Genomic DNA, 72,089 nt, shown 5'->3' on the forward strand with positions numbered 1-72,089 from the left:
AATTTTTCTTGTCTTATTGCTATAGCTATTGTCCCCCTTATTGCTGTTGTTCTCAAACCTGTGTTAATAGGGGTAATAAAGAATGTCCTTGATTTACCCCACTCTATTTTTTTTGTTGTTGTTTTTGCAAGGCAAATGGGGTCAAGTGGCTTGCCCAAGGCCACACAGATAGGTAATTATTAAATGTCAGGCTGGATTTGAACTCAGGTACTCCTGACTCCAGGGTGGGTGCTCTATTCACTGTGCCACCTAGCCGCCCCTGATTTGGCCCATTCTTAATGGTAATGACCTAGTATTTGTTTTATCTCTTCTCAAAGGGGAAAGGGAGAAAATTCAAAGCTGAAAATAAAATAAAATAAAATTTTAAAAAGTGACCCTAGCTTTCGACCATCATGCATAATACTGGCTCATGCTTTTATAAAGATGCTATTTACTAAATTTAGGAAAGGTGCATTTATTCCTATACTTCTTAGCATTGCTTTTTGGGGCACATATAATTGCATATATTAAAAAAATTACAACTAAACCCCACATTCTTGGCATAAAAATTCCTGATCATAGTGAATTATTTTAAGAAATATAGTGTTTTAGACTCTGCTAATATTTTGCTTAAAATATTTGAATCATTTGGGAAAATTTAGACTAGTATTTTCTATTTTTGTCTTTTACTGGTTCAAGTTTCAAAACAACCCCCCCCAACTCATTCACACACACTCACATATAAACCCATTATTTACTCAGTTTGGCAGGGTGCCTTCTTTTCCTATTCTTGCAAATAGTTAATGCCATATTGGAATGAATTGTTCTTTGAATGTTTGATAGATTTCACTTTAAAATTCATTTATTCTATGAGCTTTTTTGAAAGTGCTTTTATGCCTTATTCACTTTCCCTAATATTGGGTTAGTAAAATAAGCTTTTGTCTTATTCATTTCCCCTAATATTGGGTTAAATAAACTCTCCATTAGTGTAGTTCTTTCATAGTTTTTAAAATAATTATCCATTTCATCTATAATCTATCTATAGTATCAGTTTTGTTATCTTATAATTGAGCACAAAGTGTCTGATAGCTTCCTTTTTTTCTTCAATTATAAATTTGCCTTCCTTTTGTTATCAACAATTCTCTTTTTATCAGTCTTGTGGAATGTGCATTTAATCAGTTTTTTTTTTAAAAAAAAAAGCAGCTTCTTTTTCCATATTTCCGTGTTTTTGTTTTGCTTTCAGTTTTGTTCACCTCTTATTTGATCGTCAGAATTTCTAATTTAGTGTTAGGCTGGGATTTGATTTGTTTTTTTCTAGTTTTTTGAATTTCCCGCTCAGTAACTGATGCGGCCTTTCTTTCTCCTGATGAAAGAGAAGAACTTTCTTTGGAACGTCCATCAGTCCGGCTTTTCTGGCCTTTCTTGTAGGCCTCGCGCCTCTGACACAAAATGAATGGATGCGGGCGGGGGAGGGGCGCGGGCCCGGCGTCCAATGAGCGTGGCGCTCGGGGTCAAGGCCAAAGGGCGAGCGCGGGGAGCCCCGGGGCCGCGGCTGCCCCCTGGTGGCCGGGGCAGGAGGCCTCCCCGCAGTGAGGCCCGGGCGGAGGACGAGCATCGCACGCCTTCCCCGGCCCCGGGGACCCGCGAAAGGAAGAAAAAAAAAAAGATGTCGTTTTGCGCTGGTTTTGACTTAATTCTGGAGTTCCCAGCCTTTCCGTTAAAGAAGACGCCGGGGAAACGCCGAAGGCCCCGGTAAGCCGGGCGAAGCAGGAGCGGTTCCGGGGCAGCCTCCGCGGAGCGGGGCCGCGCGGCTTGACCCCGCCCGCGCGCCGTACGGGCCGCCGCGCCGCGCCGCTGCTAGTTCCGCTGCTCGGCGCCCCTCCCGCGGCCGCGGCCGGTGGAAGCGGCCGGTCCGGCGGAGCAGGTAGGACGCCGCCCCCTGCCCCCGACGGGCCCGGGCCCGGGCCCCCTCCCGGCCGCCCAGGGCCGCGACCAGTGCGCGTGCCTGACAGCCCCGGCCGGCCGGCCGGCGCGCGGCGGGGCCAGAAGCAAACCAACCCAAACTGCGAGGCTTTATCCCCAAAGCCGAGGAGGAAGCGCCCAAGGCCTTGGGGAGACAGCCAGAGACGCCGGCCCGGGCGAGGCGAGGCAGCTTTTCCCGAAGTCCACCACAATTTGGCCATTTGCCCATTACAATAGGTGCAGACCCTGCCCCGGCCCCCTCGCCCACCTTTGGGCCCTACTGGTCCGCATGCGCGTCTTAGGACCCAGGGTCCCAGACCTTTTAGGACCCTCGGTTAAAACTTCTTAAGGAACCAACCCAAAGAACTCTTCTTTAGAGACATTACGACCGTATTAGAAATTCAACCCGATTACATTTTTTAAAATACCGATTTGTTCAAACATTTCCCCCTTTTTTGGTCGTTGTTCAAACATTTCTAAAAAAAAAAGTGATCACGGATCCTAAGACAGTCAGGAATACTCTATTTTTATGAAAAAATAACTTTCAAAACCAAAGGAATTGAAGAAGACTGCCATTAGTTACTTATTTTTTCCTAGTACATTCTATATTGATAGATATCTTTTGTACATAGTTTTTTTTCCACAATTCTTTTTTCTTTTATTAAAGATTTTATTTAAGTTTTACAATTTTTCCCCTCAATCTTACTCCCCCCCCCCCACCTCCCAGTTACTATTTTTTTTTACAAGTTTCTTGAATGTCTGGCTTAATAGAAGACAGCTGGATTCTTATAACTGCTTCTTCATTTGAACTGTTGCAATATGTTGTTTTGGTTGAAAGAGATGGAAAAAAGATCTAGTCTCACATGTGTTTGGAAAAGGGAAAAAAGTATTTTATCAGGAAAATAATTTCTTAATACTAATGGGAATGTAATTTTGACCTTTTGGACCCCTGAAAGGTTTGTCATGAACATCAGTGTCTTAGGGCAATGACTTTTTTTTTTTAATCTGTATATCCAAGGGTCTTTAGGTTTTAGCGATTTCTATGAGATGGATAATATGGGTTGTAGTTGGCAGCTGAAATTGGAGCTTGTGGGGGCAGAAAACTGTTGCCCCTTATCCCTTCAAAAGCTATACCTATAGTCTTTCAGGTTCCTTTCTTCTCTTTTTCTTTCCCTACCTCCTACCATCCTCTCACAGCTCCTGTCCTCAAATGAATTTATCCAAGGAACTGAGATTTCTTTTTTTAGAGCTTTGGCATCTTATTCAGCACAGAATTTGAGAGTTGTAAATGATTTTGGTTTCTTGTAATGCAACATATAGACTGGAGTAATCTCCACTATCATATACCTACCAAGTAGATGTCTGATCTTTGTTTAAAGACCTCCAACCAGGAGGAACTCTGCATCTCTTGAAGCAGTCAATTCTACTTTTAGACAGCTTTAATTGTTCAGGATTTCTGAAACCTAAATTTGCCGCTTTGCAGTTTTTTTTAATTGTTTTTCTTTTAAGCAGAAGCTTTTCCCCCAAATCAGAATGACTGGACTTTCACTACCACAGACTTAGGAAGAAAGATATGAATTTTATCTCCTCATCTCCAGTTGTCCTGATTACATATCTGGCTACTGGATTCAGATGGCTTCAGAGCAGAAAGTGAGACTGGTGACTTTGCACAGCACCCTCTATCTTAAATTCAGTTCACTTGCATGTCATGGTATCACCTCCCTTCTTTAAGACGGAAGGATAAACATCAATTAATCACTCAGTCAATCAGTGGGGGAAAAAAGTCAGAACTGAGAAGCAATGTGCCATCTATGGCCATTTATGTTTGTTACAGCTTCCCCCCCATCTTCTACCTCCCCCCCCCCCCCCCATGTTCTAATTGCTTTAGTCCTAAGAGACTTAGCATCCTCCTGGAGACATGACATCCAGGACGAACTCCTGTAAATATTGGCAGCTCTATCTGCTAAAAACTTGGGCCCATGGAAGAAAGGTATAGGCATACCCTTTGCTCTTCATTGACATTTCCATCCAGTTTCTTTGCAACCTTTCCTCTTTTGAACATTGTATTGTCTATTTATATAACCTAGTTGGGATTTTTATTTAGCTATTGGCTTCTAGGTCATTTCCCCTCCCACCTAATGGAATTCAGTATATTGAATAATATACTTTTTTAAAATATACTTTTTTTAATCTAACTCTTTAAATTTTACTTTGTTTAATTAATACTCATTTAGTTTCCTTCTCACACATGACCCCCTCCCCCATACCAACAAAGGAAGTAATAAATAAAGGTCATAAAGCAAAACAAATTCCCATATTGCCCCTATTCAAAAACATTTATTTCATTCTGCATCTTAAATCTATCACCTTTCAGGTGGCAGACTTCTTAGGAAGGAGGTAGATTGTACCTTTCATCTCTCTTCACAGTTTCCACCATTATTCCTTGTTCTACACTGGAACTAAATTGAGCAAATCTAGTCCCTTCTCTTTATGACCACCTTTCATATACTTGAAGCCAACTCTCATGTCCCCCTTGAGACTTCTCTTTTCCAGCCTAAACATTCCCAGTTCCTCAAGCAGTGTCATATGACAGAAGCTCAAGGCCCCAGGTTGCCTTTTTCTGGGTACTTTCCAGCTTACTGACTTTCTTAAACTGTGCTGTTCAGACCTGAACACAAGACTGCTGATGAAGTTTGATGAGAGCAGGCACGCTGTGCGTGCACTTGGACTCCTCCTGGAAATCATGCCCAAACCTCCAAAGCTTATTTTGGATGTTATGTAACAATGCTGATTCAGAGAGCTTTCAGTTCATTAAAACCCCCAAGATCTTTTTCAGATTGTCATGACTTTTCTCCCGTGGTACAGATGCGTAGCCATAAATACTTTCTCTTTCTGTGTTCTTGTTCCTGTCTTCCATCAAGGATGAGGGGATGGAATCTACCTGAAATTTAAGGCACTTCTCTTTGTTTCTTATATTATTAAGTGGATACCAGTATAATATACAAGTTGACTTAAATGTAGTTTATTATAGACTAATTTTGCAAACATTTATGAAACATTTGCCATGTTTCAGGCACTCTGCTAAGCACTGGAAATAAGTCTTTGTTGCTAAGGGGACCTATTGGAAGGAGAAAAATCAAAATAAAACCCAGACGTGTATATCAGAAAATGAATACACAATAGGATAAGCAATTTTAAAAAATAGATTGGGGAAGAGGAGATAGAAAAGAGAGAGAGAGAGAGAGTACTCACACTTGAGGAAATGACGAGAGTCCTCAGGGGAGGTGACACCTGACCTAAACCTTAAAGAAAGCTGGGGATGCTGGGAAGCAATACTGAAGAGGGAAGTCAGTTCATTCCAGGTGCGGTGGAATTAATAAACAGATGGAATTCTTGTATAGAGAACAAATGAGCTGGTTTGGTTTATAGGTTGTGTGAAAGATGCTACCATGCAGTAAGTTTGCAAAGGTGGGCCTCAACCAGATTATAAAGGCCTTTAAATGACAAGCAAGGTTTGTATTTTTTCCCAGAGGCAATTGGGAACCAGTGGAGATTTTTTGAGGAAAGAGAGTGACATAGTGAGATCTATACTTTAGGAATATCTGTTTGACAGCTTTATGGTTGGATTAGAGGAGGGAAGCACCTGGAGGTAGGGAATTCGAGTAGGAAGCACTCACAAAAATCTGGCCAAAAGATGATGAGGGCCTGACTTATAGAATTTATAGCTGGAAGAGACTGTGTTCATGTAGTTCCTTAATTTTCAGATAAAAAGAACTGGCTTGTAATGAATGACTTGTCCAGGTATCTGGACCAGGATCAGAACTCAAAACCTCTGATTCTAAATCCAGTATTCTTTCCAAAACTCTTATGTTGTGTGCTAAGGGTCATTGGTAATTGTCATCTAAACTTAATATACATTTCTGCATTACCTTCCTCATTGGTTGACTTTCAGTTTTGATTCTTTGAAGATTATGGTATTCTGTGATTTCAACCCACATATTTCAGCCCATTGGAAGAATATCGCTGTCCAAAAAAGTTAACTTTGTTTCAGGGGAAGCCTGGAGTCATTGAAGATGCTATACAGTTTCCCAAATTGAATCCACCAATTGTCGACCTCCTTTTCAACTCACTGTCCATCTGCAGTATCTATGTAAGACATATGTACTGATGGATTAGCTAAGCTCATCCAATTGCATATAATAGACACTCTTCATCTACTTGTTTTTTTCTTTATGAATTAGTAGGCCAAACTTATTCGTGGATGTGAATGTCATGTTGGGGATACTGTAATGTTCTAGGGCTTGATGTAAATCAGTATGTCATCTTTAAAAACAAAGGATATCTAAATTTGTGTGTGTGTGTGTGTGTGTGTGTGTATGTGTATTTGTGCATTTTTGGTCTGGACCTGTGATTTTGTTGATGTAGAAAACTTCCCTCTACCACTGAAAACTGAGACGTGCTACAATATACAGTCTTAGCGATTTGACTGAGACCACTCAGTGGTTAAGTGATTTACCCAGGGTCAGGCAGCCAAATATAATTGAGTGAACAGGATATGAACAGGAGTGAACAGATGTGAACAGGAATTTTATTGACTCCAAGGACAGTTCTGCTTACTTTAACCATATTGCCTCTCATATTCGTTGCTATATAGCAAAGAAAAATAGAAACATTTCATCATTTTCATTTTTTTAATCTGTCAAGAAAAAGACTGAAACCTTAAGATATAATTAGGGCATCATTTGAAGTTGAGTGCTTAGAAATTAAAAGAGTTCACACTCATTTTATTATTGAAACAAATAAAATGTCAGCTTTTAGATAAATATTTAGCTTTTTAAAAATCTTAAGTGAACATACAAAAACAAAGTAACTAAAGAATTATTATTTGAGAAACATCTGCAATTCCTTCTTGGACAAGTTTGTTATTTCCATGAATGTTTTATAGCTGGCATCCAAAGATGACAGATGAGACCAGTCTAGGCTTAGCAGATTATGTCACATGGTGGGCACAATACTCTCAGCCAAATGGCTAACTCTGGGTTGCTAATTACTGATGACCTGCTGTTTCTTTTTTTGTGTCCATCTTATTAGAGAATTTTAGATATGCTGATCAAAAACTAGGTTCTTAGAGAATTTTCTCCCTTAAAATTTTAACTGGTTGGGGCATCTCTATAGGTTTATTGCCACCTTAAGCCAAAAACTATTCTATTTATCATCAGTCTATTCCTGTTAAACATTCTTACAGTTTTTTTAATTTGCTAACAGATGTTTAAATTATTTTTCAATCACCATCCTAAGTTCACAGTCAATTTGAATTATAGTTTATAAGGCATTTCAAATGATAATATTTATCTTGGAAAAAATTAATAATGATGCTGGAAATTGTTATTATTGGAAATAGATTTTAAATTGTTTTATAGCAGAAAAGATTTAGGCAACTTGGAGACATTGCCACAGACTAGTTCACTTAAAGTTGGAAACTGGCTTCAGTGATTGAAGGAGATTGTTGTAGAATCAAAACTGTAAAGATGATTATGGAACAGATTTATTGAATGAATAGATTTAATATATTAAAATTTCACTCTTTGCATTTTTGTTGACTTAAAATCTTATTGACAGACCTCATGAAAACAACGGAGGATGATTTTAAGTAAGAAAGGCTGCTATTAATAGAAAATGTTTCAATTCAAAAAAGGTATTTGTGAAATTAGAAGAAATATTGATGTTATTCTTTCCTTATAAACTTTGTTGTTTTGTAGCTATAAATTACACCCTACCATAGGGAAGCTAATTTCCAGGTATATACTATTGGTTCTAGGGAGTACCATATATTAGACGTATGAGTAACTAGATTATTAGGGCAATTCATTACTACTACTTGTAGAAAAAAAATCACAGTTTCTGCTCTACTAATAGTGTCAGTAATACAGTAATCTACATATAGGCAGAGTTCTTCATATAAAATTGGCAAAGGTGGCAAAGTAGAGGGAAAGAGCCAAGTTCAAATCTAGGATTAGACCCTTAATAGGGATGTGTTTGAACTGCTGCATTAATCATTTATTTCCTTCAGTAAAATGGGAATAATAATAGTACCTCCTCCCTGAGTTGTTGTAGAGATATAATAGTAATCACCAATCTTAGCACAGCACTTTTTAAATACCTATTCTCTTTTTCTTGAGTACCACCATGTACCTCCATTCTTGTAGCCAGGGTTTTGAAATTGTCAGGTGCTTGATATCATGTTGGACTGGGAGTCAGAAAGACTTTCTGCTCAGAAGCTGCCTCAGATACTTCCTGACTGGACCCTGGCTATACAGGGTCTCTCGACTGCTGTCCTTGTCTGTGAAACAGTACAACAGGAGTGCCCCCTCCTCACAGAGGTGTTGGGAGAACTAGATAGGTTGTGTTTGCAAAGTGCTTTACAGACAAAGGTCACCACCATCTAGGGTCTTCTTGGTCTGGAGACTCCCTCCATACTGATTTCAAATCCTTCTAATCTTTAGGTCACAATCTTTGGGAGTCACTGTGGCCAAAGAATTCAGAATATTGCAGCTATCCAGTCTGGTTCTCAGATGACCTCTGAAGGGACCTTATGTGAAGGCTTTCCCTCTGCTCCTTAGAATCAGTGGTTTCTTTCCAAATTCAGCTTAAGTGCAGCCTTGTACAAGGCCTCTCCTGATTCTCCCCCCTCAGTCCCTCTTATTTATTTTGTATATACTTGACTATATACCTGTTGTTTCTTCTGTTACTACATAAACTCCTTCAAGGAAAGTATTGTTAACATGTCTAAATTTGAATCTCTAGAACTCATCACAGTGCCCAGCACAGAGTAAATCTTCATAAATGCATTTTTATTTATTGACCTTGCAGAATTTGTTCTTTATTGTTACAGCCTTCAGGAGCTCAGGGTCACCTCTATACCCTGATAAGGCACCAAAGGAGTGTAGTAACATAAATTTAATAATACTTCCTTTATGATAAATTTACACAGATGCTAAATTGTATTGCAGTAGAAATAACAATTCATTTTCACTTATGTTACATTGTTTTGTACGATGTAAAAACTGCCTTGAAAAGAAATTTAAAATTAATACACATCTTTTTTTTTTTTCTTCTAGGTCTTTAAAAATTAAGATTTCATCTGAGGAAATGAAGAATTAGGAGCTTGCATGCAGATGCCCTGGATTTCCTGGATACAGTGCTAACAATTTTTATAGTGTGGAGGAATAGCCTTAATTGCCATTTTACATGTGTAGATCACTGCGTTATTGTTTTAGTCATTGTCTCTACATGGCAATGACAAGACTGGAAGAAGTAAATAGAGAAGTGAACATGCATTCTTCAGTTCGATATCTTGGCTACTTAGCCAGAATCAATTTATTGGTAGCAATTTGCCTGGGTCTTTATGTAAGATGGGAAAAGACAGCAGATTCCCTAATTCTGGTCATCTTTATACTTGGCCTTTTTGTTCTTGGGATTGCCAGTATTCTCTATTATTATTTTTCAATGGAAGCAGCAAGTTTAAGCCTCTCCAACCTTTGGTTTGGATTTTTGCTTGGTCTTCTCTGTTTCCTGGATAATACACCTTTTAAAAAAGATGTGAAAGAAGAAGTGACTAAATATTTGCTCCTGACTTCCATTGTATTGAGGATATTATGTGCTTTGGTGGAGAGAATTTGTGGTTGTATACGTCACCGACCTACTCTACTGACCACAGTTGAATTCCTTGAGCTGGTTGGATTTGCCATTGCTAGTACCACTATGCTGGTAGAAAAGTCTATGAGTGTCATCTTACTTGTTATAGGTTTGGCTATGCTAATTATTGATCTAAGAATGAAGTCATTCCTAGCAATTCCAAATTTGGTGATTTTTGGTGTCTTACTGTTTTTTTCTTCATTGGAAACTCCTCAGAATCCAGTCGCCTTTGCATGTTTTTTTATCTGTCTAATTACTGATCCGTTCCTTGACATCTATTTCAGTGGACTTTCAGTTACTGAAAGGTGGAAACCCTATTTGTATCGTGGAAGAATTTGTAGAAGATTTTCTGTCATTTTTATTGGCTTGATTGAACTTAGTTTTTTTATTCTTTCAGCATTTAAGCTTGGGAGCCCTTATTATCTCTGGTACTTTGTAATACCAGGGTTTTCCATTTTTGGAATTTTCTGGGTTATTTGCCATATTATTTTTCTCATAACTCTTTGGGGGTTCCATACCAAATTAGATGACTGTCATAAAGTCTATCATATTCACAGGGTAGATAGCCTTGATAGAGTAATGGCATCTAAAGGAATGCGGCATTTTTGCTTAATTTCAGAACAGCTAGTTTTCTTTAGTCTTCTTGCAACAGCAATTTTGGGGGCAGTATCCTGGCAGGTAAGTGAATATTTATCTGTTTCCTCTTAAATAATTATTTTATTTTAATATAGTTGATAGAATGATAGTTTTAAGAGTTTAATGTCAATAAAATGAATATTAATCTCTCCAAAATATTTTAAATTACAGAATTCCTTCCCTCAGTCTAGTAGTAGGAAACTAAGACACATGCATAAGCAAGTATAGTACATAGTAACTGCATAGAAGAAGTATAAACTTAGTGATACTGTGTGAGGCAATTAGAGAATGTTTCCTCTAGAAGGTGATTTTTGAGTTGGGTAGCAATTCCAATAGTCAGAAAGAGAGAAGAAGGGGTAGCTAGGTGCTGCAGTGGATAGAACACTGGCCCTGGAGTCAGGGGGACCTGAATTCAAATTTGGTCTCAGACACTTAGTAATTACCTAGCTGTGTGGCCTTGGGCAAGTCACTTAACCCCATTGCCTATTCAAAAAAAAAAGAAAAAGAGAAAGAAAGAATATTGCACAGGTACACAGAGGGGAAAGGAAGGTGCAAGTGTTTCTGTATGATTGGAATATACACTATATCGGAGGAAGTTGGAAAAAATAAGGCTGAAAAAAATTGGCACAACATTGCGCTGACCTTGAATAGTAGCCTAAGGATTTTGAGCTTTATTCAGTAGGCACTAGGAAGTAGTTGAAGGGTTTTAATATTCCTGATATGATAAAGACTATAAGAATGTAATGGGTAGAGTTGGAGTCAGAAAAGTTTCATTCAGGAAATCAGACCTTGAATCTTACCTCTGACATTTTCCAAATATCTACCATTAATAGGTCATGTACCCTAAACATAGTTTCATTTCTAAATGGGGTACTGTATATCTCTAATTGATAGAATTGTAATGCTCAAGTGAAATCATGCCTGTGAAAGCACTCTGCAAATTCTGTGATATATAAATAGTAATTATTATTATTATGATTAGTATTTCAATAATGTGAAGGATAGATTAGAGGAGAATAGATTGTGAAAGTAGTTAAAAGACTACTGTAATTATCCAAGTAGATAGTAAAAATATACTCTGTTTATTAAGATTTGTAGAGTGAAAGTTTCTGACTTTTCTGTGACCTAACTTCAGTCATTGAATCGGAGGAGCACATCTTGATAGTTGTTTTCAGCAAACCAATGTTATTCAAATTGCCCAGGTCTTCTACTTGATTTTACTTCCCACATTCTTCTCTAAAAATTTCATTGGGTGAAACACTGATTCTGTCTTCTTGGGCCTATCACTTAGTTTAATGTAACATGAAGCAAGTGTCCTTTAGCTTGACCTATCATCAGAGAAGGCATGCTTGACTTTCCCCCAAAGTAGGACATTTCATTTCAAATCAGGACATATTAGGGACTTACTATATGCTGCATTATTTAGTCAACAAGCATTTTTTGAGTACTTTTTTTGTCTGCCAGACGCTATGCTATGGGCAAAAATACAATCAATTAGGAGAAGGTAACATAAATTTATGCTCTGCTGTTGTACATTGTGGTGTGTCAGAAACATTTGCTGTGGTGAGGTATCAAGTTAAAATAGAAGATTGTTTTGGTGATATATCACAGATACTCTTAAAGGAATTATTCTTTGTGTAGATGTTTGTTTCTCAATATCACTCTTGAAAAACTTAAAAATGATCAGACTAATATTGTCTAATCTTGGAATAATTCACTACTATCATTAACCAAAAAAATGTTAAATTCATTTTTGGATCAAGAGAAAAATTGTCAGAACAGTCAGAACACATTCAACATTTATCAATCAAGTCAACCCTCTTCTTATATGAGTGAGGTTTGTGGCACTCCAAAATAATTACAGTAGTAAAAACAAAGCTCACTGATCTCAGATCACCCTAACAAATATAATAATGAAAAAGTTTGAAACATTGTGAGAATTACCCAAATGTGACTCAGAGACACAGTGTGAGCTCATGCTGTTAGAAAAATTGTGCCAGTAGACTTGTTTAATGCAGGTTGCCACAAACCTTCAGTTTGTAAAAAATAATATTTACAAAACAGTAAAACAAAGTACAATAAAATGTGTACCTGTAATACACAAGTTAGAATGTCCATAGGAGAGACCTAAGAACTTTGGGCTGGAAAGTGTAGCTATTAGTAAGGAAAGGATGGTTCCAAACCTGGAGAAGGTCATGTTTGCAATGGTACCAAAGCATGGGAGGAGAGAAGACAAGAGTAGTATTCAGTTTGGTTGACTGCATGCAATATGTGAAGATCATTGAAGCTAAATTGTATAAAGTTTTTGAATGCCAGGATAAAGAGTTAATATTTTATTCTTTAGGTAATGGGAAAGTCTCCAAAAGTTTTTGATCATGAGAGCCAAATAATCAGGGGGTATTCATTATTTTTAGCAGCAGTGTGAAAGATTAATTGAAGAAAGGAAAGAGAATAGTGAAGAGGCTATTTTAAGAGTGCAGGTGACAGAGTTCATGAAGTTCTGAACTAGAGTGGTAGGTGTGGAAAAAGAGGGAATGCCGTGGTTAGCGCAAAAGGACATAACAGCTTATTCAAGTAGGTAACTGAAAGTAATGGTATTGTTGCTTAGATAACTGAGAAAGTGGGTCAGGTTTCAGGGGAGAAAACAAGTTTAGTTTTGAACACAAGTTTGAGATGAAGAGCAGGTTATTCATATGAATATGATCAGCTAACAGTTGGAAATAAGGGACTTGGAGTTAAGGAGAAAAGTAGCTGCAGGAATAGATTTTAAATTCATTCACATAAAGGAGATAATTGAAGCCAAAGAAGTAGTTGAGATTGAAAAGAGAGTTATAAAAACAAGTCCCTGTGGAGAGAGCTTTGGGGGACACTTAATGGGTTGAAGGAGTAAAAGGAACCAGAGGAAAAAAACTGAGAAGTTAGGAGAACCAGGAGGGAGAAGTGTCCTTAATACCAAAGGAGGAAAAAGTATCAAGAATTTCCAGTGGAAATTATCCAATGGAATCCAATGGAAGTAACATTGCCAATCATAGCAAGATATATTCAATTAGATAAATCTGTCAAAAAAAACCAGTGACATAATAATGATCCATGAGAATAATTCCATCTTTCTAAGCGACCCCAGTTCTGGACTCATACTGACTAAAATTTGTTCTGGGCAAGTCTGATCTCTAAAAGAAGGCATTGGGCTATTCTTGAACTTTTGGCTTCTTTCATTTGTATCCCAGAGTAGAACTTCAGAGAAAATCTCTAAAGCAAGCTTTAAGAACAGTTTATTTCCATGGTTCCCCAAAAGGGATTTATAGAATCCTTTCTAGAAAAAGTACACAATAGAAGAAATAGATCATGTATAAGACACCTTTTTTATCTCCTCTGCCACAAAGAAATGTTTACAATACAAAAGACTCATAAGCTCACTTTGACAGGTACTTGCAACATGAAACAGCCTATCATTTCTGCTATACTTTTCTGGAGAGGTTGATTATTTAAAACATGAAACATTTTAATGGGACTGCTGAAAACATATTTTACTTTGACTTCACATCTTAAACTTGGTACATCCAAAACTGAACTTATCTTTTTGCCCAATCCTTCTCCATCTGCCCACCCCCCATTTTCCTATTACTTCTCAAGGCATCTACATTCTCTGTCTCATGCTTGCAAACCCTGGTGCTCTCTTGGAGTGTGTGTGTGTGTGTGTGTGTGTGTGTGTGTGTGTGTGTGTGTCTGTCTGTCTGTATGTGTGTGTGTGTCTGTGTACACTACACACACTGGATAGCTATCAGGGGGATCTTCCTAAGGCACAGTTTTTCACTAATCTCCAGCTGCTCCCTTTTTCCTACAGGATCAAATACGAAATCTTCTGTTGGACTTGTTAAGTCTTTCCTAACTTGGCCCCTCACTCCTTTTCCAGTCTTCTTATGCCTGTTCCCATCCACATACTCCTCTTGTTTTATTCATGCTATTCAGTGATGCTGGTATCCTTGCTGTTCCCTCCTACAAGATACTCCCTCTCTTGACTGTATATTTTCATTGACTCTCCTAATGCCTGGGACCATGCCCCTTCTCATCTCTTCCTCATGGCTTCCTTCAAATCTTAGGTAAAGTCTGATTTTTCTATAAGAAGCCCTTCCTAGTCCTTAATTTTAGTGCCTTCTGAGACTACCCACATTTTGTGTGTGTGTGTGTGTGTGTGTGTCTTTCTGTCTGAATGTCTTGTTTGTACATTGTTGTTTACATAATTGTCTACCCTATTAGACTCTTTTTTAAAAAAATTTTAATTTATTTAGGGCAATGGGGTTAAGTGACTTGCCCAAGGTCACACGGCTAGACACTTATATGTCTGAGGTTGGATTTGAACTCAGGTCCTCTTGACTCCAGGGCCGGAGCTCCATCCACTGCGCCACCTAGCTGCCCCTCCCCCAAGACTCTTTAAGTTCCTTGAAAGTAGGACAGTTTTTGACTGTCTTTGTAATCATAAAGGCACAGTGCCTACGTTGGAGCAAATCATAGAAGATCCTTAATTTTTGGCAAGCCACAGCTCCCCTTTGGCTTGGCTTTTCATCTGCTTGGAAGTGATCATTTTTCTACTCTAAGAAATCTCTTGTGCTGTGAAACTTGTACCCATACACAGGAGTACCTATACACAGGGTGATGCCAAGACTAGGAGCATCCAAAGATTGCTGTTCATATTAGCAGTACTCAAGGAAAGACAAAATAGAAGGGACGTCTAATAAGTTTTAAGCTACTGGATGATATCATAAGTCATTATTCCCTAACATGGAATTCAAAGAGAGAATTTGAAGAGTCTTGTGTAAGAAAGATCATTCTTTGGGGCGGCTAGGTGGCATAGTGGATAAAGCACCGGCCTTGGAGTCAGGAGTACCTGGGTTCAAATCCGGTCTCAGACACTTAATAATTACCTAGCCGTGTGGCCTTGGGCAAGCCACTTAACCCAATTTGCCTTGCAAAAACCTAAGAAACAAAACAAAGCAAAACAAAAAAAAGAAAGATCATTTTTCTTTAGTAGTAGTAGCAACTCTTGTCTTATTGAGTACAGCTCACCAACTTCCTTAAGATCAAATATCTCATTTTCAGGAGGAAGGACTGCAATGTTCACTCTCCCCCAAACCAATCACTTCTGAAAGCATCCCTACAAATGTGTCAGAGCTTTGCTTGCTGTCCACTTCCCAATCCTCTGGCACTTCATTGGTATCTGGGAGGACTTATATTGATAAAAACTAGAGTATCTAATATTCCAGGCAAAAATTGATGACAAAAGTAACTTTTTGACTTAATTTAACTGATGTAGGGAATTTGGAGTTTGGAAAGTACCTCTGACCATTTAGATTATTAGTTTTCACTTTGAGTACTACTTAGATTGATAAGATATTGAACCTCTTATTACATAACCACCATGTATCATGATTTCAACTAAAAACTTTACTTCAAATCAGCCACTCCACTTGTAAAGTCAGTTCAAAGTAAAAGCATTTAATACAGACTGTGGACCAAGTGCTGGGGACACAAAGAAAAGCAAAAACAGCCCATGCTCCTAAGGTGAAAACATGGGTAAAACTAAATCTTGAACAACAATGTACAGACAAGATATAGGTAGCATAGATTGGAATTATATCAAAGGGAAGTCACTAAGTATTAAAAGTTATCAGGAAAGACTTCTTGCAAAAAAGTAGGATTTTAGCTGAGAGTGAGTATGTAGGGCCTAGCCTGATATTGTGATGTTCTATCTTGGAAAAAGCTATCTGGCAGGGAACTTATTGCCATATCATTCATCAACTTGTTTGTGGTGAGATTGTCCTACTAACAAAGCATGGATCTATTAAAAGTCAACTCTTTACACAAGAATGATAATATTTATATTTATGAATATGTAAATTGTGGAATAGCTAATTAACGACACTTATATTTTATAGAATTGTAAGAATTTTCTGAAGGAATAAGGGTCTGGACTTTAAAAAATTGTGATATTAAAAAGGAGGGAATCATTCACCTCAACTAGAATTTACAAAATACTACAACTGCCCACTTCTATATACTGCCTTTTAAAAAGACAATTCAGGCTTTGTAATTATAATGATCAATCCTATCTGTCCCGGAGATTAGTTGAGAAAATATATCTCCTGTCTTGTGTTAGAGAGGTGGCACACTCTATGTAAAATGGATAACTATCAGAGAAGTCACGATGTCATTTGGTTTGCTTTACAGTTTTTTCACTTTGTTTCAAAAGGAGGCTCCTAGTGGGAGCATGTTTGGAAATGACTAATCCATAAAAAAAAGTTTAAATAAAAATAAAAAGACAATTCAGAGCCACTAGGAGGAAAAGAGAAAATGCAATAATTGAAGTTGAGTCAGTTGGAACAATTAGTGTTTGGTGGGAGTAGTGTGAAGGAAGTTATTAGTACCTTTCTAAAAAGCAGCTGACTATGAGATAGAACAAAAGGGGTCAGAAGTTGTGAAAAGATTCTGGGACAGCTGGTAGGTGGGAGAATGATAAATATATCTTTGGAGAATTGGTGTGGTAGCAGTTAAGTGAGTGACAGGGTAATCCAGAAACTTTTTCTTGTAATCCTTGCTCCAACAAGACTGTTTCATAGTTTATAAGTAGAAATAGGAACAATTTTTGTGCCAAATTAGCAGAATTTTTTAACCTTAAGAAAAAAGGTGAGTATTTTAAAGGATCTATTCTTAGTTCATTCAGTTACCCCAACCTAAAGTAAGTATTCATTTCATGGGTACATTACATAGTCAGACAGGTATAAGTATAGCATCAAAACAAGTTTTTTGTTTACTTGTCTTTATTATGAACTTAATAAACATAAAATGAGCGTTTCTATTTATGAAGTTGAGTAGAAAAGAGTTATATGTGAAACTAGGTCCTCTGTACAACTTACTTTCTTTTAGGTGTGTAAAATAAGTTTAACACAGGTATGGCATCTTAAGAAGACATGAAAAGCCTACCTAGAACTTGCTTTTAAAATACTTATAAGTGATGAAGACATCTCAGAACTGTAGAGAAAAGCAAAGAAAGAACCTTTTTTTAGAAATATAATACTCTTAATCTTGGTATATTGTAACTGAATTTTTTATAAACTGGCAATCCAAATTAGTTTAATCTTCTTAACTAATGTCAAGACATTTCTCCTAATATTAAGGAATAATTTATTTTAGTAATATGAACAGAGGAAATCTTCCTTAATTCTGTTTAAATTTGGATATATTTTTGATTAGAGTATTGTCCAACAGTTTCTGAGAAACACACCTAAATAGTCTTTTCATATTGGGTTTTATTTTGTTTTGTTCAATGAGATTTCTGATTTCATCAGTGTAGAGAATTCCCCATAAGAATCTTCCTCTAACAGTGCAGAGTGCAGATCTAGCTGTACCTAATATACTACTTTCAATGTTGGAGATGCCTGGTGTACAGAGAGGTCAAGCAAGACCACACAATTGATATGAGTAATGGGAAAGACAGGAAGAAAGATTATTCTGAGCCCTAGGCCGCTTTTCTATTTGTTTCATACCTAGCTGCCTCTTTTCCATATTGAGTACATGGAAACAATGGGTAAATTGATAGCTGCAGTTACTCTTTAGTGCTTGTTGATTTTTATACTTTTTCCATTTGGTCTTATGGATAATATGGTTTCCTTTTAAATTCTACCACCAATTCTGATTGCTGCATAGTTTTCTTCCCAGAAATTAGCAATACACCATACTTTTGAATTGCTTAAGCTTTTGTAGTACTTATGCCTATCTTAAGAATCTTATTTGAATTTACTGTTCTGGAACTGTGAAGTTATCTATTCTATGTCTTTAGGAAAATGCTTTGAAAATTGTGAAATCAAGTCAAACCAACAAGCCAAGTGCCTACCTTTCCAGTTTTCTTACACCTTACTAATAAGGATGAATATCCTGCAAAGAAAACAAAGAGAAGAGATCACTGAAAATCTAAGGAGAAAAGAATGATCAGTAATGTCAGACTATAGAGTATTCAGGAATCATAAGGATTGACTAAAGCCAATTAGATCTGACAAAAGAAAACTGACCCTGCAAAGAGTTTAGAGAATGAGAGAAAAGGAAGGGGAGACTTTTGTAGGCAGCCTTCTCAAAGAGTTTAACCACAGATGGGAGAAGAGATTTAAGATAATAGCTATTGGGAAGGGCTGGATGGTTTAAGTCAAGGGTTTTTGAAGACATGAAGCAGCCAGTAGGAGGAAGCTAAAGGTCAGTGAGAGAGTAAGGAAGAAAGGGAGGGGGGTCTGCTGGAAAAGATGCAATAGGCATGTTTGCTTTGACAAGGAGAAGGACTGCCTTTTCATGTGGAAACAGGTGAAGGAGAATATAATCAAAAAAGATACCTGAATGATGTAAGATGAGGAAAAGGAACTCTCCTAGCAGCAAAATTTGAGGAAAAGTTCTCAACAGAACAGGTAGGGGAAGGAGTTACTATGAAAGATGTGAAGAAGGATAAAACGTTTCAGAAAAACTCCAGTGGTAAATGATATGATGGCTTAATTTGAGAGTTGTTGAGGATCCATGTCATGGTCCACGTGAATTCAGATGCTTGCTTGGAAATGAAATAGGGATATCTGATTCTAGATATGTGGCTAGTCCTTTCATCCATGTTATCCAACATTTTCACTGACGATGAGTTTGGCCTCAAGGTCAGCTACCAGCACTGATGGTAAATTCTTCAATATGGAAAGGTTACAAGCCAAGACCAAAGTGGAGGGAGTGTTGGTGCATGATCTTCTGTTTGCAGCTGATTGTTCATTCATTGCAACTTCTGAAGGTGGGATGCAACAAAGTATAGATCAGTTCTTTGCTGCTTGTACCAATTTTGGTCTAAGAATTAACACCAAGAAAACATAGGTGCTCCATCAGCCAGCACACACCATCCATATGTAGAACCATCCATTAGAGCAAATGGAAAAGTTTTGAGTACTGTGGACAGGTTCACTTAGCAGTGTTCTTTCTAGGGAGGTAAGCATTGACAATGAGGTTGACACACACATTGCTGGAGCTAGTTCAGGATTTAGGAGGCTTCCAAAGAAAGTGTGGAGGTTTAGAGGGATTAGATTGACTACCACCTGAAGCTCTACAGAACTGTTGTTCTGACTTCAATGTGAAACCTGGACAGTCTACCAGCCTCATGTTAGGAAACTGAATTGCTTCCATTTAAATTGTCTTAGGAAGATTCTGAAGATCACCTGGCAGGAGAAGATACCAGATACCTTTCTCCAGCTGAACTGCCAGGCATTCCAACATTACTACACAGGGAGTTCAACTATGATGGGCTGAACTGGTTAGAATGCCAGAAGTACACATGACAAAAAAAGACTATTTTATGGAGTGCTTACACAGGGCAAGGGCTCACAAGGGGGTCAGAAGAAGGGATACTGAGACTTATAAAATTCTTTGCTGATATTCTACTTTTAAAACATATTTTTAGATGCCTGTGAGAAAGCATGTTTGTATTGGGCATTTATTTTATTGTATATACTAATATTTAACAGATGGGACATGAATCCGTTAAAACAGTATAAATGTGAGGAAGTAAGAAAATTCCTCAAGGTAGGGATGTTTTGGATTTAAGGAAGAGCCAAACCAAATTAGGTTGAAAAGCACATTTATTAATAGCTTGCTGAACTGTGATCTTCAGCTCGTCTTCTTGGAGAACTTTCTGACTTGATTGGCATTTATTTACTCTTGACTTTAAATAGCCCAATGGCTTTAAAGAATGGTATTGCCCTCAGTTTAGGATGAGGCTGGGGCAAGGTGAGGAAGAGACCCGGTGAACCCAGGAAGCAGGTAGCAGAGGATTTCAGTGAAAGGAAGAGCCTAAGACCCAATTCAGAAGGAAGAGGGCAGTACTAGCTGAGCTTTTGTTCTATTTTATTCTTAAGGCACTTATCTCTGAGTACCCTTTTCAAATGCTAATTGACTGGTATCTTGATTGGACCTGCCCACTCCCCTGTTCCTTAATTTGATCAAAGGAGGTTAATATGAAATAGGGGAATTTCTAGTGACTTGATATAGAAATATGTTTAAAATTCTTTCACTTTTTATAGGTGAAATAGCTTAATTTACTAAAAAGTCTTAACTAAGGCTGGACATTTGGTAGATTGTCCATGCCTCTGGAATTTCAGTTGTTGGTGTGCTTGCCAACAGCATGAGGTAGTAAGATCCATCTGCTTGTTCCATCTTTGCCAAAGTGTTGGTTTTCAGATTCTATTATTAGCTTTAACTTTGTAGTTGGATATGTAAATATGCCCAAAGGTTCAGTGGGAATGTATATAAATGCTAGTTGAAGATAATATAAACTACTTTTCTCTTAATTGAAACCCAGAGTAACTGCCTATGGTGAGATTCTGGTCTACCATCCTGTTTCCTTTGGGCCCTCCTTTCCTATGGCTGTTGTGAGAGAATTATCCATGTCTAAAACCAGGAGGCTAATACCTTGAAATGATCTTATTTAGTGACCCCACAAATGATTTTATACAATTTAGTTATTTTATGTGTTATTATGATTAAAGTCCTAGACCAATGTTTTATCTAGGTGGAGAAAGCTAAATGACAAAGGATAGAGTGTTGACCCTGAAGTCTGTAAGACTTGGGTTCAGATCCAGCCTCAGACACTTATTGTGTGAACCCTGGGTCCATCACTTAGCCTCTATCTCAGTTTGCTTATCTGTAAAAACAAAGATAATAGTATAGTACCTCCAAGGTTGTGATGTTAAAATAAGGTAATAGTAGTAAAGAGCATTGTAAACATTAAACTTATGAAAATTCTACCTTATTATTATTTTTTATTATCTTTTACTATTTTGCTAATTTTACTATTGTCATTTATTAAATGCCTTCTCTATACAGTGCCTGAACTCTGTTAAGCACTAAGGAAAAGAACTAAAGAGATCTTCATTATGGAGCTTAAAGTCTTGGAGGAACTTGTTCTTTTTAAAGATTTTATTTATTTTGAGTTTTATAATTTTTCCCCTAATCTTACTTCCCTCCCCTCACCTCCCACAGAAGGCAATTTGCCGGTCTTTACGTTGTTTCCATGTTGTACATTGATCCAAACTGAGTGTGATGAGAGAGAAATCATATCCTTAAGGAAGAAACATAAATTATAAGAGATAGCAAGATCAGACAATAAGATATCAGTTTTCTTTCCCCTTAAATTTAAGGTATCAGTCCTTGGTCTTTGTTGAAACTCCACAGTTCTTTCTCTGGATACAGATGGTATTCTCCATTGCAGAGAGCCCCAAATTGTCCCTGATTGTTACACTAATGGAATGAGCAAGTTCATCAAGGTTGATCATTGCCCCCATGTTGCTGTTAGGGCATACAGTGTTTTTCTGGTTCTGCTCATCTCACTCAGCATCAGTTCATGCAAGTCCCTCCAGGCTTCCCTGAATTCCTATCCCTCTTGGTTTCTAATAGAGCAGTAGTGTTCCATGACATACATATGAAAGTTTGCTAAGCTATTCCCCAATTGAAGGACCTTTACTTGATTTTCAATTCTTTGCTACCACCAACAGGATTGCTATGAATACTTTTGTACAAGTGCTGTTTTTACCCTTTTTCATCATCTCTTCAGGGTATAGACCCAGTAGAGGTATTGCTGGATCAAAGGGTATGCACATTTTTGTTGCCCTTTGGGCACAGTTCCAAATTTTTCTCCAGAATGGTTGGATGAGTTCACAGCTCCACCAACAATGTAATTAGTGTCCCAGATTTCCCACAACCCACAACAATGATCATTATTCTTTGTGGTCCTATTGGCCAGTCTGAGAGGTGTGAGGTGGTACCTCGGAGAAGCCTTAATTTGCATTTCTCTAATAAGTAATGATTTAGAGCAATTTTTCATATGACTGTGGATTGCTTTGATCTCCTCATCTGTAAATTGCCTTTGCATATCCTTTGACCATTTGTCAATTGGGGAATGGCCCAGAGCCCTTCTTAAGGGATCCCTCCTTTCTTACTGTTTTCAGGCTCAATGCTTCACAGGCTATACACACATATGGGTCACCTCTGGCCGGGTTGGTATTCAGTTTGCTTGAAGAGGCCTTTTTTCTATCACCCATTGATGTCTGGCTATTTTTTTCTCCAGTTTTTGAGTTGAAGATGTTATTTGTTCTACTTTGTCTTTGGATTTTTTTTTTCTTTTAGGTTTTTGCAAGGCAAATGGGGTTAAGGGGCTTGCCCAAGGCCACACAGCTAGGTAATTATTAAGTGTCTGAGACTGGATTTGAACCCAGGTACTCCTGATTCCAGGGCCCGAGCTCTATCCACTGCACCACCTAGCCACCCCTGTTTTTGGATTTCTTAATTCATAATAGGTCTGGTGTGAACTTCATAATTTTGGTGGAGTAGCTGTGATAAAACGATGTATTTTCCTTTCAGGCAGCCATTCTAACATTAGTCCAAAGGGATTATGTTTGTTTTTCAAAGTTCCTGCCTTCCCTTTCAAGGCCACACAGATGTGAGATATGTAATGTGTCTTATATGGTATGACCTATTTCTCTACAATACCTAACACAATTATTGTGAGGGAAGCACTTTGTAAACCTTAAAATACAACATAAATGTGAGTTATTATGACTATTACCCCACCCCCTAAAAAAAGTCTTATTCAGAAATAACAATAAGACTTTCTTTTTTAACAACATTTTTGAATTGAGAAAACTCTTTAAAATATATACACTTTGATATTGCTTTTATTCAAGAAAATGGAAGGCCCTAAGTCTTACCCTTTTTTTATATAATTCACATTTAATATGGTAGTTCCAATATTGCCTTGTTTTTCTGTATTCTCTTGTCAGCTTTCTTATGCTTTTTTTTTTTTTTTGCAAATCAATGGGGTTAAGTGACTTGGTCAAGGTCACACAGCTAGGTAATTATTAAGTATCTGAGGTTGGATTTGAACTCAGGTTCTATGACTCCAGGGCTGTGCTCTATCCACTATGCCACCTGACTGCCCCATTATGTATTTTAATATACATTTTTGATGATTCATTGACACATTTATTTCCTTTTCATTACTATCACTAACTTCAGTTGCCTCAACTCAGCCCTTCAGTATAGTTATGCCAAACAAATCCACTCATTGACCATATTCACTGTTTATCAACTCTCTGATAAAAAAGGTGATAGGTGTTATTCATCAGTTTTCCATAGACATAATTGGAAATAGTTGTAATTCTAGTTACTTAAGTATCTTAACTTGATTTAATTTTATTTAACTCTTCTTTTAAAATGTTGTCATATAAATTGTTTTCCTTGCTCTAACTACTTAACTCTGCATCAGTTCATATTAATTCCTCTCACTTTTCTCTGAATTTCTCCCTTTCATTTCCTATGGATCAGTAACTGTCCATTACATTTGTTATCATAATTTGTTTGACCATTTCTTAATTAATGGCCTCTTCTTAGTGTATACTTGGAAACACTCTATAATGATATGTAGTTTATATTTTGAAATATGTTTTCTTAAAACTTGAAGTTAGAGGGAATATAAGTTTTATATTTGAAGAACTGCCATATGGAAAGAAAAAAAAGATTTTTTCTGATTGTGCCCAGTCAGCAAAACTAGGGATAACTTGAAGGAGTTAAGATGTTCAATAGAGAACTTATTAGTAATTAGAGTTAAATGGAAATTAATTGGATTGTGTTTATAAGTAATACCCTCTCACTTGATTTTTTTTAAATTGTCCCAAGATTTAGTATTAACTTTTATTTTTTTGAGTACTATTGTTTTTTTAAGAAAGATTTTATTTGAGTTTTATAAATTTTCCCCCATTCTTGCTTCTCTCCCCCCACCCCCACAGAATGCATTCTGTTAGTCCTTTACCTTGGTTCCATGTTATACATTGATCTCAGTTGAATGTGATCACAGAGAAATCCTTAAGGAAGAAAAATAAAGTATGAGATAGCAAAATTACATAATAATATAATTTTTTTTTTCTAATTTATTGGTAATGGTATTTGGTCTCTGTTCAAAGTCCATAATTCTTTCTCTAGGTACAGATGGTATTCTCCATTGCAGAAAGCCCAAAATTGTTCCTGATTGCTGCCCTGTTGGTGTGAGCAAGTCCATTAAGGTTGATCATCACCCCCATGTTGCTGTTAGGGTATACAATGTTCTGGTTCTGCTCATCTCACTCAGCATCATTTCATGCAGATCCCTCGAGGCTTCCCTGAATTCCCATCCCTCCTGGTTTCTGATAGAACAATAGTATTCCATGACATCCATATACCACAGTTTGCTAAGCCATTCCCCAATTGAAGGACATTCACTTAATTTCCAATTATTTGCCACCACAAACAGGACTGCAATAAATATTTTTGTACAAGTGATGATTTTACCCTTTTTTTTTATCATCTCTTCAGGGTATAGACCCAGTAGAGGTATTGCTGGATCAAAGGGTATGCACATTTTTGTTGCTCTTTGGGCATAGTTCCAAATTTCTCTCCAGAAAGGTTGGATGAATTCACAGCTCCACCAACAATGTAATAGTGTCCTAGATTTCCCACAACCCTTCCAACAATGATCATTATCCTTTCTGGTCATATTGGCCAGTGTGAGAGGTGTGAGGTGGTACCTCAGAGAAGCTTTAATTTGCATTTCTCTAATAAGTAATGATTTGGAGCAATTTTTCTTATGACTATGGATTGCTTTGATTTCCTCATCTGTAAATTGCCTTTGCATATCCTTTGACCATTTGTCAATTGCAGAATGGATTATTTTTTTTGAAAATTTGACTCAGTTCTCTGTATATTTTGGAAATGAGTCCTTTGCCGGAAATACTAGTTGCAAAAATTGTTTCCCAATTTACCAAATTTCTTTTGATCTTGGTTACAGTATTTTGTCTCTGCAAAAGCTTTTTAATTTAATGTAATCAAAATTATGTAGTTTGCTTTGAATGATGTTCTCTATCTCTTCCTTGGTCATAAACTGTTTCCCTTTCCATAGATCTGACAGGTAAACTATTTGTTCTTCTAGTTTGCTTATAATATTGTTTTTTTATGTCTAAATCCTGTATCCATTTGGATCTCATCTTGGTATAGAGTGTGAGGTTTAACTTTTATTTTTATATTCTATTTGTTTTCAAAGAAATTCATCCTTACTGCTCCCTAAAGTTGTCCCTTGTAAGAAAAGTTTTTTAAACTATAGACAAAATAAACTATAGAGAAAATGAAGTAGTTCAGCAAAACTAAGGAACCTATAACATGCCTATTTATCCATATCTCAAATCCCTCATATCTGCTTTAAGAATTCAGAGACTGATTATCTTAATCTTTCTCTGGGGACCTCTTCCTTTTGTGTTGGTCTTTCTTTTTACATTATTGTAGTCCTGGTATATTTTGTTTTCCTGATAATGCTTACTTCACTCTTTCTTCCTAAGTCCAGAGTGGTGAAGGTTCGGTCATTCTGATTTCAGAGGACAAAGCAAGACTGGTGACTTTGCACAGCACCCTCTCACTTAAATTCAATTCACTTGCATGTCATGGCAACACCTTCCTGATGTCATAGTCTTTTTTTTGAAAACAAAGGACAATCATCTATCATAAGTCAATCAATCAATGTTTTATAGGGAGCCCTTCCCTAAGTAATTTTTACTTTGAGGTTTATCAAGACAGTTCATTTATTTCTGATTATTGCTTATTCATCTGTTCACTAATCTACTCATCTATTTTTTAATCAGTATCAAGTAGCTTTGATGATTATTTTTGATGATTATTATTGCAATAATTTCAAGTGTCCAAATACTATATTCCTTTTTAGTTTTATTTTTCCCCTTATTTTCTTTGAGAGTCCAATTCTATATCTTTTATTCTTCCAAATGAATTTTGTTATTAATTTAGCAAGATTTTTTAAAGCACCCCCCTTTGTAGCTTATTTGGCATAACACTAAAATTTGTAAATGAATTTGAAAAATATTGTTGCTGGAGGTTTTGAGATTGAACCCCAGATAACTACTTGTTTGGGATGTGATAGAGGGGATTCATCAAGCAATAAAGGAGACTGAACTAAATGATTTCTTTAAGACCTCTTTTAGCTCTAGGATTCTGGAATTCAATTTATTTTCAAAGCCTTTTGATGATTCATTTTGTAGACCCTAAATTAATAATTCTTTTAATAAATTTCTGACATATTAGATCCCTGCTAACTATTTCTGCATCCTGTCTAGGGATTTATGTGTTAGAAGGAAAAATAGAAAGGTGGATTCAATATAGTAGCCTTGAAAAGAATTTCTCAATAAAGTAATAACATATACTGCCCATATTTGGACAAGGGTCATTACTTACAGATGTAAGATAGCTCATTATCTACTCTTTCAGTCACTGTGTGCCACTCCCTGAAACTCAGACATGTTCTAAAGATTTATAGTGGAGGGACTAAAATGGAAGGCTTAATTCTAGAGAAAAACATCAGAGATAATTCTTCTCATCTGTATCATCCAGACGCTTTGTCTTGTCTGTGACAATAGTTACTTAAAATAGAATGGGCATATTAAGGTCACAAATGAATTCTAGGCTGAGGCTGTTGTCTCAGTGCTTTACATACCAGTAATATTCAGCCTTTCTGAAAATGAACAAACAGATGAAATAACCTTAATCCATGTTGGCTCCTCCTCAGTGTGTTTGCCATCTGTTCAACTAAGGATATGACCATCAGATCTTCGAATCTTAGGTAGTGCCAAGCTAACTGCTAACTTCTCTTTGGCTTGTTTGTTTTATCTTAATAGAGTACATGGTAGCATTTCTGGCTTACTCAGAAATTGTCTAAAATGATCACTTTTTTTAACCCAATTTTCCATTCTGCTTTGTAAAATAAATATGATATATGATACACATTATTTTTCCAAAAAGGGAATCATACCTTAGTGCTGTCTTAATGTTTTATTGAATTTTTGCAAAGCCATCTTTGAACCTACAATACTTTCAAAGATGTTGGAAACTGTATTGTTTTAATTTTAAGACTGTTAAAATCAGGTGTTTCATTAGTAATAAAAATAATGCATACAGTTCTTTAAAACTGTGAACAATAATCTTGAAAATATTTTTATTCATTATTGCTTTGGGATATATTCTTGTATGAACTAATACTAGGTGTTATTAGACCCTTTTATAAGTTAACACAAATTCGTTTTAAGTTCCTTAGTCATCCCATTTGAGTGACCTATAAAATCAATTAACATGTTGAACTTTTCTGTAATTTACAGGTATATTATGAATGACTCCATATTTTTGATTTGTAAAATCTACATTTTACCCCTAATTTTGTTTACACATATATATGTACACATATATGTAAGTCTTTTCTATGAAATAGAGACATCAATAGCCATAATATTTTGTGGAAAATAAGACAGGAAAGTTATAAATAGTCTAAATTAAAGAGAAATTGGATGTTCAAGCAAAATAGAAAAATGAAGGATTTTTTGATTATAGGTTTAGAAACAGAAGGGACTTTTGAAAAGGTTTAATCTAGCTCATTCATTACATGAAAACAGGATTAGATGGTAATTGGTTTTCCCAAGATCACACAAGTTTTCTAAGCAAATAAGATTTGAATTGGAGTCCTCTTACTCTCCATTTACTGCTCATTCTTTTGACTTCACCATAATTCAGAGATGAGGAACAGTGCACATTCCATTGAATAACAGATATAGGTCTTTTGGGGGGGGGGGCTGTTTGCAAAGCAAACAGGGTTAAGTGGCTTGCCCAAGGCCACACAGCTAGGAATTATTAAGTGTCTGAGACTGGATTTGAACCCAGGTACTCCTGACTCCAGGGCCGGTGCTTTAGCCACCTAGCTGCCCCTACAGATATAGGTCTTGTAGAGACCATTACACTTCCCTCATTTTAACTAGAGCATGGAGAGTTAACTTGGAAAGTACCAGATCCTATTCACTTGCTTGTTGCATTTGCCTTATAATCTTAGCTCCAAAGATGGCTTTCAGGAACATTCAATACATGAAGATAGGAAAAGGTTGGATGAGATCAAGGTGACTGTCATCTGCCTAGTTTGGTTGGAGCATAGAGCCAGCACATCAAGGGAAATAGATTTGTTGAAATAATTTGTCAAGACTGGTTGAAGCAGAAGAGACTTAAATGCCAATTCAAGGAGTTGCATTTTGTCCTATAAGAAATAGGGAATACGGGTCAGCTAGGTGGTGCAGTAAGTAATTTGAACCTGAGTTCAAATTCAGCTTCAGATACTTAATAATTACCTAGCTGTGTGACTTTGGGAAAGCAAACAAACAAACAGAAAGAAATGGGAAATTCAACCTAAGGTTTTAGGTTTTTTTTTCTATTTTGTTTTTGCAAGGTAATGGGATTGACTTGCCCGGGGGTTACACAGCTAATAAGTATCAAGTGTTGGAGGTCAAATTTGAACTCAGGATCTCCTGACTCCAGGGCTGGTGCTCTATCTACTGTGCCATCTAATTACCCACATAACACATTCATTTCTGAATATGAGTCTCTCCCACCATAACCACACCTAGTGCACCATCCTTTGTGACCAAAAATAGAAAGATGGAAAGGCAGTTCAGCAAGCTAACCAGTACAGTCACCTGATCTTAACATCAAAAGTCATATATCATACCCAGAGTCTCTTATTGCTTCAAAGAAAGAAGGAGAGCTACATTTTACCTGGAGCCAAAGCTTGTTATGCTTACACAGCCTTCAGTTTCTTTTTCTAGGGATAGAAAGATTAATGACAAAACAATCCCTGCCTCCAAGGAACTTCCATTTTGCATGGAATGCATTGCAAGTAATGCAAAATAATTTAAAGAAAAAAATGCACATTCACAAGATGTAGGAGAAAAGGGAATAAATAAGGGAACTCCTAAGCCATGCTTTGAAGGAATGTAGGAATTCTATATTACTGACAGGTCTATGGAATGTTGTGTAGAGAAAACAACTAGTAATCTTGTTTGACTGAAAGGGGGCAGTGTATGACTCTAGAGAGAGAGTGTGATATGAAGTCTAGAAAGTTAAATGGAGCCCACCTTATTGAGATGAGAGATTTAAAGTCCAGGATGAGAAGTTTGTATTTTATCTCAGAGGCCATAGAGAGCTCCTGAAGATTTCTGCTTGGGTAGTGACACAATCAATAGTTTAGGGAAATCAAGCTGGCAAGTGGAGGGGGGAATGAATTAGCATGGGAGAGGTTATTGCAGTGATCCAGATTAGAGCCATGGTGGAAACAAGGAGAAAGAAAGACTTTGGGAGGAGGGGTGCCGGTCAGATTCTAGAGAACCTTGGGACCTGCTATCTTGCTCTGACCAGCACCTTCTAACTGCCCTCAAGAAAACCCACACATATCCCATTTCCTTCCATCCTTCTTTCTGGAACACATGGCAAAGCTAAACTGAGGCCGTTTCTCTAATCTTATTTCCATATCTCCTTCACTTTCTCCTCCTGTCATTTGTCATTTTATATTTATAGTCTCTGCCATCCTGCTCTTTCACATGGCTATGCTTTATAAGAACCCCTTTTCCCCTTTCTTCCCTTGGCATCTCTGTCTGAATAAGGCAATGTATCCCAAATTGCAATTTTCCCACCTTGGGTAAATGAGTTTTTCCCAGTTTGAAAGAGTTAGAGCAGACAGAGATTTACAACTTTTTGATTGCATGTAGGAGATGAGAATGTGAGGGAAGAAGAGTTAAATATAACTCTTAAGTCTCAACAGTGAGGAATGATATTGGTTCTTTAGAAAAACATAAGGGAGGGGCAGCTTGGTAGCACAGTGGTTAGAGTACCAGTCCTGGAGTCAAGAGGACCAGAGTTCAAATTCAGCCTCAGAAACTTAATACTTAAATGTTTGACCTTGGGCAAGTTACTTATCTCCATTATCTTGCAAAACAAAAACATATTCCAGTAGTCTTTTTTTTTTTTAGGTTTTTGCTAGGCAATGGGGTTAAGTGGCTTGCCCAAGGCCACACGGCTAGATAATTATTAAGTGTCTGAGGCCAGATTTGAACCCAGGTACTCCTGACTCCAGGGCTGGTGCTTTATCCACTGCACCACCTAGGCCCCCCCCCCCCAGTAGTCTTCTTAAGAGAATATTCAGACTCTATAATTCTTAAAAAGGAAATATTTGCATTATTCCCTTGAACTAGTAAAAAAAATTATCAGAAACTTTTGAAATAAAAAAGACTGAAATTCTGAAGTTCTTTCCCTAATTTTCCAAAACTGATTAATCTGATATTCAAGATGATTGCTAAGTGATTTTCTGAAATTATAATTATGTTCCCTCCCCTCAGATATATATGCTTTAATGTGTGACTATTCTATTTGAAAATATTTTGAGGAGTGCATTTTGCATGATACAGCGATTAAAATTTCACAAGATTTGTTTGCCTCTAGTGATAAGAATTATTTAGAAATTTCACAAAAAAATCTATATAATTCTATATAATTCCTTTTTAGAGATCCTAAATATAAATGCTACCTCAAGATTATAATTTTCAAGGTGTATTTACTATCCAAAGGACATTTACTGTCAGGAATTTCACAGGTTATTAGATAATTAATGAAAAGTTGGACAATATCTTAGAGGTTCTCCACTCTACCCTTCTCATTTTACAAATGGGCAGTTTGGTCAAGATCTGTTAGTCATAGGACAAAATAATTTTTCCTAAAACTGCATATATCAGCATAGGATTTATATCCTTGTGAAGACATTATGAAGTTTCTGGTTCAATTGTCATTTTATAAATTAAAAAACTGAGGCCCAGTGAGTTAAAAGTGACTTATTCTAAGACAATAGCTAGTACAGCTGGAATTTCAATGAAGGGCCTGGTTAAAAAATTTTGAGATTTTTGTTTTTTTTATATGCAGGCATGAGATAGACTTTTTAATTGAAATGTGAAAACATACATATTTGATAAATGGCTTTTTTTGTTTGTTTGTTTGTTTCCTCCAGCCAACAAATGGAATCTTCTTGAGCATGTTTCTTATTGTTTTACCATTGGAGTCCATGGCTCATGGGCTCTTCCATGAATTGGGTAATTGTTTAGGAGGAACATGTATTGGATATGCTGTTGTGATTCCCACCAACTTCTGCAGGTACAGTGATCTAGGACAGTCATTAGAATATTTATGATCACATATTAAGTTTAAATCAGTTTTGATTAGCGTTTTTAAAAACATAAGCATGACATTTAAAAACATAAGCATTGCATTTTTACTGTCACTGTAAAAAATTACAAAAAATTTTGCTCAAAGTAAGCATACTTTTTTTTGCCATGGATTTCTTTGCTATTTGACAAAGCATATGGATTTCACAAAATTAAATTTTAAAATGCATAAAGTAAATACAGTTATGTTGAAAGACAGCTATCAAAAATTTCTTTAACATTCAAGGAACTCTGGTTAAGAACTTGTGATTTATTTAAATATTTTGGCCCCCAAAGTAGAGAAGTTTAATAATTTCTCTAAGTTCATTACAAAGGAATTTCTAATTTAAATGATTATGCTATTAAATTAATTATTCATTTTGTTGATGGTTTGTTCTGCAGCTTTGTGATATAGGTTTGGTGTGTTTGGTTTTGTTAACCTAAAAGTATTGTTATTTAGTGTATTTTATTTAAATGATGCCTTGATTTTTGCGTATTACATATTGCAAGTGTCTTGACAGGAAAATAGTTTTTTTTGGCATGAGGAAGTTATAATTGCAGAACTTATGTCTTCTTTCCATTTAAGGGGGAGACATGCCTTTAAAACTAAATTATTCCTCATTTACAAGGACTCAAGCTTTCAGAATGTCTCATTGAATATTTTACTTTTTAAAAAGAAAGGCTTTTTTTATTATAGAGGTTTATATTTGATGTAAAAAATTCAGAAGATATACCCTCAACAAATGATGGGATTTTTTAAACCATTCAAAAGAAAATTATATCATTGGATAAATCAAATTTGTTTGGAAATGTTAGTTTATGCTTTACAGAATTTTCTGTTCTAGTCACCATTTTGACACTGTTCTAGCAGTGGATTGTTTTAGATGTTTTAGCTAAATAATTTTATATTTTTCTTTTAAGAAAATGAGAAGATTTACATATTAACCAAGAACTATATTTTTTGGGACACATTGAGATGGAAAGGACAGTTATACAGCTTTTATTTAGACTTCAGGTTTTTTTAATAACTTGAGATATATTAATAATAGATTTTAAAGCATTAAAATTTTTTTAAAGCACTTTGCATGCTTTATTTCATAAACACTCATAGCAAGTTTGAGTTAGGAATCATAGAAATTATCTATAATCTTTCAGTGGATCCCCGACCACATACTTGAGTTTTAATAGCATAAGATATATATTTTATAGCCACTCATTTCATGAGATCTGAATTTTTTTAAGTTCTCTAGTCCAACCACCTTATTTTAAAATGAGACAACCGAGGTTCCTTGATTTCCAAATTTAGTGATTTTGCCACTTCCACTATTTATTTAAATGCATTGTTCAAAGAGGTTTTTTAAATATAATGGGAAAATGTGATAGTTATAAAAATAATGAATAAAGCATTTTAAGCACAAAGTACCATATGTAAAGAACTCAGCTAAGTGCTGATAATAGAAATAGAAAAGTAAGACAGCCTCTGCTTTCATGGAATTCATATACTAACAGAAGAAAACAGCACATTTGGAAGGTCTCAGCTGCAAGTCAGATGGAAAAGTCCCATGGTCCTTATGGTATAATGGCAGAGCAGATATAAATGTCTCTTCAACAATTCCACTGGTAAAATCATATCATTTTCTGATGGTGAGCCATTTAATAGTTCCAAGGACTTAAATGGCAAGAATTTTCTGTGTTTTCAGTAGTGGTGGCTGTGACGATTGCAGGAACAACTGCTAGACTGCATTTGTTTTCTTTTTTTTTTTTTGAGTTTGAAATCATTTTTAATGACTTTTTTAAATTGCTATTTTATTTTATTTTTCCAATTACATATTATGGAAGTTTTTCCAAGTCATCTACTTGCATATTTATAAGTTACTCCTTTTTCTACCAACTTCCCTTCCCATTCCCCTCCCCTCATTGGCAAAATATGTAAAAGTTTTACATGTATTTTTGTCTTTAATATATTTACATGTTACTCATTTTATGTATGAGGAATTAGGACTAAGGGAAAAAAGAAAACCATGGGTAGGAAGAAAAAACATAAGAGAAGTTTTTATAAAGTGAACATAGTATCCATTCAGATTCTGTGGGGGGGGGGGTGTTTGTTTGTTTTTTTTGTTTTGTTTTTCCCTCTGGATGTGTATGGTGTTATCCATAACAGATTTTCCAGGGTTGTCCTAGATCTCTGAACTGCTGAGAGGAGCTGCATCCAACCTAGTTGATCAATTCACAATGTTGTTAATGTGCACAATGTTCTCTTAATTCTGCTCCCTTCACTCAGGATCAGTTCATTTATTTTTTTCCATGCTTCTCTAAAGTCTGACCATTCATGGTTTCTTATAGAACAATAGTACTCTATAACAATTATATACCATAACTTGTTCAGTCATTCCCCAATTGAAGAGCATTCCTTCAATTTCTAATTCTTTGCCACCACCAAAAGAACTACTATATTTTTGAACATGTGGGACTTTTCCCATTTTTTATTATTTCTTTTGGATATAGGCCTAGTATTGGTATTACTGGGTCAAAGGGCATGATCAGTTTTATTGCTCTTTGGTGGGCATAGTTCTATATTGCTCTCTACAATAGTTGGATTAGTTCTTCACTAGCAGTGCATTAATGTCCCACTCTTCCCACAGCCTCTCCAACGTTGATCATATTCTCTTTTTGTCATCTTAGCCAATCTGATAGGTATGAGGTAGTACCTTATAGTTTGTTTTAATTTGCATTTATCTAATCAATAATGATTTGGAGCATTTTTTCCATATATCTGTGTATATATATATATATTCACCTATACATATACATATAGCTTTAATTTCTCCATTTGAAAGCTGCCTGTTCATATCCTTTGACTATTTATCAATTGTAACTTTATAAATTTGATTCAATTCTCTATATTTAGATTTGAGACCTTTTTCAGAACCTGTAACTGTGAAAATTGTTTTCCAGCTTTTTGCTTTCCTTCTAATCTTGACTGCATTGGCTTTATTAGTACAAAACCTTTTTTAATTTAATATAGTCAAAATCATCCATTTTGCAATTTATAATGTACTCTATTTCTTGTTTAGTCATAAATTTCTCTCCTTTCCATAGATCTGACAGATAGAGATTTCTTTATCTCTTAAATAGTCTATGGTATTGCCCTTTATATCTAAATGCTAGGCTACATTTCCACAGAAGTTGCTTCCTAGGATGTTTGAGAGAACTGGGTTGGGAGCTTTGTTGTTTCCAAGACTGCTAGTAGCCCTGGGCTGTTAGAATAGAAGACAATAAGATAATATATATACTTACCTTAAAAAGGCACAGAATGTTATATGAGGTCCATGGGATAAAGAAGATCATTACCAATTAAAGTAAGCCTCCATGGATAAGAAGGTATTTGAACAAGGCAATAAAGATTGAATAGGATTTCAATTGGTAGAAGTAAGGGAGGAGCAGGAAGTCAAACAGTTTAAGCAGTGAGAGCTAAGAAAAAAAAGGAAAATGTGATAACTGTACTGAGAATGACAAATGGGCTTTTGACTTTGGTGTATAATAAATAAATGGTGAGTCATAAGATGAATTAAGTCTGGAAAGGTAGAATGACATTTAATTTAGAAGTCTTTAAATGCCAGACTAAGAAGTTTGAAGCCACCAAGCAATTTTGAGAAGAGAATTAATAAGATAAGATTTTTGCATAATTAGGATTAATGTAGCAGTGATGTGAAGGATGCATTCATAAAAGGTGGGGAAAGCATTCCAGGGGCTATAATAATAATAATAATAATAGTCTAGATAAGAGGCAACAAGGAATTATATACTGTGATGATTACATATAGAATAGGACAGATTCAAGAGGTAGCACAAAGATAAGATCACAGATTAATACATTTAGAGGAACCTTGTTGCTGTTGGTTGTGTCTATCTCTTTATGACCCTGGGGATTAACTGTCCCTGGGATTTTCTTAGCTAAAATGCTGCAGTGGTTTTCCATTTCCTTCTCCAGTTTTGACTTGTCCAGGGTCCCATAGCTTGCTTGGTCAGGGTCTGAGGTCAGAGTTGAACTCTGGTCTTTCTGATTCCAGACCCAGTGTTGTATCCACTGAGCCACTGCCCAGTGGGACCTCAGAAATCATCTGACTCAAACTCTGCATTTACAGAAGGTTGAAGCTGCTTACCCAGGTTCATGCAGATGGCAAGTGACAGCCCTCAGCTGAGAGCAGATACCATAATTTGTTCAGCTATTTAGAAATATATTTAGTTTCCAGTACTTTGTTATTATAAAAAAAAGCTGCTTAGCATAGTGCCTGTCTTATAGCTGCTTAATGAGTGCTCATTGCCTGATTAAATATTTTTGAACGCATAGAACCTTTTCCTCTTTATTTTATATCCTTGAGGGTATTGATCTTGTAGAGGTTATACACCTTTTTTGGGGGTGGGGATTTGCAGGACAGTGGGGTTAAGTGACTTGCCCAAGTTAATAGGTTAATTATTAAATGTCTGAGTCTGGATTTGAACTCAGGTCCTGACTCCGGGGCGATGTTCTGTACCACCCAGCTGGAAATCAGACTGATTTCCAGAATGACATCATCAGTTCACAGCTCCACCGCCAGGGCATCACTGGGCCTTTTCCCCTGGCCCCTCCAAAGTTGGTCATTTTCCTTTTTTTGTCACTTGTGCCAATTGATAGCTGTAGGTGTAAATTCATCTTTATATTTTGAGATATTAAAAAATGATTTAGTCTTTTTGATTTAGTTATGAAGACTGGTCTCCTAAATTGAGTTTTAAAGTTCTTAATTAAATAATCACAATTTATTTTACCTTTAGGAATATCTCCTTTTAGGAGCTTTGGGTACACTAATTTTATTAATTCTTCCATATAATATCTTTTTAGGATAAAATACCTCTGTTTTTGGTTTATTTTTTGCTTACCATGTTGTGGGTTTTTTTTCCATAATGATATTTCCTTGTACCCGTTTCTAAATTTGGAAATATGGCTTGCAGCTTCTTCTATATTGATTTTGAAATCAAATTTCTTTTTTAAAGAAGTCAGTACCTTTTGTATCATCTTCATTTCCATTTCCTTTGAATTTAATTTTAAAGTTAATAATCCTTTTTGAAATTACATTTTAAATGTGAAAATTACATAGATAATTGAAGTGGTCATTAATGGGTTTTTTTTGCAAGGCAAATGGGGTTAAGTGGCTTGCCCAAGGTCACACAGCTAGATAATTACTAAGTGTCTGAGACAGGATTTGAGCCCAAGTACTCCTGACCTCCAGGGCTAGTGCTCTATCCACTGTACCACCTAGCCGCCCCCATTAATTTTTATTTTGAGATTTTAATTCAAGAAATTTGTATATCCTTTTCCTTTATTGACCCCATTCAATTATTAAATGAATTTTACCTCAAAATATGTATCAAAATAATTTTCAGTAAGAAATATTATTAATGAATTTTTGGGATAATTGTAAATGTAGTGCTAATGAGAACAGTGACTCTTCCTAGAGAATCTGTTCTAGAAATATTTTGGAATTCATATTCTGATTTCCTCAGTTTAAAGCAGTAGCTTCTATTATTTCAGCTTCATATTTCTCGTGTTTGGTAATATTTAAAAATCCTTGGTTATTATTTGGAATTCTTTTATCTGTTCTGATACTTCGTTTTAGGAGTAGCAAGAAGGAGATATTTTTAAAATTAACACATTTGTGTGAAAGAGTTAGCTTGGCTTAGATCAAAGGTTTTTAAATCAAATCTTAGATCAAAGCTCATAAACTTCAGCTTAAAATTTTTTTTTTGATAACTGCATTTCAATATAACTAATTTCATAGGTATTTTATGCATTTAAAAAGAGACCCATATCTAGCTTCTGGCATAAGAATTCAACTATTTGACAAAAACTGGTAGGAAAATTGGAAAAGAGTATGGCAGAAACTAGACATAGAGTTGCATCTCACATCCAATACCAAGATATGGTTGAAATGAATACTTGATTTAGGCATAAAGGGTGATACCATGAGCTAATCAGGAGAACAAGAAATAGTTTATCTGTCAGATCTATGGAGAGGGGGAAGAATTTATGATCAGACAAGATAGTGAACATCAGAAAATGCAAAATGAATAATTTTCATTACTTTAAAAATTGGGGGGCAGCTAGGTGGCGCAGTGATAGAGCACCAGCCCTGGATTCAGGAGTACCTGAGTTCAAAAGCGGCCTCAGGCCTTATGAAAACTAAAAAAAGCCATCCAAACCAAAAAAAATAAAATAAAATAAAATAAAGGTGGCTAGTTGGCGCAGTGATAAAGCACCAGCCCTGGATTCAGGAGTACCTGAATTCAAATTTGACCTCAGACACTTAATAATTGCCTAGCTGTGTGACCTTGGGCAAGTCACTTTACCCCATTGCCTTGCAAAAACCTAAATTTTAAAAAAGCAATGTAACCAAGGAAAAGCAAAAAGCTTAGGAAACAATTTTTTTAGCCAATTTTTCTGTTAAAGGCCTCATTTCTTAATATATATATATATATATATATATATATATATATATATATATTATATATATACATACAGAGAGAGAGAGAGAGAAATGAGTCAACTTTATAAGAATGTAAGTTACTCTTCAATTGCAAAGTGGTCCAAGGATATGAACAAACAGAAATTAAAACTATCTTTAGCTATATAAAAAAATGCTCTAAATCATTCTTAGAATGATTAAATCATTAGAGAAATGAAAATTAAAGTACCTCTGACATATACCACCTCACATCTATCAGATTGGTTAATAGGATAGAAAAATAAGAGGATAAATGTTGGACATAACTACTATGGAAAAATGATTGTACATATGTAACCTATATCAGATCACTCACTGTCAATGGGAAGGGAGGATGGTAGAAAAGCGTGGAACACAAAAGCTTACAAAAAGATGAATGTTGAAAACTTTGCTTATAATTGGAAAAAATAAACACTCCAAAAATGTGATTAACACTGTGGGGAATGTGGGAAAACTAGGACACTAATTCACTGATGGTGGCATTATGAATTGATCCAACTATTTTTTTTTAATTTTTTTTATAAGGCAGTGAGGTTAAGTGACTTACCCAGTGTCATGCACCTAGCTGATTATTATGTGTCTGAGGTCACATTTGAACTCAGGTCCTCCTGACTCTAGGGCTATACCCCCTAGCTACCCCTGATCCAACTATTTTGGAATGGAATTTGAAACTGTGCATACCCTTTGATCCAGCAATACCACCATTATGTGTCCCATAGAGATCATAGAAAAGGAAAAAGGAACCACATGTACAAAAATATTTATAGAAGCTCTTTTTTTATAGTGTCAAAGAATTGGAAAATAAGAAGATGCCCATCAGTTGGGGAATGGCTAAACCAGTTGTAGTTTATGAATGTAATGAAATACTATTGTTATTTAAGAAACCATGAGAAGACTGATTTCAGAAAAACTGGGAAAGACTGATGCTGTGTGAAGTTAGCAGAACCAGGAGAATATTGTATACAACATTGTGTGATGATCAGTTATGATCCAAAGATAATTACAAAAAAAGCTTGTTATAGAAAATGACATCCAGAGAAAGAACAATGGAGTATCAATGTAGACCAAAGCAAACTATTTTTACTTTTTTAATTGGTTTTTTGTTTTTATTTCTCATAGTTTTCTTCCTTTTGTTCTGATCCTTCTTTTACAACTTGACTAATATAGAAATAAATTTAACATAATTTTACATGTGTAACTAATTTTATTCAATTACTTGCTGTCTTGGGGAGGGCAAGAAGAGAGAGGAAAATGTAGAACAGAAAACTTAGAAAAAATAAATGTTGAAAACTATCTTTGTATGTAATTGAAAAAAAATAAAATACAAAAGAAAATAGAAGAGACCCATAGATCTTATTAGATTGCAAAAAGGGTCCATGACACAAAAATGGTTGAGAACTTCTGGCCTAAATGATCTTTAGCTTCCAACTTAATTTATCATTTTGCTTGTTTTTTTTTTTTTTCCCTATAGTCCTGATGGTCAGCCAACACTTCTTCCACCAGATCATGTTCAGGAGCTGAACTTGAGGTCTACTGGCATGCTCAATGCCATTCAGCGATTTTTTGCTTATCACATGATTGAAACATATGGCTGTGACTATTCCACAAGTGGATTTTCTTTGGATACTCTACATTCCAAGCTCAAAGCTTTCCTTGAACTTCGGACTACAGATGGACCAAGACATGACACCTATGTTTTGTATTATAGTGGCCACACTCATGGTACAGGAGAATGGGCTCTGGCAGGTAATATACTTTTAGACTTTTAAATGTTAGAGATGTTTCTGTCAATCCAGGCCTGTAGATTTTCTAAACATGGAATGTGTCTAATACTTGGTCATATGAAATTCCAGGTTCTGGATCCATTATACTAAGGATAATTTTCATTGCTATTAGAAAAAGTCTTCTGAATTAAAAAGGGAATTATATAGTAATTTGAAGCAAAAGAATCTTACTACAATTTGATTTTCTTTTAATATATAGATTTTCATCCTGCTTTTACTCCACCATTTTGGCCCTGCCCCCTATAAGTAAATTTCAAAGGCTTTATGAAGAATAAAAAGAAATTTTTTAGTTCTCATTTCTTTAATTCAGTGCATTCAGTGAAAAGTGTGGCATAGTTGAAAGAATATTGACTTGCATAAATAAGGAATCCTGGATTCTAGTCCTGGCTCTATCACTAACTATAAATAAATGAATTAACCTTTTTTTTGGGGGGGGTCTTAGTTCAGCTATAATATGAGGAGTTGAACTTAAGCTCTAGTATCTATCCCTTCAAGCTCTAAAATGTTATGATTTTCTGATGATATTAGACAGCTGATAATATATGATAAAAATGTGTCTGTGTATATATAGAATCTCAAGAATTTTGAAGTTGGAGGCAACTTTAATGTTCACCTTGGTGAACCCACTTTTATGAATTATTAGAGTTTAAAATGTCTTCTTTATCTGAATTTTTGTCTGAGAGAAGCATATTATTAACATTTTATTATATTTAAAGTTGTTAATTATATATATATATATTTAAACCCAGGCATTTTTAATTATTGAGAATGTTGATCTGGTTGCACCTATATTTAATATACCTTTTCTTGTGGAAGGTGAGGGAATATTCTGTTATAAATGGTTTCTCTATTCCAATAAATAACTGTATAATTCCTCTTTAATGGTAGATGTTATGAAATGTTGTAGGTTAAAGTTTATAGTGAGAGGGGAAAAAACTGAAGAGTATTTTATATAGAGCAGTTAAATTAAATTATTGAGCTCTAAGAGAGTTATTAGAGAAATGAAAAAGAATAGAACTGTTGAATGAAAAAAGAGGATTGGTAAGTATGGCATAAGTAGGCTTGCTGCAAATCCATACAAAATGTTGATTACTCAAAAGTGATCTTAAAATATATCAATATGAGAGTTGGTGAAAATGAAATGCTTTTTAAGATAATTATTTTAGTTGCTACGTGATGGACCTAAAAGTTGAAATTTATGATATTTCTCTACCTTGGGGATGTAAGAGCTCTCTTCCAGCTACCACAACTTCTCTGTAATGTAGTAGGTAGTCTTTTGAGAGTGTCTGGAACCAAAAGATTCATCATTCTGTGGCCACCCTCACAGTGAATCTTTTGAATTAATTTAACAAGACTAGTCTTCAGAGAATAGATCTGAACAGATTCTTAATCAAAACCTTTCCAATTCAGTTGGAATTCTTAAAGCTTATGCTGCACTGGCATTGCCTGTTAAAACCAAGGTTACCTCCCAAAATTTGGGGAGTTCTAAAAGCAGTGTTGTAATGAAGTTAACAACAACTAGAACATGAGACAAGCCTTTTCTTGGAGTAGATTTTTTAGAATTGTTGTGTCCTAAGTATTTTTTATGGAAAGGATGAAGGTCTAAAAATACATAAGAAACAGGTTACAGAATTTTGGAGTTAGCAGTCTCAGTAGCCATCTAGATCACCCCACTGGAAAAAAAAATTACTACTGCAACATATTCAATAAAGGTACATCCTGCCACATTTGCAAGTCTGTGATAGGGAACTGATTTCCATCTAAGATAGCCCATTCATTTTGAAATTGTTCTTATTAGGAAACTTTTCCTGGAATCAACTAACAATATTTTCATCCTTGGTTCTGTCTTCTGAGACTAGATGAGGAACAAAAGCCTTTTTCCAATGTGAAGTACTTGGAAGATATCAAAACAGGTCTTTCCTGAGCCTTCTTTTCTAAATGTTCCTGTTTTCTTCATCCAGCCCCATCTAAAATCTCCATCACCTTCCTAATTGCTTTCATTCATATTTACTTCAATTTTTTTATGTTCTTCCTGAAATATAGTGCCCAGAACTGAAACAATATTGAAGATTTCCTTTCATCTAATCTGTATCTCATAGGTAAATAATATTTGTTTGCATGTTATTTTCCGTATTAGAATTTGATGTCCTTGTGGGCAGAGACTATGTATGTTTATATCGCCTTTCTTTGTATCCCCAGCATATAGCACAGTGCCTAAAACTCTTGATTAGTAGAATATCATTAGGGAATATCATTATGCTGTTTTTCATGGAAGCTCTGTCTTTTAATTCAGTCCAAGACCAAAATTAGCTTTTCTGTCAGTCTTATTACACTTTGACTCATCTCAAACCCCTAGATTTTTTTTCATTTAAACTGCTTTCTAGCTGTAGTCCCCCCCCCCCCCATTCTACACTGAGGAAACTGATTTTTGGATTCAGGTATAAAACTTCATTTATCCCTATTAAATTTCATCTTAGGAAATTCAGCCCAATTTTCTAACCTGTCAGGATTATTTTAGATCCTGTCTTGATCATCCAGAATGTTATCTAAACCTTCCAGCTTTATCATTTGCAAACTTGATAAGCATGCCATTTATTATCTTAGTTCAAATCATTGATAAAAATGTCAAACATCAGAGGATCAAGTATGAGTCCCTTTGGTACTTTACTATAGACTTGTCATGTGGACAGTGAACAATTATGAACCATTAAGTAATCCAACCATCCAGTCATTTCTGAATCCATTTATTTTTAATATTACCTACATCTCTTCATTTTCTCCACAAGGACAGGATGAGATACTTTATCAAAAGCTTTACTATTATAAAAATTAAACATCTCTTATGTTCTTTTGTTGATAGTTTTGTGTCAAAGACCAGATGTAGACTCAGGTCTTTTTTACCTTGAGTCTCACTCTATACCTACTGTACCACATTATACCTCTTCTTCTCTACATATGCCATTAAAATCTTAGTTATTTTAAGTGATGAGATGTTTTTTTTTTATTTTCTCATCTTGATTCCCAATTTTTCCATCAATCTATATTCTACCTATCATTGCTTCTCTAAAAATTTTGAGTGCATATCAGATAATACCTGTGATTTTTCTTTCTTTTTGTTTTTTAAACTCTAGTAGCCAGTTTCTTCCTATTAGTAGAACTGAGACCCAGAACAGAATTGTAATTGAGCCAAGATAAGATTTTGTGCAGTTGAAGTCCCTCATCATTTACTATATGATGCTTCTCTGTTTAAATGTTTCCTGACCTCAGTCAAAAATGATGACATCATTTGTTTTTCTCCATTGATCTTTACCCAAATGCTGTCTACTATGTAGCTTCCCTCTGGTTCCTGAATTTTTTCATGTGCATGTATACCTTCTTAAAATACTATACTTTCTTCCTTTCTTCAAACATTCTGATCATGGATCTCATCCCACCAAGTTTTTTCATACTTGTGAGAGAGCAAGTTTATCTTACTGTATTTGGATTGCTTGATTGATGTTCCAAAAAAATGATTAGGAATTGGATTAGGAATTGGCAAGTAGTAGGGAAAAAAAGAGACAATGGGTAAAGATATTGAAAAACTTTTAAGTATGAAGGGAGATGAGTTGAACAAAGGGAATTTCTTATTGAGTGGTGTCAACCTTTTAGCTGAAAATAAAATACATCATCTGTGATCATCTGTTGTGATGGGTGTGGGGCTTGAAAGAGAAAAATATTTGAAATAATTACTTTAGGGCAGCTAGGTGGTGAAGTGGATAGAGCACCTGCCTTGGAGTCAGGAGGACTTGAGTTCAGATGTGGCCTCAGACACTTAATAATTAGGTAGTTATATGGCCTTGGGCAAGTCACTTAACCCCATTGTCTTGCAAAAAAATACCCCCAACAAGAAATAATTACTTGGAAATGATAGGGAAAAATCACTGAGTCCTGAATTGAAACATTTGAAAGCAATAGTGTTGGATCCACTTAGGGTAAGTACTATTTGCATAAATCAATATATTTTTATGACTTTTGTCTACCAACATCTAGCCACTTGGAAGGAAGAAAGGAGAAATTTGGAAAATCAAACCAGTAGTTTCCTGAATTTTAATATTATGCTAAATGCCTAGGTGTCGGGTTAAATGAAAGATAATTGTGAAACTACATAGCAGAATCTGAGATTTAAATACCTTAAGCCAAACTCAAATAGAAACAGAGGCCACTAAACTGTACTTGAGGATCACTGCAAGCCCAATAATGTCTTGGAAAACCAGGTATTAACATTACCTATGTTGTATTGTATTTTTATTTGTTTTGTTAAATATTTTCCAATTAAATTTTAATCTGTTCCTTTCTCAGGAATGTTTAGGTTGCCCATTATTTGACATCTGTGCTTTAGCTGTCCCTCTTGGTACATTTATATAGTTATATGCTATTCTTCTGAGCTAGAAAGCTTTAAAAATAAAACCCATTCATAAGTACCCTATAGTAAAATTGTCTTTCAGTCCTTATCCACCAAAAATCAGGACAGATGAAGGTTAAGAATCATGTGATCAATCATCCTTATTAAATGATTTGAATGAAAAGCCTGAGAGACAGAGTTTCTGGGTAATTAATAATCAGCTTTTTAATTAGACTAGCAAATAATAAACAAATTGAGGTCAGTGATCTCTCTCATAACCAAAGACCCTGCATGGAAGTCAATAAATGTTTAAATACTTTTGGAAAGGGGGATTGTCCCTGAGAGTAAAAGTCAACTCTGATTGGTTAGCAATTAATGAGAGAATAATATTATGAGAGGTAAACTTTTTCTAATGAGGTACTAGGGGACATGACTTTGATTATTGTCAGCATTCTCAGATCATTTTGCCTCTAGCAATCTATACAAAAGAATCTGTTCTCCCAGTCCTTCTTGTACAGTGGTGGGGCTATGATAAAAATTCCATCCAGATAAAATGGTCAAGAGTGGGATGAATTTATATCCTGGAGAGACTGGCCTTTTAATGAGAAAGCAAAAATGAGGATCTTTGAGCCTTGTATATAAAATTGGTTATTAATATAATGATATAACAACAAATATTTATTTCCTCATCATAATAATTTTCTCATAAACAAACATCAATCTTTTAAAATCAATAAGCCATACTCAAGTTTATAAAATAAGTTTCTTGACTAACTCAGCAAATCTACTTTTAGTGCTAATAGGATAATTTTTTTTAACTGGTCTAAAAATCTGGTTTTTTAAAATGTCTCCTATAAAGGAAGTCTTTAGTTTTAGATTGCTTATTTAATTTCAAGAATTTATAGTTTAAATAAAGCTTATTGAAGTTTAAATAAAATAACTAGCAACATGATATAGTTGAAAAAGCACTTGACTGTAATTCCAGCTCTGCCACTAATTAATTGTGTGACCTTGCTGGAAGCAACTTTAACCCCAGCCCTCTTCAGATTCTATATATGAATGAAAGGAAACATTTGCAAATCATTGAATAGTTAGCAAAGGGAGTTTTCCTTTTCCCTAACATAACATATAGTGGCATTAGCTTCTCTGGAGGCCTCATCATCTCCTTATGAAAATATTTCTGGTCATCAGCATAGGAGAACATTATGACTTTCATGACCTTCTGAACACAACCAAGTCAGAGGCACCTCATCTATTGAAGCTGAGACTTTTTATTCCTGAAGGTGACCAGGAAACTGTGATAGGAGAACTGGAGTCAGATCCCTGGGACAGATCTATTTCCTTTTAGAGAAATATAATTCTTGTGGAAAGACGAATTTAGACCTACTCCATGTTGTGGGTGAAGGGGAAAGAAGCTGTGTCAGGGAAATTTTGATATATATTAGTCCTGTCACAGAATCACAAAATCTCAGCCTCAGTTTCCTTAATCCAGATTTCTTTAGATACATTTTTACTGTTGATTTTTCTGCTTTCTTTGTAGGTGGAGACACATTATGGCTTGACACACTTTTAGAATGGTGGAGAGAAAAGAATGGTTCTTTTTGTTCCCGACTCATTATTGTTCTCGATAGTGAGAATTCAATACCATGGGTTAAAGAAGTTAGAAAAATTAATGATCAATATATTGCTGTGCAGGGGGCTGAAATGACCAAGGTGATGGACCTTGAAGGAGCTGACCCTGCACAGCTTGGTGACTTTACAAGGGACTGGGTAGAATACAACTGTAATGCTAACAGCACCATCAGCTGGACTGAAAAGGGGCGTGCTGTGAAGGCAGCATATGGTGTATCCAAACGATGGAGCGACTACACTCTGCATCTGCCAACAGGGAGTGATGTGGCCAAGCACTGGATGTTGTATTTTCCTCGTGTTACATACCCTCTGGTGCATTTGGCAAACTGGCTATGCGGCCTCAACCTTCTCTGGATCTGCAAGGCTTGTTTTAGGTGCTTGAAAAGGTTAAAAATGAGATGGTTTCTTCCTGCTGTGCTGGACACAGGACAAGGATTCAAACTTGTCAGGTCATAATTAGGAACCAAAGTTGGAACAGGACTGAGAGTCTTCTGCCATCAAATATGACTAACTTGCCACTTTTTATATGCGGTTCTTTGGGTGTGGAAGATATCTTGCTACTTTATAGTTGCACTGTTTTCTTTAGCAATTGCAGTATATTGGGAACTGTATTATTTTATACTAAAGTGTGTTTAGTGAATAACATTTATAACCAAAATTCTCTGCAAATGTATAAGATCTAATTATGACCATGCAATTTGAAAAAAGTTGCATGCTCATATATATTAAAAAAAAAAAAGAAACAAGACCATTCTGAAATAGTCATTGAAGAACAAAAATGCCTTATTTTCTAGGAAGAAACAGACCTGTAATACAGACTTGATCGGTTTCTATTTTGGGAAAAAAAAACCTGACTGTTAAAAAAATCTCTTGTTCTGAATAGTATTATAGACTGAGTTAAGACCATCGGAAGGCCCCCAGGTCCATTGGAAATAGAAAAGATCCTTCCTATAATGTATTTTAAGATTCAAATATGCAAAGCATGCAGGCCAGTGCCTTGAGTTGTCTTTAACCATGAAGACAGCAGAGAATCCAAAATTAGTCAGATAAGCTGTAATCCTTGTAGTTACAAGACTAGGCTAAAGGCTAAATAGAAATTCTTTTGCATGTATTGTTGGTAGCACCTGAGTCAAAAGACTGAGCAATTTTATAGTTTTATCTCAGGGTCATTTAACATTTTCTTAATGATGAAAGTGTCAAATGTGCACACCTTCCAGACAAACTCAGTTTCTTCTTTCAAGGAGTTGTCTACCTTAAGTCAGAATATATTAAGCAAAAAAGGATATTCTGGCTCCTCAGTGTTCATGTTCTTCCATAAAATTTGTTATTTTTTTATTCAATAAAAATATTGTCTAGCTTAAGCTGGTAAGTTTTCTATTAATATACACCTGATTCATTATGTAAAAGTATTTAATATTAACAATTTTGTCAAAATGCAATATCATAAATTTTTAACCATAACAATGTTTTCTATACTTTAACAAAAGCCTGTGATCAGTGTATTATTTCCGGAGGGATGGTCCACTTCCCGCTCTTACTCATAATTTCTTACATTTTAGATTTCTGTCTTTGAGATATGAATAGGATGAAATGTGGGGAGTTATTAGCATTTCTCTAACTCCTCAGAATGAAGCCATTTTTCCAGTTCTACAGAGAATTGAACACTTTACCTTATGCCTACCTCTCTCTCTACCTGTGAGACTTTAGTTACTGTTAAGTTGCTAAAGGGTCATGGTAAGTGCACCTCATTGTTCATAGTGCATTGCTCCAGCCTATCAAATTCTCTTTTTTATAACATATAAAACAATGAAGCTGCTCAACATTTGAAGTAATGTATGTTGATATATATGTAGCCCATAAATTAATCTTGTTAATTTAATGAATTAAGTAGTGTGATCTGAAAGACAAGAATTAAACTTTATAGGTGTTACAAAAGCCTGTAGCTCCCAAAAAAGGTTCAGTTAATAAAATCTCCTTTTTTTAAAATTTCCTAGAAGAGGCTTCATTAGAACATTTTTTTTAATTTAAGGAGAGACTTGCATAGCTAATTATAGTCTGTTTTCTCAATCTGTATAATGATATCAAGAAAATAGTCCTGAAAAAGAAATTTGAAAAAAATGTTTGGGACTACAGAATTTTAAAAATTATTTTTGATACATGTTCCCTTTTTTTTAAAACCATTTCTAATAGTAAAGACATTGTTTTTAGAGGAAAAGTGGGGTCAAGAAGGAACTCTGGGGAAAATGACTTGAGCTGTGTGTAAATGCTATAAAATTAATAAAGATTGCATTTTGAGACCTATTCCATGAAAGGAAAAATGAAAATGACCATGTTAAAAAACCAGTTAGCTTTGAATTTGTGTAAGTTTTCTGAGGTTGCTGTCCTAGATGCCAATGAGCTCTGTACATGCCTCATTAAGTGACAGTAACCAGTATGGAAAATGGAGTGGTTTATCTACTATTTGGTATTTTATATGATATAACTATAAAGTAATGAAATTGATTTTTCACATTTGTATGGTAAGGAGTATGTGAAATGGCTTTCATTAGCCATGTAGTCTCATTACTTTGGACCTTCCATATATTTAGAAAAGGAATTATTTATAGTAAGAGGAATAAAATTGAATTATTTTGCACAAATACCCTCCCAAAATAGATAATTTGGATATATTCAATAGAAAATCAGTTTGGTTTCATTCATTTTCTCAAAATTTATGCCTTTCTAAAATGATAAAAGTATTTCTTCAGCCAAATGTCAAAGGTATGCAATGTGAATATATGATAATAACACATAGAATATGGGTTCTGTCTCCATGTATAGAGTCATGAATTTTGTTTTAATCATTTATGTGCAATCATTCTTTAAAAAAAATGTTTGGGTGGTTTTTTTCCCCTTAAGTCAAAAACCTTCCTCTTTGAATTGCTTGGATCATTGTTAAATAGCTTTATAAGTTATTCTTTTATGTACATGATGGTATGATAAATTTCTCTCAAGCTCATTTTATGACCAGCATTTTCTTAAAACTATATTAGTAGCAAAAATGAATTTTTATTTTGTGTTATTGGGTGGATTTTTGTTTTAAGTAAAATATCTTTATTGAATATTTATTAAATGGATTTTTTTTTGGTTTGTAATGATTCTGCTCTAAAATATATTTGCTGTTTTGGATACTTTCTCTAATATATATATTTCATACATATATATACTTTGATTTTGAGAGTTTGTCTAAAAGTGATTTTTTTTTATCAAATTTCTTCAGACTGACATTAACTATATCAGAAGAAAATTTTTTGGAAAACATGCCATTGTACTAGCTCATTATGTGAATATATATAATCGATTGTATTTATTAGTAAAGGCCCAAAGATCACCAAATATAGAGGCCTACACAAAGTGGTAGACACTAAACATTTATGAAACAGATAAAGTTTTGTATTCCAAAGGCCAGTTCTCTGTGGTATGGTGTATACAGCAGCAGCTTTAGCGTCAAGATATTTAAGCTTTTACTGACAACTAAACTTCTAATACCTCTGTGTTACTTCCAAGTCCTCACTTAACATCTCTGAGCCTTAGTTTCCTCAAGTGGAAATTGGAGTTCCAACAAAAAACATCTAAGGTCTCCAGATCTAAATCCTGTATCTGTTCTGACACAGTCAGAAATACATCTCTGCTAACACTAGCATACATCCCAATTCATTCCAGCATTCCCATAGTTCTGGACAGTAATAGAGAAAGATCATGGAAATTAGCTTACATTTCTTAGTTATATTGCAAAGTCTGGGCATTTTGTCATCCTCATATTTAATAAAATTATAATTATAAAATTATTGGTTTGAAAGGACAACAATAAATTCAGTATCTATAATGAACATTTAATAGCATCAAACTTTTAGAGAGATATGAGTTGAGATTGACTTAAGTTTTTTTAAAAAGGTGATGCTTGTGAAATGGCATTTATTGGGAGTCTGAAACTTTTCATCACAGCTTCTTTGATATTAGACTTTGAATTCTGCATTCAGTTTTTCCCCTCCATTAGAAAAATTAGTAGACAAATGAGAGATTTTTACCAATCAAAATTATTCCTGAAAATAAAAATCTTACTCATAAGGAAAGCATAGTGATCATATATGTAGAGCTAGAAAAGACCTCCAAAGCCCTCTAGTCCACTGTTCTCATTTTACAGAAGAGGAAATTGAGACCCAGTGGTTAAATCATTTCCTCAAAATCACAAAGGTAGAAATGGGATCTGGGATCTGATTCTAAAGCCAGTACTCTCCACTACCATGCCTTCTGCCGCCCAAGGAATGTTGGCAATCGATTTTTTTATTTTTACTTTAAAAAAAATTTTTTTTATTAAGGCAATGGGGTTAAGTGACTTGCCCAAGACACACAGCTGGGCAATTATTAAGTATCTGAGGTTGGATTTGAGCTCTGGTCCTCTGACTCCAGGGCTGGTGCTCTATCCACTGTGCCACCTAGCTGCTCCAATTGAATTTTAAGGTAAGAAAAATGCTACATATTATCTGAAGAGGATTACTAGCATGTAGTCTTGTTTTTAGAATGACTGCTATGGTTGCAAAAAATAGAAACCAATGCAAAGTATGGAAACATCAAAATACCATTATCTTCATTCAAATCTTTTATACATTATTGAAATTTTGATGGTAGGTACCTTATTATATTGAAAGTAGCAGGAAATAAGCTGTGGTTTATTTAAGTAGGAAATAAAATTCCACTCTTCTTATCCAAGTCTACATAAGTGATTAGAAAGAAAAAATACCAAGTTTTTTATATTTATGTGATACCTAATAACCAACTTGATTAATTTTCTTTATATAAACTAACATTTTTCTTGTATACAACCTATAACCATAACATTTAGGTATAGTAATCACATAGTTGTTGATATACATTGGGAAAGGTAGTTTTCATACAGGGAGTTTCTTCCATATGAATCAAATCAGTATCATTTATATGACACAGAAACAAGGAGTGCAAAGCTGAAAATCTGGGACATTACATTAGTTTTATTTGCAAAATGTATATCAAAAATTGATTAGTTTTGTTTCCACAGAATTGATCACATTGAGATTTCTTTTGGTACATTTGATTGAACATAAAGGATATTTAATATTTGGGGGTAGGGGAGCAGAGAACACCCAAAGTGAACTTTCTTGATGTAAATTGCTTAATTTTCTTTTTTTAAAAAAAAAAAACAAACTTCAATTACCTAATAGTTGGATTCAAAGCAAGAGTCCATATTTTCTAAAAGTTCAGCAAGTTAGAAAGATGAGTGTATGTGGGGTGTCTGTGTGTGTGTGTGTGTGTGTGAAGAATGGTGAGGAAAATGGAAAGGTTTTGATCTGTTATGTAAGGCAAAATTTTCATCTTTAATGTTGTATTAGGACAAGAATGCTTTAGCTTTAAGCGATTTAATCTAAAAATCAGTCTTTAAGGAGAAACCTTTTATATCAGCTTAACAGGATTTTAAAGTGATTCCCAATCTTTTTGTAGCCAGAAGTGCTTTTTCAGAATGAAAATTGCTCTTTCAAGAGCAAAAGAAAAAAGGGAGCTCAACCAGCCAAAGCAAACTTTCTGATAACCAAGTTCTGATAGATTCTAATCTAGACCACCTATGGTCCATATTTAGGTGTGTGTGTGTGTGTGTGTGTGTGTGTGTATATATATATATTTTTATATATATATACACACACACGTGTGTGTCTCTATGTATATATATATGATTTTTGGCAAGGCAATGGGGACTTGCCCAAGGTCACATAGCTAGGTGATTATTCAATGTCTGAGGCTGGATTTGAATTCAGGTTTTCCTGACTCTGGGGCCGGTGCTGTATCCATTGTGCCACCTAGCTGCCCCCATTTAGGTTTATTTTTAATTATCTTCAAAGTTTCCACATTTTAAGCTCTAAGGTTTTGGTTTCAGATATAGTCACTTGTTTGTACAAAAACTCCTTAATATTTTCCATTTCCCTTGATGTACATTGATATAAGTAAAACCCACTCCAAAATGAGCCAGAGTTCCCTGGATCTTAACCTTTGTCCTCTGAGGACTCCATAAGGTCTCCCACATAATGCAGTTGATAAAAAAAAAGTCAACTTTGCCATTTCAGGTGCTATTATAATCATTATTCTATATGTAGACAAGACTGATATCCCTAATTCAAACAATAGGAACAAATATTTGGGACCACAGCATAACTAAAGTTCTTATGTTTGATATGTTGAGGCTTCTACCCTTTAAATAATTCAAATTCACCATTGAAGATGCTTACCCATTTGATTTCTATTAGTGTATATATGTGTGTGAATATCCTTATGTACATGCATATGAATGTGTATATACACATTTATACAACTACAATCTCCCTTTTCTCAACCAACTTTTGTTCAATTTTCTTTGCTATGTTTCTGAATTAAAAAGAAAATCAACAAACCATTCATTGTTCTTTTTTTCTGTATGGTTTATTGTTTCTCTGCCCTCACTAGAATCTAGAGACAATCATCTACTTCAGAGTAACTCAGTAACTAAAGTATCTGTTGAAGTAATAGTACAATAGAAATTCTTATTTGACCCACCCCAAAAGGAACATGGGCCAGTTGAGCAGCTATCCCATTAACGTGGAAGCTACGATATTTACAGAGATGTAATAAAATTGAGAAATACAACTGTGTACTACTAGCATTTCATCACTGAATAATATAGTTCAGAATCACTTAATTTAAAGGGCAGTATTTTCCAACCTTGGGGGGCTAGGAAATGTTAGAATTATTTTCCCTCACAATTCACCAAACCTTGAGTACTTGCTACTAAGAGAAAAAATTTAGCCAATGTAGTTTCTATTTTTAATGAACCTAACACCAATATCTAGGCTACAGGTATAGCTGAAATACAAGCAAAGTGCTTTGGAAGGCCCAATGCAGCAGAAGTTTGACAGCCTTTCTCAAAAAAGTACTGTAACATTATGCATACATGTATGTCTGGCATCATGGGCAGAGTTCTAGAGGCAGAAAGATCCCAAGTTCCAATCTTGTCTCAGATACTGGCTATATAACCCTTGGCATGTCATTTGATCTGTCTCAGATTTCATCTGTAAGATGGGGCAGTGTGAACTAGAAAATTTTCAAGTTCTCTTCTAGCCTTAACTGTGTCACACTGTGATAATATAATGTGGTCTGCAAATACAACTTTAGCTCAAAGAAGAATGGTTAAGTGAAGCTCTGATTGAGCAAATGATATTCTAACTATTCTTGATTCCAAACGATATTATTTAATTAACTACCTGAAAGCATTTATTAAGCAATTTAGTTGAAATCATAAATTTAATCATGTTGTTAAAAGAGGGGTATGTGTGTTATTTATGTGTGTACAACTTTCTAAAACTACTTGGTAAGGGACCAAAGACCTAAACTTTTATATTTTATGTTCAGATTTAATGGTGTTAATAACAACTATTAGGTAGATATATATATATATATATATATATATATATATATATATACATATATATATAATGTATAAATATATATAATATATATATTTTGTAAATAATAAATAATGCCCTTATCACACATCCAAAGGAACTTTCTTAATCCTCTGTACTTTTTTAATATTATTATAATGACTCTTTCTTTTTAGATACACTACCTCCTCATTGCTTCCAAGATACTATTTCTGGTTCTCCTTCAAATTGCTTCATCATTCTTTCCTGGTGTCCTTGTTCATAAATCAATAATATGGTTCTTCCCTAAGGTTCTGGCCTTGGGCCTCTGACTATACCACAATCTTCCTTTAATTCAATTTAACAAACATTAATTACCAACTAAGTTGCAAGACAGTGGGGATAAAAAGATGAAAATGACAGTCATTGCCTTTAAGGGCTTACATTGTGCCTTGGTAATCTCATTCATTCTCATTTCATCTTTGAACAAATAACTTCCAGATCTGATCTTCAGTTTTGATCCTTCTGCTAAGCTTCAAATCTGTATCTCAAATTGCATATTCCCACCTGTATATGCCCACTGGGACCTCAAAATCAAAAGGTACAAAATAAAAATTCATATGGCATGAGAGATAGAATGGTGATCCAATGAACAATTAATTCAGTGGATTTATACATATATCAAGAGTAACAGTATGAAATAAATCTCCACAGGTTTTTTTTTGTGGTTTTTATTTGATCATAATAGCAATAGCGAATCACTGCATATCTTTTAACAGGAGAATAACATTGCCAGACCTGTGGCTTAGAGAGTATACTTTCACAACTAAATAAAGAATGGTAAGGAAGGAGGAGAAACTAGAAAAGAGACCAATCATGAGACTTTTGCAGTGATCCAGATGAAAAGTGAACTGAAGGAATAGAAAAAGGCAGATATGAGGTGTGGAGATACAATTACAATTTGTCAACTGATATAGGGGAGTGAGGATAAAGGAAGAGCTGAGGTGGACTGATGGTTCTGCACATGGGTAATTAGAAAGAAAGTGGTGTCTCCAATAGGAAGAGGTAAAATTAAAAGAAGAAACCTAGGCATCAGCTCAATGGTGCAGGATAGCGTACCTGCTTTAGAGTCAGGAGGACCTGGGTTCAAATGTAACTCCAGACACTTGATAATTATTATCTTTGTGACCTTAATCCCATTGCTCCCCCCAAAAAGAAGAATCCTATCATTTTAGAAACATGTTAGAATAATTAAAAGAAAAGGAAATTAAATTACCTCCATATTTGTTCCTTATAAACTGTTGATTCAGAAAGGAGGAAAAAATTACTTCCTTAGAACTTACTACTTATTTGGGTCATACTTCTGCCCTAATTATCATTTTATATTAAATATATGAAATGTGGCAAGTCTTCAAAGAAATGGGAGTACCAGATCATCTTGTCTCCTGTACCAGATCATTTTGTCTCCTGTATGTGGGCCAAGAAGCAATAGTTATAACTGAACATCATTGGTTTAAGCTTGGGGGGGGGGGGGACCAAGTATGAGAAGACCATATATTGTAACCTTTTTTTTTTTAACTTACAGGCAGAGTACATCATGTAAAATGCCAGGCTGGATGAATCAAAAACTGAAATTAAGGCTACTAGAAGAAATAGCAACAATATCATATATAGATGATGCCACTCTGATGGCAGAAAATGAAGAATTAAGAAGCCTTTTGATGAGGGTGAAAGAGCAGACTGTAAAAACAGGCTTGAAGCTTAACATCAAAAAACTAAGATCTTGGCAACAAATCCCATCACTTCCTGGCAAATAGAAGAAGCAGTGACAAATTTTATATTCTTGGGCTCAAAGATCACTGCAGAGGATGATTGCAGCCATGAAATTAAAAGATGCATACTCCTTGGAAGGAAATCTATAGCAAATCTGAACAGCATACTAAAAATCACCTTGCCCAAAAAAGGTCTGTATAGTCAAAGTTACGGGTTTTTCAAGTAGCAGTGTATGGCTATAAAAAATGGACTGTGATGCTTTCAAATTGTGGGACTGCGGAAGACTTTTGGGAATCCCATGGCAGCAAGGAGATCAAATCATTCAATGCTTAAGAAAATTACAGACAATTCACTAGAAGGTCAAATATTGAAGCTGAAGTTTAAGTACTCTGTCCACATAATGAGAAGATGGAACCCATTGGAAAAGATTCTAATGTTGAGGATTGAAGGCAAAAGGAAAAGGGATTTCTAGAGGATGAGATGGATAGATAAGTATCATAGAAGTAATGAACATGAACTTGGACAGACTTTGTAAAGTAGTCGAGACTAGAGGGGTCTATTGTGCTATGGTTCCATGGGGTCACCAAGAGTTGGAAATGACAGAACAATAGCAATATATTTGCAAAAGATAAGCAACATTCAACAGCTGTGAGTTTAGTTTTTTTTTTTCAGCTAATACTAAGATAAAATTAAATATTAGATTGTATCACTAATTTGATATATAGAAAAGAGTCTTAGACAAGGAAAAAGCTGATTAAGTTCTCCTAGTAGCTTTAGGTAAGTCATAAGTTCTCTCAGTCTCAATTCCTCCTGTGTAAAAATAAGGATCACAATTCATTCCCTGCCTGTTTTATGGGGTTGTGAGGATTAAATAAAAATCACATTTGAAAGTACTTGGCCCATAATACAAATAGAAAATTTTTTTGTCCAGATTTATAATTTTATCTGTACTCTTTCCAATGCACAATAACAACTCATCATCTAGGTTTTGTTTTGAGACTGGGTCTCCCTGTCTCCCTCAGGCCCAATCCCAAAATTTACTAGCTCAAGAACATTAATCTGATCTGTGTTTCTGATGTGGGCCAGTTCATCTCTCCTTTGGCAGCCTGTTGGTCCAGGGACTTGCTGTATTGGGGTTGAACTTAGTGTGGACACTTGATCCAGTTTCCCTCCTAAAGTTCAGAACTCCCTAAACTTAAACAATCTACCAGCCTCTATCAGCAGGGATCACAATCATATACTATTTCCTGTTGTAATTTAGACTCTTGAAATGCCTGGTGTCCCAAGAAATTAAATTTTGCCCACAGTCACTCAGTATATATTAAGAGGCATTATTTGAATCTACTCATATCCAAGACTTAACTTTTTTCTCCTACATCAAAGATGACTGGTTGCATTGCTGCCAACAGCTTAGATGCAGTCCAAAAATGTAATTTGGAAATACGGGTGATATTTTTTCAACATTCAAGGATCCTTTTATATGGTTTAATGACTCTCCCCCTCCTTTTTCTATTTGGATGTGACACTGTAGGACCATGCATACCCTGTTGCTCAATGTTTCTCCAACCATCAAAGCAATATTTGCAACATAAAAGAGAAAATGTTTTAATTTCCCTCACCTTAGGTGCTCATCTATTAATGGATAAAATGTAGATTGAAAAACAAGTTAACATTCTGATGAGAATTTTTCTTATTTGTTATTTACAGTAAATATATGGATTGGTTTGTTATCTTCTCTCTATCTACATTGGCATTTGAACTTTAAATTGAAGGGAAACACAATAGGACTGAAATGAGTCTTCACATTCTCAGTAACTAATTTTCTGTAGACATTTCACCATTATGTATCTGTGTGTTTTAAAGGAAAAGACTTAATTTAGAATATATATGTATATATATATATTATATATATATATATATGCCCAAGTTTCAAAAGTATGGATAGGTTTGTAAAAAAAAATGGAAAATATGATAATTAAGGACAAAAAGAGAATAGACATTACATAAGAAGATCAAAGAGTAGATATCATCAAGGACCTGAAATGAGCTAATTATTATTATTGAGCATTAAAATGGACATCTTTTTCTCTGGAGTCTTAAGTCAAAAAAAGGCAAACGCTTCAGATTATATGATATCCACTACCTGACAAAGAAAGTACCAAAGTATGCCTACAGAGACAATCTTTTCTGAATCTGAATGAAAGGAATTTATCTCATAGATCTTTTATAGGGGATATTAGGTAATAGGATGTATAATTTCTTCAATTAAAGTATTATAAGGTATGATAGAATATTAATGTTAATTGAATGCTTGAATAGTTTCTTCTCAATATACCAAAAAAACAATGGGCATAACATTAAATCATATTTAAATTAAACAAATATTAAATACCTACTATGTGAAAAGCAATTGTATCCTCATATGTTGGGGATACAAAATAATAAAAAATAATAATCCTGCCCTCAAGGAATATCATGGGGTTATACAGTATATACACAGAAAAGAAAGTGGTTCAAGAAAAAGTACTCATCCTTGTGGGGAATTTGAAAAGATCTTGGAGGGAGGGAGGAGAAAACATCTGAACTGAACCTGAACTAGGATCCTGAAAGGCAGAGATTAGTGTGTTTCTGGTATTGACTGAGATAATATGATTCAGTTCTTTGGCTTTCTGATAATCTAACAAAATACAGAGATAAAACCTGGAGGATGGTTTGCTGATTTTTTTTTTAAGAACAATAAAGGTGGCTATTAAGTTGCTTTTTGCAAATATCAGATATCTAAAGCCAGCCTTTGAAAGTAGGCCTTGGAGTTATATTCATTAATTATTGAATTGCCTATCCAGTATGAGGTATATTCAGTTGGCTGAAGTGAACAATGTAGGTTTTATTTACCAAGTGTGATAGGCAAAGCTCATTCTGTTGTAAAAAGTCAAGTGTAGCAAGACATGAAAGTGTGAAAAAAATCTGTTTCCCTCTATAAAGATAGGATTTTTATTCTCATCCCACCAGAAGCTCAGTCTTCTTCAGAATGGGCCTTGGGAGCAGGAGATGGCCACAGGTTGAGCCAAGTATGGTCTAAAAACAACAATAAACAAACAACTTCTGTTCCCATCCCCCCAACAAAAACTTTTTTTCAATTGATAGTTTATTTTCCAATTATATATTATGAAAGTTTTTCAACATTCATCCACATGCATATGCATATTTTTAAGTTACATAATTTCCTTCCCACCCCTCCTCCCCTTATCGGCAGTCAGGTGAATATTGTATATACACATTTGTGTTTAACATGTTTATAGATTAGTCATTTTCTGTATGAGGAATTACGATTAAGGGAAAAGAAAGAAAACCATGAGATAGGAAAGAAATACATAAGAGATATTTTTTTTTTAATAAAGTGAATGAAGGGGCGGCTAGGTGGCGCAGTGGGTAAAGCACTGGCCCTGGAATCAGGAGTACCTGGGTTCAAATCCAGTCTCAGACACTTAATAATTACCTAGCTGTGTAGCCTTGGGCAAGCCACTTGGCCCCATTTACCTTGCAAAAATCTAAAAAAAATGAATAAAGTGTTCATTCAGATTTTGAAGGGTTTTTGTTTTGTTTTTCTTTCTCTGGATGGGGATAGCATTGTCCATAGCTAGTCTCCTAAGGTTGTCCTAGCTCTGAACTACTGTGAGTTACTGCATCCATCAGAGCTGATAAACTCACAACATTTTTTATTAATCCCACCAAAAAATTTTAATCTCCACAGTCCTTGAGCAGTGTCTTTTCTCCTCCAGTTTCTATATCCTTCCATCTCTCAAGAAAACACCAACAGAGTAGGCACTTAAATGAAAAAAAAAGGTTTCCTTGATCATTTTTGTTTTTATATCACATAAATATCTAAATATATCTTTCCTTATTCTACTACCTAGAATTCCTTTATAATAAAGATTTTAAAAAATAAACAAAATCAAGTAAGACAAAGCTCTCCACTGATGTGCATACTATCCCATAATGTCCCATATATAATGAAGAAACTTGACATTTATAGTCAAAATAAAACTGGTGACTGAAACTAAATTTCTCTTTCTGAGAAATAATCTTACTATAAACAGTTTAAGGACCAATGGGATAAGATGTAAGAGCTACCTGTATGACTTTGATCCTATAGCTCAAAGAAGACTCTTCTCCAAGTAATTCAATTTTTCCTTCTTTCTGGTCTGATTAATTTCTACAAATGTACAAAACTGCAGAAACATCTCAAAACATTTCTAACTACAAAAACCACTCATTTTTTTCTTCCCAAGGATACATATGTAACTCCCACTAGAATAAAACTTAATGGTGCAGATCAAAATCTCTCACCAAAGAGGAGAAAATACCATACCTATAGTCTTTGGAACTTTAGTTACATATGTATTCATTTAATTTAAAAAAAAAATAAATTACTTGATGCATGTTTTTAACTACAACAGATGTTCTCTGTAGAGGTTACTTTAATGTTTTTATCTGATCACTAAAACAGAGAAATGAATGAAGGGATATCTTAATTACCAAATATTTTTCAAGTGCCTGGATATGTGATCTCACTGAATCAAATGTTCCTTCCAAGAATGCAGTAAGTCACAGTCCAAATATATCTCCCCATCCATGTCTTTCCACAAATTGGTCACAGAGAGCCCACCCAGCATGCTAAAAACTTTCCTGGCTTTTTCCCAATAGCTTGAAGATATCACTAAAGCACATGAGCTCTTTAGTCAGTCAACAAACATTTGAAAAATACTTATTATGTACCAGACACTATCCTAATGCTAGGGATACAAAAGGAGGCAAAAGACAGTCCTTGCCCTCAAAGAAAACAGTTGCCCCCTTAGTGGGAGAGGCAGCAAGCAAACAAACATGTATAAGATTTTGTATATATATATGTATGTGTTTGTGTGTGTGTGTATTTATAGGATAAATGGGAAATAATTAAAAGAGGGAAGGCTCTAGAATTAAGAGGGGTTAGGAAAGGCTTTCTGTAGAAGATGGGATTTAGTTAGGATTTAAAGGAAGACAGGAAAACCAGGAGGCACAGAGGAAGAGAGAGCGAATTCCACACATGGAAAACAGCCAGAGAAAATGCACAGAGTTGAGAAATAGTCTTGCTTCCATCTTTTATTCTATATGATATTCTATGTGATACTCATTTTTAATACTTTGGACATTATAACATTCAAGAACTCTAGCTTGGCCATGTCTTCATATACATATATGCCCAAATGAGTCCTTTTCCTGTTTCTTTGATCTCTTTGGGAGTATAGGCCTAGATGTTGTACCATTCAGTCTAAGAGAATGTACAATTTAGTTATTTGGAAGGCATAATTCCAAATTATTTTCCAGAATGGCTTAGATTAGGGCTGTCCAACCTTACTTTTAAAAGTTTTTATTGAAACAATAGACAATATATTTTGATTTGCCATTTTAGTGAGAGCTTTGTGGTTGCTCAGCTTCCTTTACTAAAGCATTTAGTAAACCCACAGGGATTGCATAAAATCACATTGAGGGCCACATTTTGATCAGCTCTGCTTAGATCAATTCAGAAGTCCATCATCAGTACATTCATTTGCCCATTTTCTGATAGCCCCTCTAACACTTATTTCCTTTTTTATTATCTTTGTCAGTGTATATTATTCTCATTTGCACATCTTTAATCATAGTAATTTGGGATGGTTTTACCCCATATGGTTACTGACAGTTTAATTTTCTTTTTTTTTTTTGATGACCTTCATATTCATCTTTCTTAACTTCCCTTCAGCATGTGGCACCTTTGTCTTCTTTTATCTTGAATGCTCTCTCCTCTCTTTGGGTTTTGTTACATTGTTCTCTTCTAGACCCCTATAATAATTGTTCTCACTTTCCTCAGTGTCCTTTCTGGGTCATTATATCATCTATACAAGAGTATACAGGTATTCCCCTAAGGCCCTATTTTATACCTTTTCCCTCCTTTATTCTTTCTGTTTGTGTCTCTTCTGTCTGGTTCTCTCTCTCTCTCTCTCTCTCTCTCTCTCTCTCTCTCTCTCTCTCTCACACACACACACACACACACAGACACGTACACAGAATTCATTAGCTCCCATAGGTTTAACTATCATCCCCATGCACAGGATTCTCAGATTGATATATCTAGTACAAGTCTTCTTAATTCTAGTCCTGTATCACCAACTGCCTATTGGACATTTTTGAACAGGATGTCCCGCTGACATCTCAAATACAAGATGTCCAAAATAGAACTCATTATTTCCTCTTCCCCCCAAGCTCACCTCAGTTCTGACCTTCCTTATTCCTGTTGTGACTATCACATCCTTCTAGCCACCTAAGTCTACAACCTCACAGTCAACCTCAACTTGCACACTCACCCCACATAGTCAATCTGTTGCCAAGTCTTGTTGATCTTATATCTACAACTTCCCTTATTCATCCCCTTTTTTTCCTGCTTACACAGATGCTACCTTAGCTTAGGACCTCATTTCATCTCTCCTGGAATAATGAAATGGCCTCCAAACTGGTCTCTCTGACACAAGTCTCTTCCAATCTCCTATATATACCTCAAATCATTGATAAAGTGATATCCTAAAGCACAATTCTAATCATATCACTCCCCTGCTCAATAATCTCCAGCATCTTAATATTACTACTAGGAGCAAATAAAAACTGAATTTTAAAAGTCTTTATTACCTGGCCTTGCCCTTTCTTTCCAGTTTTTGTGCCCATAACTGTTGTTCATCTTCTCCATTTCCCCAGTCAGACTGGGCTTCTTGCTTTTGCCAATACGTATCCCATACCCAGCATTCATCTTCTTTCTCCAAATTTTTATTCAGGCTTTCCTCCATCTCTTGAATGTATTCTTATTTACTCATCCATTACTCATCCTAGTTTCTTTCAAATCTCTGTTCACATGTTGGATGACTCCTTTCTTCATTTCTTACACCATTCCACACAAAAACCTCACATAAATTACCTTGTATTTATTTATTTTTTGGTTTTATGTGTTTATGTAAATGTATATGATATCCACATATTATACCTCTCTCTCTCTCTCTCTCTCTCTCTCTCTCATGTCTTTCCTATAAGACTTTAGAGTAGACATTAAATTATCACATTGTATCCCTGTTGCCCACAACACAGTAGTTAACACATAATCCATTGTTGAATTCTCTTCCTTCAGGACCTAGCTCAGGCCTCTTTCATAAATTTGGTATCTCCTTACCTCATTTCCCCAACAGAAGGTAATGAATGGTTCCTAAGATTTTCCCCAAATATCTTTTTTTTAGGGTTTTTTTTGGCAAGGAAAATGGGGTTAAGTGACTTGCCCAAGTATGCGTAAGTTTTGATGATGACAATGGTGCTTTTTGGCAAAGATACTGGAATGGTTTGCCATTTTCTTCTCTGGTTCATTTTACAGATGAGGAAACTGAGGCAAATAGGGTTAAATGATTTGCTCAGGGTCACATAATCAATAAATATCTGAGGCCAAATTGGAACTCAGGAAGATGAGTCTTCCTGACTCTGGGAATAGCACTCTGTCCATTGTGTTGCTATCTAGCCCCCAAACAAAGGGCAAAATAATCTGTCAACTGGCATTCATTAAACACCTATTACTTTCCATGCACTATGCTAAAGACTGGAATTATAAACAAAGACCCAAGACAGTCCCTGCTCTCAAGTGTCCCGTGTTCTAATGGGGCAAACAACAGGCAAACAATTACGTAAAAATGAGATATTTATAGGATAGAGGGGAGGCACTAGCATTAAAAGATACCTTACAGTAGGTGGAACTGTAGCTGAAGCTTGAAGAAGGGAGAAAATCCAGGAGACAGAGAAGAGGGAGAGAATTTCAGGCATGGAAAGCCAATGAAAAAACAAAGTTGAGCAATGAAGTTTCTTGTTCAAGAATAGTAAGGAGGGGGCGGCTAGGTGGCACAGTGGATAGAGCACTGGCCCTGGAGTCAGGAGTACCTGGGTTCAAATACAGCCTCAGACACTTAATAATCACCTAGCTGTGTGGCCTTGGGCAAACCACTTAACCCCATTGCCTTGCAAAGAAAGAAAACAAACAAACAAACAAAAAAAGAATAGTAAGGAGACCAGTGTTGTTGCTAGACCAGAGTACCTGACCAGGATGGGATGGGGGGTGGGTGGGGGGGGAGTGATGGCAAGAAAGAGACAGGCCATGAAGGATTTTTAAAAATTCAAACAGCTGATTTTATTTTTGATTCTGGAAGCAAAAAGGAGCCAGTAGAATTGATTGAGTTAGGAAAGGCATAAATTCAGACATGCACTTTAGGAAGATAAATTATGTCCTTTTTCATGTATCCCCACCTACCTGGTGCCTTGCAAATAGTAAGCACTTAATGTTTATTGAATTGAATTGGACACTAAAGAAAGTTTCAACTCAACTGCAAATATGAATCTTCTGAGGTCACTTTCTTAGGACTACCACAGAATGGGAAAGAACTGATTCAATCAGTCCAATTTGCTTTGTCCTAAGTTGCCTTTTCTAATAAACACAAATGAACTAGGCTTTAAATACATCTATCCTGCTATGATTTTTATGGATGCTGCTAAATTCTGTGTGTATTGAAGAAGAATGATAATGAGTTTATATCTTGGATACTTGTTTTGTTTTTCCTTTTTCTAGAAAAAGGGAAAAATCCTTAAAGGCACTATTCTCAGTTTATACTCTAACTTGCTACTGAAACACTAGACACAAGGTTTTATGGTGAAACTGTACTCTTTGCATGCTGTCCCATGCTGTCATCACAAAATATGGGTTTCAGCTTTCTTCATGACCTTCCCTTTAATTCAACTTGAAACGAGCACTCACTTCTACTTGAAAGTGATATTTTCATTTCTGAGATGATTTATATTAGAAGACAGTGTAATTACATTGGAAGGCATTCTAATTTACACATTTATTTCCAGCCAAGAGTAGTGCAGTGTGAGTTGTATTTCTAAATAAAATCTAATTTATGCCAAAGCACATCAAACCTGCTAATCAATTCTCCTGTAACTACTTCCCAGTAAGAACCTGGTATTGGCTATGATTCTTCCAACAGGATAGTTATTCTCTAGCCATATTGCTTTTAAATGACATCCAATCTATTTTTATGATTTTCCAAAATATGAGTGCTATAATAATATCTACTTAGAACAAATATGTTAACTCTTTTGACCATGTGAAAAAGCAGTATTTTCCTTGAACTATTCTTTTAAGTCATTATATCAAATTAAATTCAATTGAATTTCCTTAACTTTTCTAATCTCTTTGACTCCATAAATACTTTTTCATTTTTTCTATGTTTTAATATGATCTAGGATCATGAAGAAAAATCTATAAACAGCCCCCCCCCATATTATTAGATAATTAAGGGAATTAATTGCCCCTACAGAAGACAAAACAAATGAACAGGTTGTCTTTCAGGAAAATTCATTCCATATAAAAGATGGGAAAGTTACCCGAAAACATAAACCACCCCATTAATTTTATGCCCACTACCATTCAAGGACTGACTTTTAATGCTTATGTCCATCATTTATAAGCATCTAACATTTGTTATGTAATTTTAATTTAGGTTTTATCAGTTTTTAATTTAGGTTTTATCAGCCATGTGGCTCAGGGGATAGAGCACTGGTCTTGACATGAGGAAGACCTGAGTTCAAATAGTCTCAGACTAGCTGTGTGACACTGGCTAAGTTAACTCCATTTGCCTCAGTTTCCTCATCTATAGATTGAACTGTAAAGGAATTGGTAAGCCACTCTAGTAGCTTGTCCAAGGAAACTCCATGGATAGTATTGGCATGCATGGTCCATGGGGTCATGAAAAGTCACACATAACTGAATAGCAACAACGATCTCTTTCATCATTCTCTTAACAACTGAATATGTGAGCTTTCCGTTGGCTATCTTTCATTCCTGCTCCAGTTCACCTTATTTTCTGGTCATATATGACATCTTTAATTGGGTTTCTCCTGACAGTCCCTCACTTGGAATGGCTTGCCTACCATGCAGAAACAAAAAAAAAAATCCCATAGAGGAGAAAATAAGGACATTAATTTTTTGGTTCTTAATAACTAAATATCATATCTCAAAGGAATAGCTGTAAATTGCCACTGTTATATGAAATGATCTAGAAATTTGCCAAGATGTCATGAATTAGGTTGTCAGAAAATCAGAGTCCATTTTCTCTTGCTGTATTTCAGTGGACTCTTTCAGTCAAAAATCTCAAATGTAATATAGGGCATGACTGATCGGGATTGTGGGGAGGTGGGGTGGGGATGAGCATTGGGATACAGGCAGTGTAATACATCCATTACTGATCTAGAGATGAAGACTTGAAAACTGCCACATGTCAGAGGAAAGTAAAATTGAAGAGAATCAAGTTGGCTCATTAACCAAAGTGGGCTCCAGAAGTTTAGTCTCCTATTCAGGAGACTAAAGAGAAAGAGTCATTTATTTCTATGACTGTATTTCTCTCACAGCTCTCAGCAATAGTTGTTTTAGGAAATATTATATTCCTGAAAACAGGGATGATAGGACACTCTAATTAGGGTTTTTCTAGACCTTTCTAAGTAAACTATGAAGCTTGGAAGCAAACTGGGAAGGTAAATCATATTCATGGTAAAACCACAAGAACCAAGTTAAGTATTTTTTTTAGATTTTTTTTTTTGCAAGGCAATGGGGTTAAGTGGCCACACAGCTAGGTAATTATTAAGTGTCTGAGGCTGGATTTGAACTCAGGTACTCCTGACTCCAGGGCTGGTGCTCTATCTACTGTGCCACCTAGTCGCCCCCCCCCCAAGTTAAGTATTAATCATAGTTGGATTGGGGATGTTTTTGAACTGGTCATCAGAATTGAATTGTTTATTTATCTAGTGAAATTTTGCTCTTCTTTACTGGAAGATATGGGTGACCTTTGAGAACCTATCAATGTCAAAAAATCAACCAATCAATCCATCAAGAAGTATTTATTAACTGCCTCCTATGATCTCCTTTAGGGGTGAATTTTGTTAGCAAAAACTAGGGTTAGAGTTGTTGCTTCTATCTGTATTCATATACCATCAATTCTTTCTCTGGAAGCAGATGGCATGCTTCATCATGAGTCCTTTGTCTCTCTATTATGTCTTCTTTAAAATTTTTTTTGCTTATTTTATATTATTACAATAATCTTGTTGTGAGAGTATTCATAAACAGCCCCTCCCCCCCAAAAAAGATGAGAAACCTCAAGAATAGCTAGAGAGAAAGAAAAAAAAGCATACTTCAATCTGTGTTCAGATTCCAATGGCTCTGTCTCTGGGATGAGTTGCCTTCCCAATCATAGCCACCAGAGAAGTTGCTTCAATAATTTTCCTACAGCTGTTATCACTAGCTGTATTTCCCCTCTACTCTATTCCTCCCTACTATCATCTATTCCATTCTCCCTCTCCTTTAATCCTATTCTTGTTCAGAAATGTGTTGTATCTGAGTACCCTTTCCCATGATCTTCCCTCTCTTTTATCACCTACTTCCCACTTCCCTCTCCCAATTTCCCCTTATCCCATCCCTTTCCTCTCATTTTTCTCTAGGGTAAGATGGATTTCTATACCCTATTAAGTGTATATGTTATTTCCTCTCTGAACCATTTCTGATGAGAATGAAGGCTCACTCATTCCCCCTCCCCTTCCCGTGTTCCATTCCATTGTCAAAGCTTTTTCTTGACTCTTATGTGAAATATCTTAGCCCCTTCTTCCTCTCCTTTCTCTTCCTCCCAATACTTTTGTTTGTCACCCATTGACTCCATCTTTTTACTGTATTATACCATTATATTCTGCTCCTTCCTGTACTATATATCTATATATCTATATCTATATCTATATCTATATATATATATATATATATACTCCTTCTAAATGCTCTTATGAATGAGAAAGTTCATATGAGTTATCATTATCTTCTTCCCATGCAGGAATACAAGCAATTCAACATCATTAAGTTCCTCATAATTAGTTCTTCTCATTCACCCCCTCTTTGGTTCACCTGAGTCCTGTACTTGGAAAACAAACTTTCTATTCAGCTCTGGTTCAACAGGAAAGTTTGAAAGTCCCCTGTTTCATTGAAAGTCAATCTTTTCCCCTGAAAGGGTATGTTCAGTTTTGCTGGATAGTTAATTCTGAGTGGTAAACCAAGATCTTTTTCCTTCTAGAATATCATATTCCAAGCCTGTGAGCCCTTAATGTAGACACTGTCAGATCCTGTGTAATCCTGACTACAGAGCTACAGTAGTTGAATTGCTTGTTTTTGGAAGCTTTTAATATTTTCTCTTTGACTCTGGAGTTTTAGAGTTTGGCTATAATATTTGTGGGAGTTTTTTCTTTTGAGATCTCTTTCAGGAGGTGACTGGTAAATTCCCTCTATTTCTATTTTACCCTCTGCTTCTAGGATCTCAAGGCAATTTTGCTGTATTATTTCTTGAAAAATGAAATCTATGCTCTTTTCCTGGTCATGTCTTTCAGGTAGCCCAATAATTTTCAAATGATCTCTTCTGGATCTGTTTTCAAGGTCAGTTGTTTTTCCAATAAGATATTTCACATTTTCTTCTAATTTTTGGTTTTTTTTGGAAGAGTTTTATTTCTTCCTAATTTCTTGCAAAATCATCAGCTTCCTTTTGTTCCTTTCTGCATTTGAAGGAGTTATTTTCTTCAGAGAGTTTATCTCCTTTTCCAGCTGGCCAATTCTGCTTTTTTAAGCATTCTTCTCCTCATTTACCTTTTGTGTTGTGGCCTAAACTGGTTTTTAACATATTATTTTCTTCAGTATATTTTTGTGTTTCTTTCACTAAGTTTCTGACTTGGTTTTCATGATTTAACTGCTTGTTCTCATTTCTCCTCCCAATTTTTCCTCTACCTCCCTTAATTGCTTTTCAAAGACTTTTTTGAGCTCATCCATAGCCTGAGCCCATTTTCTCTTTCTCTTGGAGGTTTTGGATACAGAAGCTCCAATTTTGTCATCATCTGAATATGTATTTTGACCCTCCATAGGACCAAAGTAATTTCCTATGGTCAGATTCTTCTTTTTCGGTTGTTTGCTTATTCCTCAACCTATGACTGATTTACCTCACTTCCAAGGATTTGGGTTTTTTGGGGGACAACCCACAGGGACCTTAATGTTTACTGACACTTGTAAGTGCTCAATAAATAGATTCCCACCCATCCATCCATCCATTCATTCTTTTAATTTTGAAAATTATTTTGACTAAAGTACTGAAAGTCAAAAGGTTCATTTTAATTATTTTATTAATTATTAGTTATTTTCTTAATGCGTCTGTGAGTTTCTTTAATCTATTTTGTTGTATTTTTTTAGTCATAACCATTTACATATCTTCTGTTTCAATAGCAACCTTATTTTCAAAATATAACCTCTATTCTAGAGCAAAGCTCTAAGTTTACACAGACCTTTGGCAGGTTCCCAAAGGGAAAGGAAAAAGGTCACTCTTCATACAAAGGACAACTTTTGTTATTGTTCAAACTTTCAACTTTTGTTCAACTTTTAACTATGTGGACCATAACATACTGATACTTGGCTGGAGTTGTCTTGGCCAAGATCCTGGAGTGGTTTACTGTTTCCTTCTCAAGTAGATTAAGGCAAACAGAAGTTAGGTGACTTGCTTAGGATCACACAGCTGGTATCTGAGGTCAGATTTGAACTTAGCCACCTCGATGTCTCCACTGTTTTGTTTAAAAGTGCAACAATAACATCTTAAAGAGGTCTTCTACTCAAGCTCATAAATAAGAAATAAAATTCCATCTCCAGTGAATTTCTGCCTTCAGTAATTTAGTTTGCAATGTCCTCCCCCCCCACTAAGTGGAACATAAGTCCCTTGAGAACAGGCCTCTGTTTTCTTCTGATAAAAATGTAACTTTTCTACCACAATTTGTTTAGTCATTCTCCAATTGACAGGTATTACTTTTGTTTCCAGTTCTGTATTACCACAAAATAACTTCCTTCAGGAATGTTCCTAATAATTGAATATTAGTTTGCTGTAAGAAATGACAAATATGATAAATACAAAGAAGTATGGACTTACATGAACTGATGTACTCAAATAAGTAACCACTACTCATCCTTTGTTTTCAAAGAGGACCAATGTCATCACCAAGTGATGGATGATGTCTTGACATTTGGGTGAATGAATAAATGAGGATGAATTGCACAAAGTCAGCAACCTCCCTTTCTCTTCCACAGTCATGAAGTTATATCATCAAGTCATGAAGCAGGATAAAAGTTAATATGCCTGTCTACCCAACAGTGGGTGAATTTGGCATCTTTCAAGTCTGACCAAGCTCTATCCATGTCTGACCAGGGTCCACAGTGCCTGCTTCAAAGTGCCTTCACAGCTATTAGAACAAATTGTCTTTGCCCATTCCACCAGGGTAAGTCTTCAATTGCTTGGGGTGGACATCACCAAAGATTTGAGGCTTGTTGGTCACCCTGTATCTCTAGTATATAGACAGAAAGAATATCAACCACATAACAATTGAAAGAAAGGATTGCAGAATTACAAAGAAGAAGCTCTGGCTTGCAAAGAAGAGATAAAAGAAGACATTTATCGGGGCGGCTAGGTGGTACAGTAAAGCACCAGCCCTGGAGTCAGGAGTACCTGTGTTCAAATCCGGTCTCAGACACTTAATAATTACCTAGCTGTGTGGCCTTGGGCAAGTCACTTAACCCCATTTGCCTTGCCAAAAATCTAAAAAAACCAAAATGAAACAAAAAAAAAAACAAAAAAGAAGACATCTCTCCCTACTCCTTAGCAGCAGTGGAAGTTTACAGAGAAGGAACATTGAATAAATTTTCAGACTTTTTGATGTATTGATTAGATTTTTTTTCTCTCCTTTTTTTTTTTAAAACTATTTTCTGTTTTATAGGATGCCTCTTTGGGAATAGAAAGGAGAAGGAATAATGGAAGAAATTTAAGAGGTACAAAAACAAAAGATATCAATAAAAATTTAATCTTAAAAATGAATTCTTCTTTGTCCAGTTTCCTTAGATTATTGAAGAGTGATGGGCTAGCTAATGTAAAGTGCTAATATTTGCCATATCATTTGTTGTAGGGCTCCTCTATGTCTCTTCTCTGGACTCATTCTCCTTACTTGCCTCCATGTTACCAAGTTGAGTCCCTAGAGAGATGACTGCTATTAAGCAATTTAGGATTTTTTTTTGCAAGGCAAATGGGGTCAAGTGGCTTGCCCAAGGCCACACAGCTGGGTAATTATTAAGTGTCTAAGACTGGATTTGAACTCAGGTACTCCTGACTTCAGGGCCAGTGCTCTATCCACTACACCACCTAGCTGCCCCTATCAAGCAATTTAGAAGCAACTTAATTTAAGATGGCTACTTTTAATATTTGCTTGCTTCTTGGGCAAGACCTGTGTATTTCCAATTAATAAATATACCATCTGAAACTATTAATTCTTATCAAAGGCATTTATTCAAAAAGGAAAGAAAGAACAGGTTATATAACATTTCATCCCCAAACTTGGGGTATATACTTCCTCAAATATACTTCATTTCATAAAAATATTGAATATACACTTAACCTAACATAGTAATAAAGCAACTTATAAATGAATAAATTGTTTTTTTTATGTCCTTTTCTTTTTCCAGTGTCAGAGATTGTCCTCATACAATTCACTTATGGTCCTGGAACCTCTTGTTCAGGTAGCCTTGTTGCTAAATTAGGTTACTCTACTCTTCTGTTGGACCAAGTTTCTCTGTTGCTGGGATAGTTAGTACTGGGTTCTTTCAGAAATGACATGATTCCTTAGCCAGGAATTCATCAGAAGTATTTTGGATGGTTTCTGAGAGATTTTCACATCTTGGGCAAGTGGTAGCAATGCAGAGAGATGTAACCTTTTTCACCAAGCAACTCCTGTAGGCTATAGCTAATTTTCCTTTCACCAAATTCCAAGTTCTTTGAATAATCTTCCTACTTTAGGATTGGATTTCTTGATTTAGAGATCTTTTTAAACTGACTGTGGTCAGACTATCTCTTTACTAAATCCCCATTTCTGTAAGTCAGATCATAATCAGAAAAGAAACCAAAACCAATAATCATTTATCTAATAATAATGAAAAAGCTTTGGAGTTTAGGCTTCCCAGTTTTTAATTCTAAAATTTTCCATTTACTTTTATGCAAATGAGCAGTTGGAACACAAGAGAGACAGCCTTTGTCTAGTACATTATTTACTACATTATTAGTGCATTTTTAGTCTTTTTTATATTCAAGTCTCACATTTGTCTTATCTCTTTCAATTAGCAAAATTGTCAAATTCTGAAAGAGGCACAGCTTACATATTAACAGTTGATAATCTCTTACTCCTTTCAAATAACACTTATATTTTAACAAATAGGGCATAAGTCATCTCCAAGAAGGAATAATAATAATGGGAATTTCAGGCATCAAAATTATTTACATAATTATTCTGAGGAATAATTTTTTTTGACCAATGGATTTTTGATGTCCCTTAAATCACAGATATTTTGTCTACTTAGGAAAAGATAGGGATGAACCTATTTGCAAAAGGAGGCAATGTGTTATAGTGAGTGGAAATAAGACCAGATATGGCATCAGAATCTGATTCTTTGCATCCTCATTTCTTCATCTATGAGAGAAAAAGGTTGAACTGGAGGACCTCTTAGGTCTCTTTCAGTTTTAGTATTAGTTTTCTAGAAAAAGGCAAAGAAGGACACAGTTGGTCATATCCATACTTTTGCAGTTAAATGTGGCTAAAAGTTTTAATTCAAAAGTAGCTTGGGGGGGGGTAGCTAGGTGGCACAGTGGATAAAGCACCGACCCTGGAGTCAGGAGTACCTGGGTTCAAATCTGGTCTCAGATAATTACCTAGCTGTGTGGCCTTGGGCAAGCCACTTAATCCCATTGCCTTGCAAAAACCTTAAAAAAAATAGCTTGGGAGCAAGTATTATCTCTGTTTTCCACTGATCAACTTCTTTCAAAGACTTAAGACAATGTCCTATTTTAGGATCTAGAGAAAGTTGTTAGACTACTTATTTTTTTAAATAAAAGCCTGTGTCATAC

At 35.4% G+C, this 72,089-nt stretch overlaps 1 protein-coding gene across 1 annotated transcript; it reads left to right on the forward strand.

The window, feature by feature from the left end:
- The first annotated feature begins 1,802 nt into the window (after positions 1 to 1,802).
- Positions 1,803 to 48,894, forward strand: TMEM168 (transmembrane protein 168). The gene is made up of 5 exons (XM_074193883.1): positions 1,803 to 1,903; positions 9,060 to 10,314; positions 31,232 to 31,374; positions 39,435 to 39,709; positions 45,669 to 48,894. The coding sequence occupies exons 2-5, from the start codon at positions 9,190 to 9,192 to the stop codon at positions 46,214 to 46,216; spliced, it is 2,091 nt and encodes a 696-aa protein (XP_074049984.1). The 5' UTR covers positions 1,803 to 1,903; positions 9,060 to 9,189; the 3' UTR covers positions 46,217 to 48,894.
- Positions 48,895 to 72,089: the final 23,195 nt, after the last annotated feature.

Source organism: Macrotis lagotis, chromosome 7 (genome assembly GCF_037893015.1).
Source record: "Macrotis lagotis isolate mMagLag1 chromosome 7, bilby.v1.9.chrom.fasta, whole genome shotgun sequence".
NCBI lineage: Eukaryota > Metazoa > Chordata > Mammalia > Peramelemorphia > Peramelidae > Macrotis > Macrotis lagotis.

What these genes read in the sequence shown, in the direction of transcription:
- TMEM168 (XM_074193883.1), top strand. Translation starts at nt 9,190, where the DNA reads ATGTGTAGATCACTGCGTTATTGTTTTAGTCATTGTCTCTACATGGCA. An exon ending in TGGGGGCAGTATCCTGGCAG is followed by an intron (nt 10,315 to 31,231) that starts GTAAGTGAATAT and finishes TGTTTCCTCCAG; the next exon opens with CCAACAAATGGAATCTTCTT. An exon ending in ATTCCCACCAACTTCTGCAG is followed by an intron (nt 31,375 to 39,434) that starts GTACAGTGATCT and finishes TTTTCCCTATAG; the next exon opens with TCCTGATGGTCAGCCAACAC.